Genomic DNA, 58,052 nt, shown 5'->3' on the forward strand with positions numbered 1-58,052 from the left:
TACCACATTCGAGAAATGAACAACCTGCAATCAATGGCGTTGCATTGAAAATTACGCTTTCCTTTTTTTCTCGTCCAATATTTGAATATAGTAACGTTACCGCGACGCAATAGTGGCGATAAAAAGTTTAAGGTATTAAAAATATTGTGAAACGGCATTAATAGGGGTGACTTTAAATTAGGACTCACCGCAGTTTGCAATTTCAAATTTTGGTGGGAAATCGGAGGTAGGTTACCAATCGAAAATCGACTTATATCGACATCATTGGTCGATAGTATCGATCGATTATTCCGTCTGTTGTCAATGGGGTGTAGGGAAATAGGGTAGTCGGATACGTAGAGAAAATATTATTAGGCTTTTAAGGTATTATTAGGGTAGCCTTGAGCACAAGATATGTTATCACGAACCGAATAGTAAGTTACTTTGAATTATTTTGTTCAATGAGTCTCATTGAAGTATTATTAGACTTTTACTATCTTTCCATGAAGTCTTTTGCTCTTGCACTAGTGGCTGAAAGCCGAGGAATTATTACTCTCAATTTCAATTGGGAATCGGTTTTAATTTTTTTCAGAATTTGAGTTCAAAATGTTTCGGAAAAGGTTATATAGCATAACCTCATCTTCACCACTTTGCAAAGGAAAAACATCAAGTTTGCGGACGACACAAGCCATTGGCAGCGATACTTCATCTTCGCACAATGAAGAATTTTCAAACTTTCCTAAGTCAGCGAAAGTGGTTATTTGCGGATCCGGCGTTCAAGGTGCTGCAGTAGCTTACCATTTAGCAAAAATGGGTTGGGGCAAAGAGACAGTTGTTTTGGACCAAGGAAAGTGAGTTGATGCGACTCCCCGAGATGCTTCAATAATATAAATAATGACTCTGGAAGGGTGGAGTTTTTTTTTTAATTAGGAGTTTTTATCAAGCTTTATTAAAAGCTGAGTGTGTAAAGTTGGTTTACACAGTTTTATTGCCATGTGAAGCATTATACTCATAGAAATTCATGTGTTATATTCTTAGTTCTATGAGCATATGCCATTCTAACAGTCAGCCATTTACATTTCAGAATAGGCAACGTGACATCGTGGCTTTCCTCAGGATTGATTGGCATGTTTAAACCAAGTCGACCTGAAACAAAATTAGCTCAGTACAGTATCAAAATGTACAAAGAAATGGAAGCTGCTGGTTTGGAAACCGGATGGAAACAGTGTGGCAGCCTTCTTTTAGCACGGACAATTGACAGAATGACAATGCTGAAGAAAATGAAAGCTCTTTCCAGGTATTTGTCGATTCTTAAGTGACTTTAATGGGCCGTTGTCTATGGAATAGCCAGGTGCAAATGACCTTAATTTCATTATATTTTTCTTGCATTCTTAATTTTAATGTGAATGCTTGATTCATATAATTAAGGACCCATGACTCTTAGGAAAATCTGGTACATTCGGTGTAGTTTGCCAGAAGGTGGGGTTTTTACTGTAAAATTTTGGTTACGAAAATCATATACCATGCATCTGGGTTTGATAAAACTTAAATTTGTGTTTTACAAGTTCCATCCACTTAGTAAGTTGGTTGTGAAATGAGGTGAGCATCCAATATCCATTAAATTTAATCTATAGATCTATCAGTTAGGTTTTCGTGATAGACTTTTTGCCTTTATTCAGTCTTTTTTGTGTCAAAAAAACGGAAGAAAAAGTCTTCTTTACGTCTTCGTTACAAATAACTATTTTATTCGTCTTCTATATCCCAAGGCCGTAACAACAATCACTTTTTATATTGGCAACGTAAATAAATAACAAAACAAACATTCATCATCACCTTGAACGTAAAAATGCAAAACCCTACAAATATTAATTTTCACATTACAACACCTCCCCTCGTTCGAGGATGATGGAAAGGAACACAAAAAACATCATGCATAAACAATACGTTGGCAGGCGCTGCTTATTTTGTTAATAACGTATTCTAACACCTCCCCTCGGGATTGACAAAATAATAATTTGAAATATAAATCTCTAAGCACTCCTTAAGATTTAACATCTTACAAAATTCTTTTGTCTTAGTTCCTGACAGTGGCTTTGTCAACATGTCAGCGACATTATCTTTTGATCTGACTAACTGGAATGAAACCTCCCCTGTTTTTACCATCTCCCTGATACAATGATACTTCTTGATGTATGACATATAATCATATTTAATAATACTTCTTGATATATGATATAATGACACTTCTCCGCATCTGGTCCACTCAGTGCCTCCTCTGCATCCTCCGGAATGTTGCTATCTGGACCTTCTGCAGCAGGGACAGGTTTTGGGATTCCTCTGTCTCTGAGACCTATGTGGTAGACCACCTTCCGCTACTCCTTCATAGGCAGGCTCATTTTCACAGGCGATGATTACCTCCCCTGGCCCCTGGATGGGTGTCACCTCCTCTGGCTCTCCACCTCTCGCCTCGAGCTCCTCCCAAGTCATCGTCTTCTCCTGCTTTCGTTTTTCCATCTCCAGTTGTTTCAAGGCGTAGTCTTTCTGTGATTGCTCTTCCTTCAGGCGTTTATTCAATACAGCCATCAATTCCATTAATCTGAGCTTTTCAGCCTCAGCAGCCTGCATCATGGCTCTTAAAGCATACTCCGAGGACTTGAAATTTCCGGATCTCATTGCGGCAATTACCAGTGAGTTATCATTTGAGCCTTGAGAAACATTCATGCTATGGAGGGCTTCTTGTAACTTTTCTACCATTATATTTTTCATCTCCAGTGTATCTTCCAAATTATTGACTTTTGCCTGTTCTTTCATCAGCTGCATCGTTAAATTTTTCTTTTCTTTCCTATGTTCTTCTGCCATTGCCTTCATTTCTAATTCTTTCTCCTTAATAGTACTATCTTTGCTCTTCAAACACTCATTTAGGAATAGTATTAGCTGGTCACCATGCTCTTCCTTGGCCATTTCTGTGGACAAACGACTTTTGAAGGCATCCATTTCTGCCTGGTCAGCCGCTGATATTGCCTTACTAACTTCTGCTTTCCTTTTCCAATCGCTGGCCTCTTTCTCTGCCTCCTGAAGCGATGCCTCCAGCTTTTCTACTTCAGCCAACCTCTTCTCCCGGTCCATTGGTTCAAGGTGTGTGTGCCTCTTTCCAAAAGAAACTCTGGAAGCCTTCTTCTGCTCGACTACGATTCTTTCCCCTTCATGGTGCAGGTGTCCCAAACGGTTGTGCCATGTTGTTGCTGCAATTTTACATGCTTTCATACCTTCATGTTCTTCAGTTTTTTTTCTTATTTGTGAAATAGAAGCACTCCCTTCAGTAGTGAGGTAATACAGGAAACCAACGCGATACCCCTGGAACAGAGTAGCTTCTTCGTCGCTAACAGTAGTCTTTCCGTCTCTCCTCACAATGGTCAAGCCCTTCTCTTCTAATTTCCCTTCCGAAATCAAATTGTCTTGGAGGCAAGGAATATATAACACATTAGTTAACTTTATTTTCCATCCACCACATTCATTCGACATCTGGATGGTCACTGATCCTTGACCTTCTATTTTTAGTGATGTACCATCACCCACAGTTACTTCTCCAGAGAGGGGTTTGAAATCAACAAACAAATCTTTCCTGGGGCTCATGTGATCCGATGCTGCTGAATCCAGTATCCATATGCCGTTGTTTGCATGGTTTGGATTTCTTTGCATGCAGAGTACTTTATAGCCTCTTGATACTACTGATGCTGATGACTTCTTCTCTTCTTCATCTTGCTTCTGTATGGCAGGACAAAATCTTGCAGTATGCCCCTCCTTTCCACATGTGAAGGGTCATTCCATGTCAGTTCATCCAGGCATGACACCCACCGACTCGGATTTTGATGAAACTTGCCAATTTTCATCCTTCCATGCTGGAATGAAACAGTGTAAAATATTTCTTGGCTATCTCTAATAGTTTTTTTTTCACGACCATTTGAAGTTTGGGTGAAACTGCAGTTTTTCAATGAATGCAGTCTCCAGAGGCACTTGTACCTCCAGAGGGAAATAATTTGTCTCAGCCATAGTTTTCATCTGATTCGTATGAAAATTTGCAGGTTTACTATAGAAGTCATGAGGATTCCAAAACCTAATTGAAAAATATCCTAAGGAATATTGGAAATTCTCTAAACTCGTATGTTTCATAAGATTTTAGAAAATTTTGCGTCAAAAACATGGTTCTATAAAACATCAAATTTTGACCTGAGGCAATATCTGAATCAAGCTAAATTATTTTTTCTAATATTCCTTAAGGTATGACCCACCACCTGTAAAAATAAAATTCATGGCTTTTTGCTTGCTTTGTTGTAAAAAAAAAATTTATGCAAAAAAAATCCCTTTTCACGACTCTGGTCGTCAGTGTTGGGTCCTCCTTCAAGTGTGATGAAATGCTTGTGTTAACTGTTTTCTATATCTAAGAAAATATTTACAACATGTATCTAGTGCATAATACATTCAAAAATTCAAACATTTTTTATGTGCAGGTTGTTTTTCTCCCGATAAGAAAAATATATTTTTGAAATAGAATATTTTAAGGAATTCATAGCACTTACCCATCATTGCTGGGGAAAACTTGATTGTTGCTGTATAAAACACATCAAAATACAGGATGCATGTCAATACAAGCTACTTTCTCCATTTTGTATTGACAAAAAACTTCACGAATGTGTTTTACTTCATTAATGTTGCACAACTTATAAATGAACAATCACAATATATAGTCACTTTTGTCTGTGCATCAATTTGTAGTTCAATAGGATAGTATCCAAGGTCTTCACTAAGGCCTATCTCTGAGAAAGCTAATATTTCAGTTACACTAGAGTTACATTTTTTTCCCAGTAGTGGTAATTCCAAGTTTTCCTTTTAAATCCAACAGCCATTGGTTCACACGTTCAATGTCTTTCTCCGAGAAGTAATACATTCGTCCTGAGCCTCTTGTGGTAGGAGTTTCCACGTAACAAATGACATTATTTACAGGAACATTGCAAATATCTTCTTTCTCTTTTGGCCAGTAAAATGATAAAGAATTTCACCTTTATATCACATGGATCAACATCCTTTGACATAAGTAGCCCAAAAAACCAGTGATTGTCATACAAGCAGGCCACAAAAGAATTTGGACAAGTTTTTGTTAAAATTTCTTCCCAACTTGGCTTTGTCAAGAAATTGTGGACAGAACTGTATGTGGTATCAAAGCTAATTTTTTTTGTCGCAATAATGTATATAAGAATGGTAGCTACGAGTACCTGGGATTGTTTTTACAAGGTACCAGCGAGTTTCTAATTGTTGCCGAATCATTGATAATTGTTCTTTTTTTAAAACGTAAAATGAAATTTTATCCACTTTGTACTTGCAGAACTCAAAACACCTTTACAATGGAAGTCATTGTATTACCCAGATCCCGCTGAAGGCTTTCTCTTGTAAGAATGCACATAACTGTTCCACCTATCCCATCACATGGAGATTTCCCATGACTAGTTGAAAAAAAAGACCAAGAAGCATGCAAGTCAAAGTCCAGGTGATGATGGCATAGGTTTATAAAGTTTTTACAGTTCTTATATTGGCCGGCACAACCATCCCTGAAATATTGCACTTTCTTTACTTCAAGGAACTTTTCCTTTAAAAACTGAGTGACTATTTTTTGCGTTTCAAATACGAAAGTTACGTCATGTTCTAGATCGTCAGAAAACACACACAAACTTGACACACACAGATCTTTCTTCAGCTGTCCACGAGAATAAATTACCGCTGGATGTAGGGAACAACCATCCTGATTCCAGTGATGACCCTGAACCTCATCTTGTATTACATAATGGTAGTTTTCTCTGAAATCCATCAAAACAATGGCTTCATCTGGCTGTAGGTTATTTTTTAGTTCTCTTAGGTATCTCGCCTGGGATTTGTTTATGAAGGAATGTGGGAGAAGTTTTTCCAGATTGTTCACCAGACTATTGATGTATTCATCCAGAGTCACTGTTAACCTAATTTATTGGGTCTGATCTGTTGTCACCCATTGTATGTCACTTCATCTTCAGGGTCCCATTCCTCAAATTTACTTTTCAGATGCTCCTTCAGTCGTTTGTCAGACATACATTCTGAACAGTGCCGTAACATGCAATCCATGTTATCTTTGGAACATACCAAGCAGTCAAATAGGTCGTTTTAGGTCTCCTCTATAGAGCATCCGTGGAGAAGAAGTGATGCATTCTGATGGATAGCACAGACACACACAGAATGGGTTTCAGAGGATAATAATATTAATAATATTTTATTAACTCCGTAGGGATACAATTATCCATGGGTTTCGTCAAGATTCAGAGAGACATAAAAGAATCACAAAACACAGATTACAAAATATCAAGAGCCTGCCAACACGCACCATTTAGGCCGCAACAGACAGAATTTGGAAAACCCTATTTTTACAAGTGGGAATACAAATTAAAAAGCTGCATACAGCTCATTTAGGTTACTTAGAAGTAACCTCTTTTGCTTGTGGACATTTTTGGACAGACCTTATCTTTCACTCCTGGCATAAGGCGTGAATACTCGTAATTTTGGTAAAATGACTGAACTAAGTCCACTGCAGTTTGTTCTATGTTTTTGCCCCTCCTTGGATCTGGTATGGCTATGATGCTTTTCATTCGTAGAATTCCCTAGCATGCCGAATTGTATATTCACTAACATTAATTTCGGTGGCTACTTTTTTCCTACTCCACCAAGTCGGAGCTAGTGTTAGTAGCTTAATTATCTCTCGCTGACTGCCTGCTGTCACCAGTTTTTCTTTTAGTAACCCAACTAGCACGTCCATATCACTCGCTTTATCAAGAACTTCTGAATCATGCTCTGGAAGGAAATCTTTATCCAGTCCTTTGAAAACCTTTTTGTTCAAAGTAGAACAACATTAATGGGGTAAAAAACATTCGTGAAGTTTTTTGTCAATACAAAATGGAGAAAGTTAACTTGTATTGACATGCACCCTGTATTTTGATGTGTTTTATACAGCAACAATCAAGTTTTCCCCAGCAATGATGGGTAAGTGCAATGAATTCCTTAAAATATTCTATTTCAAAAATATATTTTTCTTATCGGGAGAAAAACAACCTGCACATAAAAAATGTTTGAATTTTTGAATGTATTATGCACTAGATACATGTTGTAAATATTTTCTTAGATATAGAAAACAGTTAACACAAGCATTTCATCACACTTGAAGGAGGACCCAACACTGACGACCAGAGTCGTGAAAAGGGATTTATTTTGCATAAATTTTTTTTTTACAACAAAGCAAGCAAAAAGCCATGAATTTTATTTTTACAGGTGGTGGGTCATACCTTAAGGAATATTAGAAAAAATAATTTAGCTTGATTCAGATATTGCCTCAGGTCAAAATTTGATGTTTTATAGAACCATGTTTTTGACGCAAAATTTTCTAAAATCTTATGAAACATACGAGTTTAGAGAATTTCCAATATTCCTTAGGATATTTTTCAATTAGGTTTTGGAATCCTCATGACTTCTATAGTAAACCTGCAAATTTTCATACGAATCAGATGAAAACTATGGCTGAGACAAATTATTTCCCTCTGGAGGTACAAGTGCCTCTGGAGACTGCATTCATTGAAAAACTGCAGTTTCACCCAAACTTCAAATGGTCGTGAAAAAAAAACTATTAGAGATAGCCAAGAAATATTTTACACTGTTTCATTCCAGCATGGAAGGATGAAAATTGGCAAGTTTCATCAAAATCCGAGTCGGTGGGTGTCATGCCTGGATGAACTGACATGGAATGACCCTGAAACAAATGTATCTCCTCCCAATAGGTTTCTTTGGAGCATTTTGTGATTTATTTTCACTGCTTACTTTAGGTATGTTTGGCTTCTTCTTTACCTTGAGAGCCTTGTGTTCTTCTGTCTTCGCGTAATCCTCATTTTTCATTCTCTTCTCTTCTAGCAGGAGTTGGGACTTAACATATTTGGATGTTATGTCTCCTTCATTTGTTCTGTAAATACTTCGTATAAACCCAGCATATTTTTCTCGAGGCAGACCCATGAGGTAGAACGCAGCCAGTGCTCTATCCGGGAGATTAATGCCACACTTAGTAATTTTACGGTTGTAATTCTGGATCTTGCTCATGTACTCCATCATGGAAAGGTCTTCCGTTTTTTCGGTATTTACCATTTCCTTTAGGAACATTATCTCCTGGAACACGTCGTAAGTGGTGCACATGTCTCTTAATGCCTCCCACATATCCTTCGCTAGGTCCAGTCCCACGATATCATCCAAAAATGAATCATCTACGTATTGTATGATAATGGCTCTGGCCTGTTGATTTTGTCGCTGACGGCGCCTAACCTCTTGTGGTGGGAGTTGGCTTTCGTCTTCCATTTCTATCTCGTTTCCATCACTGCCGAATGTTATGTATGGATGGAAACCTTTTACCGCTTCCCAACAATCTTTCTTCATTAAAAAAGCTTCAATTCTTACAGCCCATACATCGTAATTATCGCTGTCGAGTATTGGGATACACGTCTTCTTTTCTTCCGCCATTTTTGATGATTCCGAACTAACAAAGAACAATTATGGGGTTCACTTCTTCTAACCTCAAACGTATTCGCCGTTCACACCATCAAAAGAAAAACTTCGCTTCGCATCAACACTTAGTGCAACTAAGTCTCATAATCTGTCAAAAAAACGGAAGAAAAAGTCTTCTTTACGTCTTCGTTACAAATAACTATTTTATTCGTCTTCTATATCCCAAGGCCGTAACAACAATCACTTTTTATATTGGCAACGTAAATAAATAACAAAACAAACATTCATCATCACCTTGAACGTAAAAATGCAAAACCCTACAAATATTAATTTTCACATTACAACATTTTGGACAGCAGCGGTTGAAGGTTGGATTTTACTTGTATAAATATATTCTAGCAGTTTAGGTAGGTTTGCAGGTAGCATTTTTCAAATCTCCCAGTCCTGTCCAACTCCCACATTGAACCTCCCCTTTCAGTTCACAGTAGGGTAGGTTGCGAATAAGCTGCCTTTTTCACCCCGTACTGAATCTGCAAGCAGTGTTACCAACCCTTAAGCTTATTCTTGTCCTTTTCCTCACTAATGTATTTCCACTCCCTGTTCATGAAGCAATGTTTTTTGGTGGGCCTTTTGCCAACAGTATCAATTTATGTTGTCTCGGCACTGAGTCTAATATGTTCATGGCCATCTCGCTCTTTTGTGTGACAAACTAGGCCAGCTATGTGCGTTCGGCAATGTTAAGTTGATTCCAGCTTTCTCTCTCTCGCTCAGTACTCCCCCTCTCACGTCAGCCAAAACCACCGATAGTGTACAGGCTCTTGTGATGGCCACCCTTCCCCATTTGCTTGAGCCACACTCACTCAGACACAAAGATATTTTTAGCCGGGTGTAGTCCCGCTGCATCTCTCTGCGGATAGGCAAATTAATTCAATTAATTTTTCTTTAAAATGTTACACAATAATAGTCAGATCAAAACTTTCACTGTCCTTATAAGTAAATTCTTAAATTTGTTGGATTGAAAAAAAATATTTTAAAAGACTTGTCTTGTGTATGTCTTCCTATGTTGCCTCTTTGTCGCCTCCCATGTTACATATCATCACCGAGAATAATCGCCCTGAAAGTTCAAAGTGGGGATGTGTAAGACAAACTCATTATGAGATTTATGTAAAAGTAGATTGTAACTGATATGAGACTTTGTGTTTTCCTGGTGAATGATGTGGATGAATGTTTTGCGGGAATCCTACCAGGTGAGTTGTTCTATTGGAGCCAACATTTCAATGACTAACTCTGTCATCGTCCTCAGGGCGTTGAGTGCGATGGCAGAATTACCCGTTGAAATGTCGGCTCCAATGGAACAACTCACCTGGTAGGATTCCCGCAAAACATTCACCCACATAGAGTGTAGTGGCGTAAGAGATTTACGAGGAGAAATGAGACTTGCCAAGGTGGCTGAATTCAACTTCTTTTCCATGAAAATGTATTCAAAGAAATTTACTTTAATGGACATGTTCACCCCGAGACACAGGAGGGTCATGGATGGTTCAAAAGTGATATTGGTCATGGGTAGTGTGTCCATGAAAAATTATTTCCTTAGTGATTGAGTTCAGGCCAGTGGTGTTGTGGTGTCAACGCTGTTCCGGCACTGGTTAATATAGTCATTATAGTCAAATATCACTTTTATCAATTTTGTTGCCTCAAAATTTCTCATGCATGCATTTGTAAACAAAATAATGTAATGAAATGTAAATTATTACTTGTAATAAAAACACGCATTAGTATTTCACTTCTAAAAGAAAGTGAAGGCGAGTGTGTTCTGGCACTGCTAATTTTGCCATGACGTTACCGATTAAGGCATTTTGAATTGCTCCAAAGGCCTTCAAATTCAACTGGAAGATACAGAAGTGAAAAGAATCAGGAAAAATGCAGTCGGTTGTATTGCATTTTTTAATAATGTTTCTCATTCACTCTGAGCATTTGTTTTTGTAGCCACCTCACTGGAAACTGTTTTCTATCATTCCATATTTTTTTACCTTCTCAGGGCCAGGGACATAGACTGTGATGTCATCACTCCCGAAGAAGCTCAAAAACTCTGTCCTCTTATTGCAATTGATGACTTAAAGGGTGGTTTATGGATACCTGGTGATGGTATTGGGGACCCTTACAAACTCTGCCTGTCACTAGCATCTGCCGCTGAAAAGGAAGGTAGGTCTAATCTTCTTGCTTGTCAATTTAAGAGTTTTAAGAGAAGAATTGCTTAGATGTTAGTGCAATTGCATTGTTCTCGGTCCTTGCCTTAACATAAGGTATGATTTTTTATATTTTTATTTGACTGTAAATATCCACGTATAGCTGTTGGGTAGGTTTCTGCAGCAATGCTTATGATAAATGCACGATTCCAGATTCTCATTGGGTGTTTATGAGTATCGACAGTTTCAAAAGCCATCCTGCTTTTATCTTCAGGGCGAGGGTGAGAAGCTGTGAATTTTTGCTGCCTTATATAGCTCTGACTGTCCTTCTGCTGAGCTCTAATTATTTGCCACTCTCTTCCATGCATTGCTGATGTGGTAGCCATGGTCTCTGTTAGGCCCATCGCACACGGTGTGACTGTTTTACAACTACCGTTGCCAACCAGTTGCGCGCGCAACTGTTTTGTGACCTCGGCAATGTATTTGAGTGGGGAGGCGCACACGACGCAACTGGTTTTTGATGATCTCAAATCAGTCTGAAACCAGTCACATGCAACCGTGGGCCCACGGTTGCAGTTGCATTGCAAGCTTCAGTTGCACGAGACCACCTGGTGTTTTGGTGGTATTTTGACGGCCGTATAGTGTCGATCTCAGAATGAATGATCAAGAAGTCAGCATGAAGCTCATTGGAGCAGTAGAGAAGCATGAATTCCTGATCAAATACAAACTATCTAACGTCTTTGGTATTGATAATAGTTCACAGTGTCTTCTTCGCCTGACTCAGTGATAGTAAGCAGGGGCGGATCCAGGATTTCTTTCTGGCATGGGCACAAGCAAGGCCGTATCCAGGATTTTGTTCTGTGGGGGGGGGGGCACAAAGATACCACGTAATACAAAATGAACGCAATGATAGTGGGACCGTATTGAAAATCTTGCATATGTTTAAGGGTCTGGGGGGGCACGTGCCCCCCCTTAGATCCGCCTATGATAGTAAGCACTGACTGCCAAGGCAAGGGCTAAAAAAAACAACACGTAACGCACTAAATAAACACTTCACTTATTGCACAATGGACGAAACTGATTTACAACCAGCCCTTTGTCATTACACCCGTGTGCGGCAATAAGTTTTGCTTCAGTTGCAAACCGGTTGCAGACGCAACTGATTCCCAACTGAGGTTACAAAATAGTCGCTCCGTGTGCGCTGGGCCTTAATGTTATGAGTCTTATGGATTTACAAGTGAAAGTGACCAAGCAACTACATATGTATGTACTTGGTCAGCCTCGGGTGGTAGCGGTTCACATAATTAAACCTTGTGACTGTGTCATGCTTCCTCAGGATCCTTGCTATTCTTTCTGATACTCACAAGCATTGCATAGGAATTCACATGTTTTCCTAGTCAGCAAAAAACTCTCTAGGGTTTTGTACTTATTGAGGAAACTTAAAACCTGTATCAATGTAAAGTACATGAGATTAGCCTATTTTGCTTTTTTTCATAGTATTCTTGCCTATGGTGTTCGACTCTGGGGACATGCAAAAGAAACCAAAGAAATTCTAAAACTGCAAAAAAAAGCAGTGAGGATTCTGAGTGGCGCTGGGCCCCGTGACCACTGCAGGCCAATTTTTAAAAACTTTCATATCCTCACCATCTACAGCCTCTTTGTGTTTCGCAGCATTATGCACATTAAAGATAACTTAGATACCTACCCCATTCGATCCACCATCCACTCTCATGACACTAGGGCTAAAAATAGCCTAAATACTAATTACTGTAGGCTGTTTAAGACCAACAACCAGTCTGACAATTTGGGTGTAAAATTATTTAATAAATTACCCAGCAAAGCCAGATCAGTGAGCATCACTAGACTGAAAAATGTGCTGGAAAAGTGGCTGTGCAATTATCCACTGTACTCAATTCATGAGTATTTTGAGCTGGACTTTTCTTCTCTTTTATTTTAAATGTAAATTTAAATGTAATCTTTGTAATGTATGTGTTTCTAATGTTTTAATCCAATGTACATGTTTTTGTATGTTTCGTTGTATTGAATGTTTTCATAAATGTGTTGTATACAGCATCCGCGAGGGCCAATCCTCGCCGTGGATGAATAAAGATAAAGATAAAGATTGTCAATCATGGTGTGGGCTTCGTTGATTCCCCCTCCTGTTGCATGGCATTCTGGGGATGGCCATGAGCGTTAAAGATGCTAATTTTAATGGCACGGGTGTTAATTTTTTTTTAACAAGTGCGGTATGGGTTCTAAAATATCTCACTCAAACAATTGGAAGTTTGCACCTTAGTAGGTGTCTTAACTGTCTACAGGTAATTTTACGTCTTCATAGTCAGCAGTTATTTTAGATTGCCGTGGTTTTCAGATATTGAGCCGTTATTAGGTCTTTCATGGAAGAGACTTGGTATTGCAATCCTTGACTCTATTCATAATACCTCATTGTTTGTTGATCGTAGTGAGTATTGTTTTGTGCATGTTCGCATCTGATGTGGTTGATTGGTTTTTGGTTTTCAGGAGTCACACTGATTGAGAATTGTGCCGTTCAGAGGATCATCAACGAGGGTGGGAAAGTGGTTGCGGTGGACACCAGTAAGGGTTTGATTGAATGTGACTACTTTGTCAACTGTGGAGGTTTCTGGGCAAGGAAGATTGGCCAGATGAGTGAACCTTTTGTCAAAGTCCCTCTCCATCCGTGTGAACACTACTACCTCCACACAAAGACCATCCCAGGGCTGGATCCAATGACTCCAGGTTAGTGCCAACCCACTCCTCAAATTTAGTCATATGTCTCTAGTCCTTGCCGTGGTAGCTGGATTTGTGAATCGCAGTATTTGATTTTCTTATTTAAAAGTTGGTCTGCTTTTAAGGAAGGAAATCAAATATTGTTGTGTGTAGTTTAACTTATATAAACTTTTTTGTTTTCTTCTTAGATTAAAAAGGCTCACTTTGTCACTTCCAGTGGTGAGGGATCAGGATGGGCATATATACTTTCGTGAGAATGAAGGAAGACTGATGACTGGAGGCTTTGAACCTGTTGCCAAGCCTGCTTTTGAAGATGGAAATATCCCTGGTAAGAATTGCTTTACTATTCCTTTAGCTTATTCTCTTTTTCAGCATTTTTTCATGCTTATACATATTCATCAAAGATCCATATTTTTTGTCTAATTCTGAAGCAAATCTGACAATGATAGTATATTGACTCAGTCACTCTGTCATCATTGCAGACTCTTTTGATCAAAGGAGGCTCCCTGCTGACTGGGACCATTTCCACATTTTGCTGGAGCAGCTGTTGCATCGAGTGCCCAGCATGAAGGATGCAGCGTTGGAAAGGCTGTGCAATGGTCCCGAAGCTTTCTCTCCCGACTGCAAATGGATTGTGGGAGAAGCACCAGAGGTAAAACTCTTGACATTGCGATGGCATGAGCTTCATCATGTTTACTTGCACTACAGTAAAAAGTTCAACACCTTTTGTTTTTTATGGTACCATACTGCAATGCAGAAGAATATTTTTAAGGTATCACTACATTGCGGTAAGAAGAGTGACAGCCCAATAATACAACCATGTCTCGTATAGCGCAATTTCGATTAGAGCAATTTCGATTAGAGCAATTTCGATTAGAGCAATTTCGATATAGCGCAAATTCGTTCCTCAGGGAAACATTGCAACGCAGTGTAGCCTAATCAAAAATCTTAAACGCTCTCGTGATAAAACGTGAACTTGCGCTAAGTACACACGAAATTTCTATCATTTTACGCATATTAATACTATTGCTTGCCTCAAATCTTCTTTTTTGTTTATATATTAATAGAAATCCATTGCTGTGCAATGGCCAAAAGTATTACTCGTCATTGGGTCCAGATAGCCGGCCTACCGAAGTAATTTATCTCGTCCCCTTAACAGAATGAGTTAATTTAGATCATTAACTAAGCGTGGGGCTAGTGGAAATGAGTTTTTTTTAAGCAATACTGGTTGAGCTGGAATTTTTGCCGTCATAGGTTATCGGGCGATTGACTTCCAGGTAGAGGGTCTACGCTAAAGCCTTCAAGGTCATCGGTATTCATGGGGGAGAAATGGAGCGGTGGCCGAGTTGCGCATGAATAGCATCAACATATAAGAGGGTCCGCTATAGAGTCTCAAACACAATAGCTTCGTTCCCTCCCCGCAGTCGTAGGCCCTCTGAGTCTCAAGAATACAGTTCAGCAGTAGAAGGTGATTTCGATAGAGCCATGCAGAGTAAAAACCAAGAGAAAAAGGCAAAAAATAGGAATGCGGGTAGAAAAATCAAGAATTTATCAAGAAAAACTAGAAGAGAAATTGATATAGATCAATTGCTTTGAAAATGGAGAACGTCAAAGCGATATTGCGCGGAAGTTTAAACGTACGATGCCTTGTTGTTATTCTGAATAAAGACGAAGTTAAAACATCAGTGACCTCAGCCGCACCAACTTCAACCAAGCCGTCTACACATATGGAAAGTTCATAGTGAATCAGTACAAAAAGATGAGAGTGGTAATCGCTCCGTGACATTTAGTGAAAGCTCCGGTTGGTTCCAGAATTTAAACGGCAAGCAGGTATTTTCAGTGCGGCGATATCAGGTGAATCTGCAAGTGTTGATAGCGCAGTCACCACAACATTTTCTGATGAACTCCAAGCTGTGATTGAAAGTGGCTCCTTTCCCCCTCAACTAGTTTTTAGTGTTGACGAGACGATATTCTTTTGGAAAAGAATGCATTCTCGTTCATTCATTTTCAGGGAAGGAAAACCTGGGTCAGGTTTCAAGGCAAGGCAACTGTTTCACGTAGCTGCTAATGACTCGGAGGACTTCAAATTAAAATGATTTATCATTCATAAACTCCGCTAGCTATGAAATGGCATTCAAAGTAGCATTTGCCTGTCATTTTGATGAGCGAAAAAAGGGCCTGGGTGACACAATAGTTGTTTTTAGACTGGTTTGAAAAATCGTCAACTGCCGGCAATGCATTACGAACCCCTGAGATAGCAGATGTTAGCCCACCCGCACGACAGGAGGGAATTTCAAAAGCACGTAAGAATTTTTTTTAACGTGAATAAAAGTCTTCAAATGCATGCGTACTATCTTTAAAGATGTTTTAAACTATAAACATTTATATAAATAATGTTTTCTAAGGCTATTTATGGGAATATAGATGTTTTAGAGGAAATTCAATACCCAAGACCTATGCTACCAGGAACGCATCCCTATCTTCCCAATGTTAAAACGCTCTCGTATAACGCAAATTCGTATAGCGCAAAGACCCCAAGGAACGCATCCCTTGCGCTATACGAGACATGGGTGTACTTTACTTGCGCATTTTACAGTGGAACCTTGTTAAAGCGAGTACGGGATATAGCGAGAACCCCGTTATTACGAGAGATAGCCGATGCACCGTCAATTGACCCTATATTAAGCGTGTTAAAAAATTCGTTTTTTACGAGACCCTTTCGGCGTTGGCTCTCGCCATAGCGAGGGTTTCACCGCCGGAAGACTTTCATTAAGACTCCTTAACCTCTGTAACTGCTAGCGATCTGTTAGAAATGAAGTTAATGGAGTGCTCAGTCTCAAATTTATGTGGTAAACTGTCGTTCTATATAATATAATTATTGACGAAACAATGCTTTGCATGATTTTTATTCAGTGCGGCGCTTATAAATTGTTTGAATAGTTAGTCGTTATTTGAGTAAGGAAATTTAGTGATGCAAAAAAACATCGCCTTTCGTCTGGATTTATGCTTACGTTTATCGGATAGATGTTTATCTGTCGCCGCACCACTCCTGTTCCTGTATATCTGTTCGCAACAGGTATATTGGCTATTATTTGCTCCACCTCCGGTAAAGCGACAATTCGCTATAGCGAGTGTTTATTAGTGCACTGTGGGGTGTCGTTATATCGAGGTTGCACTGTACCTTATTAAATCTATGGTGCAACTTTTTGAGAATTCAGTTTTCATTAGTGGAAGGAAATATTTTATTTGAAATCTGTGCTCAAAGCCCAAAGATACAGTTATGCAGGAATTCTTCAAATGGATATTTTTGACCCATTATAACTCAGTGTTGCTTCAAAGCAACATCAAAAATTTTTACATTTTCAGCTCTATTTAGGAAATTGTAGTGATGAAATACTTAATTGCCACGGTAATTATGATTGAGCGAAAAATTTTCAATTTTTAAAAATGAAAAATATTGAAATTTGATTTCTCCCAGAAGCAGCTCTGGGTTAGAAAGGGTGAAGCAGGATTACGGGATGGGAGTCGGGAATAAATGGAATCGGGAGTTGTCAAAGTCACTATTGGTCCTCCATCTCTGTGCAAAACGTCAGCACCCCAACTCTTCTGAAAGTGGTTGGGAATTGGGGTTCGTCAGTGACTCTGACCAGAGGATCTATCAGTGATGCGAGCAGTTGAATATGTTATGGTCATGTTTAAGTAGTTACAGCACTCAGAATGTCTTGTAGCTTCAAAAAAATGTCACAATCAGACTGTGGCTGCATTATTTGTGGCACGTGTAATCAATTTGTGTGCTTTCTTTCCTCATCCAGCAACTGTTTAACCCACAAAGTACCATGAAAGTATACCTAATCCCCTTACTACAAAAATATGATTTACCTGTTCCTCTCAAATTTGTTATATGTATTCACTATTTCTCGAAATAGAGGTTACCTTAAATTTTTTTGTGTTAATTATGCAGCTATGAAAGTGAAAGAGTGCTGTGGGTTTCCTCCAATTTGTATAATTATATTAGCTCTATTAAATTTTGGATAGGAATTGTCTGACATTTGGAGAGAGCTTGATAACAGTGTGGAGGCATTTGTTTTTTAATGCTTTCTCACACATTTTAAAGATGTTTATTTGGCTATTCATGGTTGTGTGCTATTTTTATCACTCGTTAATCTTTCATCCCACTTGTCATGTTTTGTTAGATTCAGAACTACTTTGTGGCTGCAGGGATGAAAACAGTTGGTATAGCTGCTGCAGGAGGTGTGGGCAAAGTGACCGCGGATTGGATTGTGAATGGCTATTCCGAGATTGACATGTATGAGCTGGATATCAGGAGATTCTTAGGACTTCACAACAACAGAAAATTCCTCAGGGATAGGGCAAGAGAAGTTCCAGGTTTGGCAGTTATTTTTTTTTAATTCAGTAGGTAGTTTGCTGTTATGGAGAATTTATGGCTGTACACACAAGGTACTTTCAAAGATTTATTGCATATTTTGTATGGTATATGATTTCAAAAGGTCTCCATATAATTTTTGCCTTGATAATTTTTACTTAAACCTTTAATTTGCCTTGTTTTTGTATGATTAATATTGATGCCTGAACACCCAGCCATTGGTTCTTTGCATTATGGCATCAACTTACACTCAACGTAAATGATAAGTTTATACTTCATTTTTGTTGAAATGATCTTCTCATCATTGCAAATTTGATGTTGGAGAAGGTATGGAGTTCAAATCCCTATGAGTTGAAAAAAAATCCATTTTCCTTTTGGACTGACTGGGATGCTTACAGAAACGTCTTCTGAACAAAACTACACTCCCTTGGTCTTTTTGCATTTTGTCTTTGGTAAAGTACTTTCTTCATCTATTGGGAATTTTTTGAGATAATTATTCACTAACTCCAAAAAGATTTTATCAAATAGTGTAAACTAACAACTGAGAGTCGCTAGTTATCAAACAAAAAAATAAACCAAGAAATGCCAAAGCAAGCTATGTACACATTGTGTGTGTGAGCTTGCGTCACAAATAAAAAAACTCTGAGGTAGTGTGTTTCTCCGCTATTGCAATTTTGGAAATGTTAAAAATAAATTATATTATGCATGTATCCTACTGGCATAATATTTGATATTTAGCATTTTCGGCTGCTAAAATACTATGTGACATGGTTTCCCAAAAGATAGCAAATTCTCTTATGCTCAAAGTTCTGAGGCACCCTACATCATGCCTTTCATTGTGGAAGTATCCTGAAACAAAGGTGACCAAATTCCATAATTGTAGCATGATACTAATAGTATCAATGAGTTTTATTGTACATTTTCCTAAAATGCGTGGACTTAACATGCATCCAGTGTGTTAAAATAACATAGCCCCACCAGATTACATGTAAGTCTATTCAGTTTCTATGTTCATATTTTGGTGATAGCAATTAGGATTTTTTGTGATATTATGGAATAATTTGATTTTATTTACATCTGGAAATTCTTTAAAATAATACCTGTATCAAATCAACAAATTTTGGAACAGAAAGGCCTGAGAATCTGGGATTTTATTATCGTAAAGGTTTTCAATTACATTTACAGTTTTCATTTCCTACGTATGAATACCATATCAGTGACCAAGGTTTTTTCTATTACAAGTACGCTAGTACATATGTACATCCTTGTTTCTTCTTCCTGGTTAAGAGTTTTATTCCATTGTACATTTATAACTCATTGCAGGAATCCATTATCGCATTGCATATCCATTTTGGGAATTCAAAACTGGCAGGAACTTGAGGATGTCTCCAATTTACCCTAACTTGAAGGAAGCTGGAGCCGTATTTGGCCAAGTCATGGGCTATGAAAGACCAAGCTGGTTTGATCTTAGTGAAGGTGATTTGATGCGCAAATTATCTCAAATGTCTTTATTTTTCTATTCCCAGTGCATCGTGAATCTGAATCATTTCACTAAGTTCATTATTCTCAACTCGATGTTACTCAGGCACAATATTGGTCAAGTTTACTGGAATGGGATTCTTTTGATACTACCACAAAAGATCTTGTGGCTTAATGTGTTACCATTGTTTTGTTTTTAGAAACCTTTATTGTTATACAAATATCCAGAGTGGAGAGAAATTGTGTCATGAAATTTAAATCGTGGATAGGTGATGGCAGTGAGAGCCAAAATTACGAATGATGATTTGGTTCAAAATGCACCATTTTTAAACTACAGAAACTTTTACGCACACACTACGATTGGCTGGAAGTGTTGCTGGATTCTCTGGAAAACTCCTTATTTCAACTGTGCACTTTGCCTGCCAGAGATTTCAATGTGTCAGAGGCATCTGGCAAAAGGGCAAACTCCTGGCCAATCGGAGCGCTTGGCTAGAGTTTCTGGAGTGGTTCCTATTATATGTAGTCTCATGTATACTCCTTCAAACGCTATGTTCTTATGAGTATTCTTAACGGTATAGCCCACTACAGGCACCATAGCATCTTAAACCAAAATGTCGGACACCCAGTTGATGACGGTACTTCCTATATCTTGAACTTAAGGTTTACTTTGTGTGCCTGACATTTTTGTCGTAATTTGAATGAAAATGTATGATATTCAACTGCTGGCAAAGATATGTCAGTGTTGAGAAGATAAAACATGTGATGCAATGAAATAAATTTAAGGTGGTGTGTGAAGAATACCCCATGTGAGTAACGTAGGATTAAAAGCACGAAATAAAGCCATTTGTATAAAACTGAGCTGTGATCATTCATTTTGATTGAATCATAATTCTTGAATTATAATATTACAAATAGACTTTTATATTTGGTCTCATATGACTTGATTATATGGTCATTTTTGGAATCTTTTTTCTCCAGATGAAGTAGATGAAGTCGATGGGACGAGACCGTACAGGATAGCTTACACAAATACATTTAGTAAGCCTCCTTGGTTTGATATCGTGAAAGAGGAGTATTCAGCATGCCGTGAGGCAGTTGGGCTCAGTGATTACTCTTCATTCACCAAATTTGATCTCTGGGTAAGTGAACTTGATTATGGGAAGGACTGATACCAACGAGTGTTCCTCAAGCCAGCTTAAGCATTCCAAATATGTGTGTCTTTATGCTTCAGTTGATGTTTGAGCCTGCCAATTTGATGTATTTTGTGTGGAACCTTCATTACACATGTTTCCTATTTTTGTAATTGCAGTCACGTGGAACTGAAGTTGTGGATAGCTTGCAGTACCTCTGCTCCAATGATGTTGATATTCCCATTGGTGGCATCATACACACTGGGATGCAGAATAAATTGGGTGGCTATGAAAATGATTGCAGTCTGGCCAGGGTTGCTGAAAATCAGTAAGTTCAATTATTTGTATGTATTCTCCCTCTCCTCAATGTACAAAGTTTGATCTTTGGCAAAAAGTTGTCCAATGTGAGGAAGCTGCCCCCAAAGTTATTGGCTTGATTAAAAAATCTGAGGAAGTCAAGAGAGCTTCTTGAGACGTCACGATGGTCATATTGAATGGCTAACTTTTTCCTGATGCGGTTGTGTTGAAATGCCCGGAATATTCTAGGTTTTTCATCGATAGTCTTTTATTTATTTAGTCCAAAAACAGCATGAGGCCAATTACAGAGGACTACAATAACAGGAGAAATAATTACATAACATTAAGCAACGTAACCAACAAAAACAAAAAAATATTCAACATTATTTACAAATAATAACAAAGAATAGTCATCGGGTGGTGCGAGGAATAGGGGGAAAATTACGATAGTAATGGTGCAAGTTGGGTGTGGGATGAAAAAAAGGATCAAAATTTGGAACACATTTGGCATATGAGTTAATGGAAGAAGGAAGTCTGAATAGAAAAGAACGTTTAGAAACAGAAAGGCGGGGGGTGAAACAATGAAATAGGTCACTCGACCTCGTCGTGCGCGAAGGAACACGAAGTGGAAAAAAAGAAAGAATGTCTGATGATCTGTATTTGAATTTTTTTGACCTTTTTGTTGCTTTAATTAAAAACGAGCGTGATGCGCCCGCTCCCAGCGGGCTTCCCCCGCTCTTTTCAATGCAATTCCACAGAGGGATAGGCACGTTTCTAATTTTAAAATGTAGAAAAAAAAGGCAGGGTCTTATGTACAAATTTAATTGGAATGTTCATGTACAAATTGAGGTCAGAGGACCTCTTTAAATGCAACATTGGAAGTAATTACACTATCCTCTGTTAAACACACATGATGACTCACACTTACGTATCAACAGGAGACTTGAATGTGGAATCAGCCGCATTTTGATAAAAGTTATTTAAAGAATGCGAGATATTGTTGCAAATGAACAAATGTATCAGTTTGTGCACCGTTAACGTCAGGAATATTTTCAACTTTTTGTTTTTTTTTAAATTATTTAAAAACCAATTTTAGGAAAAAATAGCAATATTGAGGAAGTATGGTATGCCGTCGCATGTTCTCTGATAAATTCTGTGCATTTTGGTACCTCATTTGTGGAGTTTGGCTGCGTTTAAGTTGAGGAAAAGGTATCTATACATTAGAAATAATATGGAAGATTTATTGTATATGTGGCAAGAATATTTGAAAAACTGTTATGTGATGTTTTTATTTTTCATCATAAACATTATTCCCACCAAAATTCTAATGTTTGAAATGAAGAGGCCTGATAATTACGATATCAAGTAATTCTATTATCTACTCAAATTCAAATATTTCATAATTAATGCTGTATTTTAGTCTTGTGCAGATTAGATAAGTTGATCTTTCCATAGCTTTTTCATCCACCTCATTGGAAATCGCACATTGAGGGTAGTTTCACCGATATCCAACCAGGATTATCAGTGGAAAGAAAATAAATTCCGTGAAGTCATGAGGCCTTCATGCATAGGGATTTGTACAGGTGGTGATGTTGGTCACTTAAACACTCTAAATGATTAAGTAATATATAATATTTCAAATAAATATGATGAACCATAATTAGAAAAATCAATTGACAACCAAAGCCTAATTCCCTTCAGTGGCATTGGTGACCCACCACCTTTGTCATAGCAGGCTCCAGTCCTTTCAAACGATTCCAGACACCACCTCACGGAAAGTCTGCCTAAGCCCACACGTATGAGTGCCATGAAGAATACACAGTTTCACTTTTCCCTGTTGGTCGAGCTTGAATGTGGAGTCATGAATCGTTTTGATTAGCATTTGATGATGCAGTGGTCGTTTAAAAAGAAAGACACTAGTGCCAAAGGCTGTTAAAACAAACTCTAAAGGCAGCACTCTGACCTGAGAATGCTGGCTGGAATATGTGTGAACAACATGTCGTCAATGAATAGGTGTGTGCTGAAAGTGAAAACCCAGAATTTATGGACATGTCACCTCCTCATTATTCATATAAATTGAGCTAAATGAAGTCTGATAATATATGGGTACATATTTGCTATCAAAAAGTAGCATGGATATGGGCCATGGATACTTAACTCTTTCATTATATTTTAATTTACTCTGTGCATATATTTTTTTCATATTTAATCAATTGCCATGAATAGCATATTTATTTTTACTCTAGATAAATAGGTGATATTATTGTAATTTAAGGGATATTTTGCTCTTTCCTGTATAATTTCATTTTACTAAGCAATATCTGAGTGAGCAATCTCATTTTTCCTCTCAACATTAACGGACGGTAATTTATACTTGGTGGGACTTAGTATGTTCACGCCTTTCCCTCTATTATTTTTCTTCTATTTCTCGTCTCTTTGTGAACGGCTGGTGTCTGAACACCCCCTGCCCACTGAGGTGGCTTCCATTGCCAGTATATTGATGTAGATGTAAATCTAGCTGGTAAATCTTGCATATGGTCACCTCATCACCATCTCTTGATGTCACATGGTGCAGTAAAACCTCTTTATATTGCAATGGAAGGCAGGGGTGCAGCTAGGAATTAAGACTGGGGGGGGGGGCTTTAGGTGCAACTAATACTGGGGTGTGTAGGGGTATGGAATACCCACCAGGATAAGTGGTAGGTGCGAGATTTATGAATAGCTCAAAATAGATAAATGGTTCAAAATGGTCAGTTTTACAGCTTTCTGAGAGATATTTTATTAATCCTTACACTATTCTATTAATAATATCAATCCAATTAAGGAAATTGGATTAAACTAAAAATTTCTCTGAGCTCTGGGGGGAGGGTTTTAACCCCCAATACCCCACCCTCGCTGCGCCACTGATGGAAGGGACCAAAATTTGGGCAATTGGATGTATGGAGGTTCACTAAAGAGAGGTGATAGGCACCACTTTTTCATATCAATTGGAAATAAAAGGCACTACTGTCTTTTAAACCATCGTATTTACGTGTTTAAACATATATGCATTCATTGGTGAACATCTATTTGCAATTTAATGATTCCACAAGGGAAAAAGTGACTTGCTCAATTGGTCTTTGTAATAATTTGGGTTTGCTTAAATTTTTTTCAAACCCTTTTCCAAAATAATATTTTCAATCCAATTGAATACAATCACATTATCATTTTTGCGTTCCTACATGCTTAAAAATTAAACTTTCAATCATGTTCAAAGCTTCCTGAACCTCTTTTTTGGTGGAAACTTTAACTGATTCCTTATTACAAATTTCTTCCTCAACATGCATTTCTTTCGGTAACTCACAATCTGCCCTGCCCTTGTTAATGGCTCGGAAGATTGCTAATTTTGTGCTAATGTCAAGCAGCCACCTTCTTTTATGTACCAAATTCTCCATCGGCCTATAATTAATATAGCAATTTTTGTATGTTTTCATATTTCATGACAGAGAATTGAAAATACTATAAACATCCTGTAGAAAATTGATTTATCATTTTTATAAGATATGACATGTTAAAGTTTATAAAAAGTAAATGAAAAAGTAAGCGAAAATTAGGCGATTCATTGAGCGTGCTTTTGACACTTTTGTCCAATTCCCTCTTCCAAACTACAATGCATATATATGTATGTATGTATTCCTATAGGCATCCAATAAAAAAAATCTGTAGAGGGCACACCCAAATGCTGGGTCTGCTAAACGACGTGATTTTCTGGTGAGAATGTTGGGCAAACTGCGAGGGTAAATATTTCATTGCTCTACCGTGTATCGGCTACTTAATTGTCTCCTGCACTTAACATTGTAGTGCGTGGATTGATGTTCAGAATTGCTAGAAATTGACATACTGGACTCCCAATGGAAGAGTCAGATTTCGCAGCCTGAATGCACAGGCAAGACATGACTTTCTCTAAGTGCAATAAATTGTGAACTACGGTCGTTCACGCAAGCATCGAAAAAATTACCAAGGTGACACTAAGGAAGTGCTACACAGGGAAACATGGGAATAAAATAATTTTCAAACTGAATTTGTTTTATTTCAAGTCGCAGTATATTCGTGAAATATTTTCATTTTAGAAGCAGAAGTGGCAATGCGGTTAAAAGCCGACTCGGGGGTGTCTCCTTTGTATGATAAGTGGAGGTATTACAAGATAATGAGGTTCACTACGTAAATGTTTGCTGATAAATTTACATGTACTAAATATTACAGGACCGTAGGGGTGATACTGAGTATGGAGGTTTACAATATAAAGAGGTTCACTACTTAGAAGTTTTACTGCACCTATGTACTATGAATTTAAGCAGTGCCCATATTTCGGACCCTCCGACTGTTATATCAAGGCTTTGCTGTGTGTGATAGATCACTGTTGTATTTTCTTTTTGATCTATTTCAGTTACATGCTGATAGCACCAACAATCCAGCAGACTAGGTGTAAAGTATGGATCCAGAAGCATTTGCCGTCGGATGGGTCTGTTGTTCTCTCTGACGTCACTTCAATGTACACAGCCATTTGCATCATGGGACCTTTAACGCGTGCTCTTCTCTCTGAACTTGCTGATGTTGATCTCAATCCCAAATATTTTCCATTCTTCACCTTCAAGGTATGCTTATTTTATTGAACATTCTTGTAGTAAAAACTGATTCACTGGCCTACAATTCCTCACAGGAAAAATCATTTGCCTTGACAGGGATTTAGACCCACATTCTTGTCAAGTCTGATGCCTTTTAAACTAACTAAGCATCTTCTTCCTAGTTAGTGTTTTTATAACTTTTGAGGACACTGTCATGAACAACTGTTGTGAATTGGAGAGATCTGGGTTTGAATGCCACTCTTGGTGAATGATTTTTGAGAATTTCGCTCTTTTTGTGCTCTTTTGAGGTTGACTCTGTAAAGCTCTGCCACTGACTTGACTGTGCTCTTCCCTTGAATAATTATATCACAGTATGTAATTGAAAATTTTTGGCCTAATTAACCATGTTCTCAACCAAATCTGTCAATTATTGGGGTATATCTACAAGGAAACATCTTCTAAAGATGACTGAAAGGTTACAGTTCTTGCTCAGAATTATCTTCAGTGTGTGACCGTGTATATTTATTGTGTGTTATATAATTAGAAGAGGTTAAATGCTATGCTATCATAGTATCATCTATATAGAATGAAATAAGATGTGATTATTTTCTAGGATTCAAGTTTATGAATTGTTGTCCGCAATATAAATGCTCTTCTTAAGCCATTGAATGTCTTGATGTCTTTTGTACTTTTGAAGGTTTATAGTAGAGATGGGTGGAATAGCAGATTTCTCGAATTCGAATATCGAATTCGAATATTAAATCATTGCTCGAATATTCGAATACCTCGAATTTTGAATACCTCGAATACTAAATGATGAATGCTGGTATGTTTGACTCGGTTGCCTATGCAGCAGGAAACACAAGATTTTGGGGAGTAATTTTGATTTCCTTTAAAAGATTCGAACAGGAATTTAGCTGATTAATGAATATTTTAATTTTATGGAAACAATTGGGCATATCTAATTATCTCATAATTAATTCAACTAACATCGCTTTACCCTCACTCCTGCTGTCAAGTGCTAGCTGACAATCTGAGGCATTTTGCAAAATACAAGCTCTTTTCCACCGGATTTTCTTCAATTATTTTGTTAGTTTTTTTTTGTTAGTTATTATTATTAGTCCATCTTTGGGAGTTCTCACGAGATAAGAAGATGAATTGGAATTGCTATCAGGGAGAAACCAAATATGCTGAGAAAATATCCCTTTGTCTGGGACTGTAACAATAAAGATTTATAGCACCACTCATAAATTGTAACTTGATATATGTTTTCGGAAAAAAATACGGCATCAACTCCCGAGAAGCTCTGCTGCTCATATCGAGTTTCGCCAGAATGCTAAGTCTCCGTCGTATTTTGACATTTATTTCTTTGCGTAAAATGCTTAAATAAACTCAGAAATACGTCGTGTTTGGTCTCATTCTTTTTGAAATTACGCGCACATTACTAATATTTCAATTCAATAAAGGTGTAACATCAATTGACGAAAGTCATTCTTAGACACCTTTTGTGCTAATAGATGACTCGTGCAGCGGTTGACCTCCACAGAAATGGGGAACTTCCAAGCTGGTAGGAAAAAAAGGTCAGTGGGGGAGAAAAGGGAGGGCCCGAAAGACGTTTCTATTGTTCTCGTGTAACTTGGTATTTTTTCGAAGCTAAGGTCTTCGTAATATGATCCCTGCGCGAGCTGTGACCTTTTTTTTTTTCGAAGAAGAGGAAAGCCTCAGAGGGGGGGGTAGTGCTGAATGGAGAGGGATACCGGATCTTGGGAAATGCGCTAATGTAAGTATCCCACGTTACTCACACAGCTGTTGACCTCCAGAAATGGGGAACTTCGAAGCAGGTAGCCAGAAAAAGGTCAGTGGGTGAGAAAAGGGGGGGAGGGCGTGAAACACGTTTTTATTGTTCTCGTAACTCGGTATTTTTTTCGAAGCAGGGGTCTTCGTAATGCGATCCCTGCGCGATCTGGGGCCTTTTGTTTGATTTCCGAGAAGAGGAAAGCGTCAGAGTGGGTGAGGCAAGCGCTGAATGGAGGGGGATAGCGGATCGTGGGAAATGCCCTAAGGTTGCTATCCCACGGCACTGAGGTTCTCCTGGTGGGGGGAATCGGGGATTTTCGGATTTTTTCACCCGACCATTTTCGGTTCCCCTCGTCGAACTCTTTTCTCCGCTAAAATCCACGAATTTGATGTAATTCGTCAACTTGCGTAAAATGGCGCAGCGAGCACTAAACGACTAGAGTTCTCTTCATTTTTCCGAGTCAACTACCAACGACGTGCGTGCGACAGTGTATGACGCGAAATTCAAAGTATTCGAGGTATTCGAGGCGGTACTTTTCGCATAACTATTCGAAACCTCGAATATCGAATACTTTCTAATATTCGAGGTATTCGAGTATTCGCGGATACTATTCGCACATCTCTAGTTTATAGTGATCACAGCCCCATCCATGTACATCAAAACACACATAAAAGGAGCGACCCACTATTTTAATAGAGAAATACAGAGGTTCCCATTGAGTATACAACTTACAAGGTAATGACATCACAGTATAGGTACCTTATGAATGTTCACCTCATGGGTCTATTTGGATTCAGAAAGTCAATTGAAAAGTATGCACTGATATTCCACTTATCGCCGTGACTTTGGAATGAAAGAGTTTATTGTTGGGTCATGTTTAATTATGAATTATCAATCATAATCATATTAAGTACATCCTTGGTTGTGAAATAAAGCATATTAAAATATGCATGTTAACCTAATTAACTTTGAAACTTAACCACTCGTCAGCCCTGGAGAAGAAGTAGCCCTCAAATCACTGAACATAGGTACTGTATTTATTGAAGGATCGGGCCTGAAGCCAGTAATTTACTTTGGAGAGGGCTTCAGTGGAATGTTGGTTGCCTACGCTGGTAATTTATTACCTGCACCCATGCATCGGAAAATTTAAAATCAAGCTTTAACTTTTGTGTGCACAGTGCTGAAATTAAAAGTCTTCATTGATTTCGTGATAACTGCTTAAGCTAGGACTTGTTCCGTATAGGCATTATTTTACGAAATCCTCTTTATTCTTTGGAAAATTTTAAAAGTTTGGGCTCTGGCAGAAGTTTTCAATATTTTCCCATTTTGAGCTAAATTTGGATGTGAGATGAGTCCAAAACTTTTAGTGGTTGAGAGGAACTGAGGGGGTGAGTGCTACTGTGTTGGCTTATTGTCTCCTAAATATATGTATCGTGGGCAGTCACCACAAAGGGAAAACATTTTGGGGGTGAGCTGAAACCCTCCCTCTCTCTGTGTGCCCACCAAGAAAATGTTTTTAAGTTTAATTCCTTCCTTTTTTCAGTGACCGTTTATTTATGAGTTCAGGCAGTGACTTGTAGATAGTACCTTTTACATGTAAGCCAGAGAAACATTTTTTGGGGTGCCCAGAAATATTACCCATTAAATTCTTGCATGTAATATACTAAACTTACTATTATAGTTTTAAAAATTAATGCTGTTTCAATAGCTCTTTTTCTTGAAAATCAGTTGAAAAGTTTTCTCTTAGAGAACTGATTTTGTACATTGTCATTATCTTTGATTTGCACTCATTTCCTCTTTGTTCATCTATATTTTCAGAAGTTGGATGTGGGTCTTGCTAGTGGAATAAGAGTCATGAATCTCACACACACTGGTGAACTTGGATATGTGCTGTACATCCCTAATGAGGTGAGCTGATGTATGCAAAGAATTTTTATTTTTCTTTCAATCAACAGTTCATTGATTGTTATTTGTGTCTATCATTGTTAACATTAGATCAAAGAAGTTGGAGGCTTATTGAAAGGGTGATGTTGTGCACTGTGAAAACCCTCTCTACAGGCACCTCTCACAGTCTGAGGGCATATTTTTTCTTTTAAGTTGAAACAACTGTCACAGATTTTCCAACCCATCTCTGTGACTGTGTGTGACTGGTTATTGAGTGCATGTGTATCCACAAACCACTGGTTATCCTTAGCAGGCCTTTCCTGTGAAGATTCCCGGTTTTTTTGTGGAACAAGAAGCCTTAGTTTAGGAGGTCCCTACAGCCCTCACAAAGGATCTTGTTTTGATTGTTTGTTCTGAGTGAATGTGTGCGTGTTTTGGGATATTCCGGTTGAGAGGCTGGCGTTTGATCCCTGCGGTGAATCTCTCCCCTCCCCGCTCACCAACACAGGGACAATTTTCACTTGCAAGGTGGATGAGTCGTGGGAGAATTTCATACGGCCATTTGAGCATCTTCCTTTTCTACATCTTTGAGGCCATGGAGCTCAATCATTCCGTCAGCTGTTTCGCATTCCAACCCATCGTGTAAAGCTTTTTATCCTTGAGTAGAGTTATAAAAAGCCATGGGAATTAGGGTAGCAAATATTTCACACCAGCAAAGACAAATGATGCACAAAAAGAAATTGGATTGAGAGATATAATCCCCTTAGGCTATCACAGCCACTTGTTTTTGGTATCACTCTGAGTGGGAGAAAGTTTTTTCCACCACCTAACCCTGGTGACAGCCTTGATGGCTGTTGGCCTTGATAATACAGAATAGCCTCATAACCCCTCTTGCTCTAGTGATCAGTTTCTCTTTATTTGCTTTACCTAGACTCATTAATAGAAAAGTAATTGATGGACTTCATTTTTTTCTGTTAAAATTTTCATCCTTAACCCTCCCAGTGTTGAATGTACGTAGTCACATTATTATCATCAGTTTTTTGGATGGATTTTTCAGGCTTGATATTTAAAGTGAAAATACTTCTTTCAGCTGCCTTGAATCTCCACTCTCCGTGGGTAGCCTTTTAATTGTCGGGAATGAAGGAAACTATGAGAGGTACAATAACCCATTTTTTTAAATTGTTTTTCAAAGTATTCTTCGCAATAGTCAATGCACTTTTGCATTCTATGGAACCAGTTGCTATAGCATTTATTCCATTCCAAAGTTGGGGTAGCCTAAATGGCTGTTTTGTAGGCATCGACCGCTTCTTCAGACATCTGGAAGTGCTTTCCTCATAGCATATTCTTGATTCTGGGGAATGTGAAAAAATGATTGGAGCTTCAGTTCGGGCTGTTAGGAGGATGATCAAAAACTTCGAAGTTTTGCTGTTCCAAAAATGACTTTGTGACTTGAGTGGTGTGTGAACTGGCATTGTTGTGATAGAGCGTAATACATCGATTTGGGCTATCTTTCCAAAGCTCAGCAATCAATTCCAGTAAGCAAGTGGTCGTATACCATTGAGCATTAACTGTTCTTTGATTTTCAAGAGCAATTGTTGCTACATGCCCTGATTTGACTACGAACGATGCGACCATTTTCTTGGCAATGCTGCAAGAGCAAACAACTTCTGTCGGTTTGAGTTCACTTTGGAAGACCCATACTGAAGATTGGCGTTTTGATTCAGGCTTGTAACTATAGATCCATGATGCATCACCACTTATGATGAAGTTGTGAATGTGCTTTGATGGTCCTGAGCTGAATCGTTGCTGAGTATTTAGACAACATTTGACTCAAGCTGCTTTCTGTTCTTCTGTGAGGAGGTGCGTTATCCAGCAAGAAACAAATTTTTAACACCTAAATCTTTGCGTAAGATTTTTGAACTGAGGTCCCTTAGATGTTCAATGGTGCCTGAATCTCATGGTATGTAAGATGACGATCTTCCATAACCATGTTTCATACAGCATCCACGTTTTCTTGAGTGATGACGGTTTTTGGTCACCCTTCACGCAGTTTGCCACTGAGGCTAGAGGTTCTGAAACTCTGCATACGAGCGTTAAACGGTTGTCTTTGATGGTGCTTCTTTGCCAAAAGCAACAAAAAGTTCATTAACACATTCTTGCTGGTTGAGGCTTCGTCGAAAGTTATATAAAATTATTGTGGTACTGTTCATGACTTAATTCCATCTTGTACAGCGACTTGGAAATTTGACACACCACTGTTTTAAAACTATCAGGCCAATCTTAATTAAACTTTCCATGGGCAATATCCAACTCAAAAAGTTGTTTATAAACGCCATTTACAGTGGCTAGGTGATAAGAAACGTTCTATTCCCGACACTTATAAGGCTGCCATCGTGTAGGGAGCCTATCTTAGAATATGTACTTACTCACTACATATAACCAATATGAAAAAGTGAAGTTTACCTCTTATAATATCTAACTAGGGGACAGCACTCACTTAAGGGTTTCTGTATATTTGTTCTATGCTTCAATATAATGTTTTAAAACTTTCGTTAATTAATATTTATGAGTTTCTGACAAAGTAAATTAGGCTTAGGCAAGGCAATTAGATTCAAATTTGAAGCCTTCACAATGATAATCTAAGTTGACTGTTAACTTCATATTTTGTGCAAGCTTTATCATAAAGCCCCGTAATTTTAATGTTTCATAATTTTATGTTGGCTTAATCATGTTCACAAATAAATATTCCCAATGCAATTCTGCATTAATTACACTGAACGGCAAAAAATAATTTTTTCTCGAGCCCTGGTACCATTCCTGCTGATTCTTGGGTAAAATGACCTCCTGAATCCGAGTATGACATCTGTTTTCCTCCATCACCCACCATTTTTGGAGGGCAGCCCCCCCTATGATTTTCATCACTTTTGCAATAATTTGTGGGAATGAAAGGGATTATATTAACATTTACATATATTTCTTACTAGGTTTTTGACTGGTAAAAAGTTCTTAAACATGATAATTTATGATAAGGATGTAGATTTGGGGGATTAGATTCCATTAATGATTAAAAAAACGCATTAAAAATTATCAACCTTTTCTTTTTTTCGCAATTTTTTCACTTATTTTCTTCATTTTAAAGCTCCCATTTCATCTTCCCCTTCCTGAAATATCCCAGAATGATGGAAAAATATATAAACAGCTCATATTAGCTATAATAAAAATATTTAAGAGCACGGCATAGAAAAAATAATGAAAATCTGTGCCAACAGTTCAGAAGGTACTCTACCACGCTGGCGCCCTCAATACCACACGCGCATCAACAAAAAGAAAAATAACAAATGTGAAGAACGATGAATAACAAAAGCAATATGGTATTTGATTTCCCTTTATACACTGAGGTAGAAGTTTCTCATACAAAAACCAGCACTAGGCCTAATATACATACTAACATGCCCGCATTCAAATTCTCTGAAAATCTCCTCTCCTTTGGTGATATCTTCATGGAACCGTTCCCTGTGTTAATTTGAAACTGCTCCAAAATATTCTATAATAAATGTCCAGGTGCGAATTAAGGAAATGCATTTTTAGTGATATGTTACTCCCCATGGCCTAATACACTGGCAGCCATTCCTCGACATGGGCGACATAATCATCACTTCATTGTCACCCAAAAAGTTCTGACACACGTTTCAGAATCCAAGGCAAGCTCAATTTTCTTTATGATTCAGGTGTTTCATAAACCTCGAATCTTGGAAAAGTTTCCTATTTTGTGGGCCCACGAATTTCTTCCTTGGTTTTAGCCTCACTAAAACGAAGACTTTAAGTTAAAAATTTAAATTCAGCTCCTGTCTTGTAGATTGCTTTCACAAAATATTTCATCTGCCCTAGTTCAATGTGCAATGGTGGCAAGTGAACATTTTCTGTCGGATCCAGGGAAACATGAGCGACATTTTTACAACCATGTGTGAAGCTTTCTCGCAGAGGCCAGTTCCGTAAGATGTATTGTTTTTCTCAGGCGCGGTTGTTTTATTCACAAAGGAAGCAGTTCAGAAGCAGCAATTGTAGTTTGACCAAGTATTTCGTTGAATTACTGTAACAAGTGGTACAGCAAACACTTAGAGCTTAATCCTAGCCCTGACTGCCAATTTGGCAGTCAGAGTAAAATTTATGTGCAGTTTTAAGAATTAAAGAAAGAGGTTATGGTTGCGATGCTTAAGTCAATTCACCGCAAACATAGCTGAAGCGATGAGGATGATTTTTACACACGCGTAACATAATTACACATTACATCATGGTAATAATCACAACTCAAGCCCACATACGGGCATTCACTCAGAAAAAGCCGGAGTAAAACAACTTTTACTGTTTTGCATAATTTAATCTAATTTGAAAAGAGGATTCTTGTCCAGAACACCGAAAGAGTTGACTCTGCGATCATTAGAGGTATACTGAGGGAAGGTGACGACAACTTCAATATACTTACATATGTAAGAGCAGTTTCATTTAGATTATTATAAGGTGCGAGACGACGAGGGTCGCCTCGAGCGGACTTCCTCTGAGACCCAGCCATTAAGCACGTTCCTGCTGTCATCGGAAGAGTCGCCTGACAAATGATTCCTTCGGTGACTCCAGGGCGTGGGCTTGTGGCTGCTAGGGTCGGCAGTTGGTGTTGTGCAGCGAAACAAGGTGTATGGCTTGGGACTGAATAAAGGAAGTTGCTGGTGTGAGAGAATTTGGACTTGTTCCCTGTTTTGTTTCCCCCGAACCCCTTTACCGTCGGCGAAGACGACTTACATTTGGTGTCCGAAGTGGGGGATCTTTGCTAAATATTAGGGGAAGCAACTGCAAATCAAGTCACAAATAAATCAAGGATGACGGGTCAGATCAGCTTATCGGGCTGCGAGATGGACCTCCAGCAGGCGGTGGATGAGCTATCCGCGCAACTGAGGATTCTCAAGGAAGAGAACGAAGGTTTTCGGGCCCGCGCGGATAACACGAAGGGGGAAGGACAAATCACGGGGAAGTCATTCTCGATGGTATCCTCCATTGATTATTTCTCTGGCGCCGCGGGGGAGAACGTAGAGACGTTCTTCTCTCAAGTGGAGCAGGTGGCGAAACTTAGTGGTTGGAGCGACGACGACAAGTTAAGTGTGGTCACCCTACGTACCCGCAGGGGGGCACTAGAGCACCTGCGGGCGAAGGAGAGAGCAGGGGCTGTTAAAACATATGATGACGCTCTGAAGTCTCTGTTAGAAAGGTACCGGGGGGTTAAAAACCGACGGTTTTACAGAGAGATGCTTGCTGGCGTCCGCATGGCACCCAGGGAGCGGATCGAGGAATTTGCGGACCGCATTCGTGAATTGAACAGCCACACGTGGAGGGAGGAGGAAGATGCCGCAGCGGCCGCGATACGCATATCCGAAGAGGATGAAAGAGCTTTGGACGCGTTTTTAAACGGCCTGCCGGGCAGAGTGGGGGAACATACGCGTCTCGCAATGCCGGAAACCTTCGATGCAGCCGTTAATGTGGCCGTGCGTATACGCGAGGCAGAGAGGAGGGCTCATCCGGAGACGGAAGAGAGAAACGTTTTCACGATGCGTGAGGGAGTCTGTCATGCTTGTGGGCAACCCGGACACTTTGCGAGAGTGTGTGCAAACAGGGGTGGAATGCGGTGTTTTAACTGCGGTGGACAAGGACATTGGGCGAGGAATTGCCGAGTGGGGGGGCGGATGCGCGTCGGGGGGCGCGTTGAGCCGTCTTTAAACGTTTCCGGGGCCGAGCAGGCCGCCCGCCAAGGCCCCCGGTAAAAACTTTGGTTCCATGTGTGCACCGTGAAGGGGGAATGGAGGACTTAGCGGTGATTGTCACGTGTGAATATAAGAGGCGGCGTATGTTAGTGGACACTGGGGCCCAGGTGAGCCTAGTGACTAAGGAGTGCTGTGGGGGGCAAGTTCTACGTAGGTCTCGTTTTAGGATAAAGGGTCTGACGGGTAGATATATTTGGAATTATGGAGAGGTAGTGCTTCCGGTATGGTTCGGAAGCGATGTGCATAATCTTCAGGCCCAAGTAGTGGACACCTTGGGCGGGTATGAAGGCCTTATTGGTATTGACTTCCTTCGTGAAACGGGGGCCGTTATTGACGTGAAAAAGGGGGAACTCTCAATCGGGGGGTCAATAATTCCCTTGACCGAGAGAGGAAGAGCGAAATCCGGGGAATTCGCACCGCAGTCGGAGGAGGCATTTGGAAAGGGGCCGCGATGTGCGGTGACATCTGTGGGGGGATTTACGACGGGGGGCGTGGCTTCCACCGCCAGAGGGGGCGGGCCAAGAATCATGTCTTGGGAACGACCGAGGGACGCGTCGACGGCCGGCCCGGGAGGGAAGCCAGAGGTCGCCGAGAGAAATTTCGACAGCCCTCGGGCGGGAAAACCAAGGAGGAGAGTAAGGCGGCAGCGCGGAAGGAAGCGGCGGAGGGCGGGCGGAATGGCTATCCTGCCGACGGACTCTTCGGTGGGACAGGCGGAGGGGTCGAAGGGGCTGGAGGGGCCTGATTTCGTGGGTCATGAGGGACCTTGGAGCCGCCGGCCACGTGTGGATGTGCCGGTTCGACTCCCAGCGGCGGAAGTAATCCCAGCCCGTTCATCGAAGCTCGTATCCCTCCCCTTACCCGGGCGGGAGTGGACGGAGGGAGAAGAGTGCGTGCTGGAGCCGGCTCTCGAGATGGAGGAGTGTTTAGTTGCCCGGTGTTTGTGTCGGGTGGACGGGGAAGGAAGCGCGAAGGTGCGCGTGAGTAATTATGGGGAGGCGGCAGTAAATCTATGCAAGGGCACAGTGGTGGCGACAGTGAGCGATGTAGATTTTGTTCCAAATGAAAGATTCTGCGGAGATGATATTGAGGGTGCATGCGATAGGAACGTGCGCTCTGTGGAGAGTACGAGTATGTGCGAGCTTTCGGATAGTGACATTGAAGGGAAATTGACGCACCTGAATGGGGGGGAAAAAGCTGTTATGCGTCCCCTAATAGGAAGGTACAGGCATTTGTTTTCATTAACGGGAACACCCCCTGCGACCCACTTGGTAGAGCACCATATTCCTACAGGTGACGCCCGTCCCATTTATCGGAGACCCTATCGCACTCCGCATCATTTAAAGCCTTTAGTGGAGGATTTTGTGAAGGAACAGTTGGAAGGGGGAATAATATCTCCTAGTCACAGCCCTTGGGCCTCACCCGTTGTGATCGTGCCAAAGAAATCTGAGGACGGAAAGCCTAAGTACCGGTTCTGCATAGACTACCGTGCTTTAAATGCAATTACTAAACCGGATGTATACCCACTTCCAAACATTACGGAAACCTTGGACTATTTGGGGGGGTGTAGGTATTTCTCGACCCTCGATCTAACGGCGGGTTATCACCAAATTCCCATGGCCCCTGAGTCACGCGAGAAGACTGCCTTTATTGTAAATAGCGGATTATACGAATACCAACGTATGCCAATGGGACTAAGAAACGCGCCAAGTGTATTCCAACGTATGATGGACGGAGTCTTCAGGGGAATGACCCCCACAGAGTGCTTGGTGTATCTCGATGACGTTATTGTATTTGGCGGGTCGATTGAAGAGCATGCAACGCGGTTGGGACGAGTGTTTGAGAGGCTCGAGTCGGCCAGGTTGTCCTTGAAATTGACAAAATGTCACTTTGCCCTTTCTCAAGTAAGCTATCTAGGCCACATTATCAGCGGAAAGGGTATACAACCGGACCCAAGTAAGATTTCGGTGGTAATGGACTTCCCCACCCCCAAGACGGTAAAGGAGACACAATCGTTTTTAGGAATGACTAATTATTACCGTCGATTTATTAAAGATTATGCCATCCTCGCTCGCCCGCTTACAATGTTACTGAAAAAGGGAACTGCATTCGTTTGGGCTCCGGAGTGCGACGAAGCAGTGGAAGGGCTAAAACGGGCGTTGACGAGCAGCCCAGTGTTGGTATATCCAGATTTCTCCTTGCCTTTCATCATAGCGACGGATGCAAGTAATTTCGCAATAGGTGCCGTCCTATCACAGGTGGTCAATAATGAGGAGCACCCGGTCGCATTCGCATCGAGGCAATTAAAGAAACCGGAAGTGAATTATACAACGACGGAGAAGGAACTTTTGGCCATTACGTGGGCGGTGGGACACTTCCGGTGTTACATCTACGGTCGGAAATTTACCATTTTGACAGACCACGCCGCGCTCACTTGGTTTTTTGGATTAAAGGACCCCAGTAGCAGGTTAATGAGATGGACTTTGAAATTGAGCGAGTACGATTACGAAGTAATTCATAAACCTGGTAAGACCCATGCAAATGCGGATGCCTTAAGCAGGAAGATTCGCCAAGTATCCGTGGAAGAGGTTCTAAATTTCCGGAAGGAGCAGGAAAAAGATCCCGAGTGTATTGAATGGAAAGGAAGAGAGGGATTCGTGGTCGATGGGGGTATACTATGGAAGGAAACTGCAATGGGAAAAAGAGTAGTAGTGCCTCGCAGCTGCCGGGAGAAAGTGCTCCGTCAGTGCCACGACCATATACTGTCAGGACATTTAGGTGTACAGGCAACAGGAAGTAGGGTTAAAAGGGACTTTTGGTGGCCATCCTATTCGCGAGATGTCAAGAAGCATGTAAAGGGCTGCATTGCATGTAGTCAGAGGAGCCCTTATGGTAGGTGCAAGGCCCCATTACAAGCACTACCAGCAGCGAATAGGCCTTTCGAGTTTATTGCAATAGACATTGTGGGTCCCCTTCCGAAGACAGAGGAGGGTTATAGGTATATCTTGTCGATACTTGATCATTTCTCGAGGTATTTAGTGATGGTACCATTAACAGATCAGAAATCTGAATCCGTTTCAGTGGCACTAGTGAAGCAATGGATACTGAGGTTCGGAGTGCCGGAAACACTTCTTACTGATCAGGGAACTAATTTCATGTCAGAACTTTTTCGACAGGTCTGTAAGTTGTTACGAATAAATCAGTTGAGGACGTCACCCTTCCACCCAGAATGCAACGGGCGAGTGGAGAGAGTTCATAGAACTATTGCGCAGATCCTCAGTCATTATGTCAATTTAAGAAACAACGATTGGGGGCGCCATATTGACTTTGCCGTCGCGGCCTACAACTGTAGTTTTCATCGTAGCACAGGTTTCACCCCTCATGAATTGGTATTTGGACGTCAAATGATATCGCCTTTCCAATGCATCGGAGTTGGCGTATTAGAGAAAGAGCACCCCGGGGTGTCTGGATTAAGGGACAGATTAAAGGAAATGTGGGAAAAGTGTGCGAATAATGATCGCATAGCAGAAAGGAAGCGGAGAGAGGCCGTAAAGGGGAAGGGTAAGCGTTGGCAATACAAGGAAGGAGATTACGTGTTTTTAAGTAATCCTTGTATGAAGGTAGGGCAAGTGAAAAAATTTCATAAACCATGGAAGGGGCCATACCGCATATTAAAAGTGGTGTCGACATGTAACCTAATGTTGGAGCTCCCATTCCGCAACCTATTGGTACACAGGAATCGCGTTAAACCCTATTTTGGCCCCATCCCCCCTCCTAGTTTAGGAACAGCTGATCGCAGGCCAGGCAGGCCGAGGAAGGAGCGGGCATCGCCGCCCTCCCAGCCGTCCGAAGACGCCGCTGTTACTTCTGAGGCCGAATGGGAGTGCGAGGGAGTGGGCGTGGTCGCCCCGGCCGTCGGGTCCGACGATGGGTGGGACACAGCTGAGGAGGAATCATCGTGCAGCACGGAGCCTCCCTACATCCCTCCCCCCCAAGTGCATCCATTGCCGGCCGAACGTTCTCCCTACTACCTCAGATCGTCGGAGCCAAGTGTTGACCCTCCTCCCTCCCCCCTTCCTGAGTCGGCGGGAGACCCCTCAGTGTCCCCTCCGCCCCCACAGCCTTCGCCGTTTGGACGCTCCCCTTATTTCCTTCGTCCACGGGCAGCTCGACCGTCGGTGGAGGGGGTGTAATTTGGGCAGTGATGATGGAAGAGGGTGGTGGCTGGAGGAAACGTAGAACCCGAGAGCTATCGCTGTGTCTGGTTTATGTCTCTCATTTGTTTTAATTTTTGTAATTTCTTTTAATTTGGATTATTTTGGGTTTGGGACATGTACTTATTATATTCTGGATGGGTTGATTTCTTTGGTTTAATTGCTTCGGGAGTGTTAGCAACTCACTTTGGGGGGGATGTGGATGTAAGAGCAGTTTCATTTAGATTATTATAAGGTGCGAGACGACGAGGGTCGCCTCGAACGGACTTCCTCTGAGACCCAGCCATTAAGCACGTTCCTGCTGTCATCGGAAGAGTCGCCTGACAAACGATCCCTTCGGTGACTCCAGGGCGTGGGCTTGTGGCCGCTAGGGTCGGCAGTTGGTGTTGTGCAGCGAAACAAGGTGTATGGCTTGGGACTGAATAAAGGAAGTTGCTGGTGTGAGAGAATTTGGACTTGTTCCCTGCTTTGTTTCCCCCGAACCCCTTTACCGTCGGCGAAGACGACTTACACATAATTGATTTGAGAGCCTGATACTTTGTGGAACTCCATGATTAAGGAGAAAGAATAATTTTTAACTCCAATGAGAGTACAAAAATCTCAATCTTATATTATTCGTACAATTAGAAAGTATTACTTTTCCTTTTTTAGCTGCGAAAGCAAGATAATTGGCGTCCAAGCCTGAGCGGGAGAGGCACTGCGAGGGCCAGCGAAGAGAAGTGAATCTTGCGAGCTTTTGCCTCATATTTTAATTATTGTAGCTATGCTATGCAGCAAAATATTTTTATTATTACTAATGTTTCTTGTTGTTATATATTTTTATCATTCGAGGGAGGATGATGTGAAATGGAAGCTGGAATTTTTTTAAAAATACATGAAAATTCGCAAAAAAAATTCAAAATTGATAATTTTTACACAATTTTTCAGAGACTAATTTCCCAAAATCTACCTCTTTACCACAAATATTAATTTTTTAGGATTTTTCTCCCCTCAAAACCCCTAGAAAAAATTTAAATGCTAAAATAATCCTTTTAATTCCTCCAAATGACCGAAAAGTGATGAAAATTGGAGGGGGGAGCTCCCCCAAAAATGGTGGGTGATGGGAAAAAACGGAGTTCAAATTCGGATTTAGGAGGTCATTTTACAACAGAAACAGCAGGAATGGTGTCAGGGCCGATTTTCATGCCGTCCAGTGTTATCAATTCTGAACGTGAAGATACTCATTTCAGCATTCTTTAGATGCTTTTTAATAAAAATCCAATTGTAAACTTCTACTTTATTAAGTATTTAGTGTAATAATTTAATTTTTCCCCTAGTTTGCCCTGCATGTGTACGCTGGTTTAATAGAGGTGGGTAAAAAATACGGTTTGCGGCACGCTGGCTATTACGCCATGAGGGCACTGCGCATTGAGAAGTTCTATGCCTTTTGGGGCCAGGACATAGACTCATCCACAACCCCTCTGGAATGTGGCAGAGCTTTTCGCGTGAAATTCAATGTAAGTATGATTTGCTTTATGTAGTTTTATTATCAGAATTCTACTTTATCATTTTTCAGATATGCAATGGCATGTATGTACTACCATTTTCAAGAGTCATGCTATTAAGCGGTGCCACCCTTGCTCGATTTTTGATTGTACCCTGCAACCCTATCAAATTAGTACGTATGGTATATGTAAGCAAGCACCAATGCAACTATAGCCTCTGTGATAGCGAGAATTAGTCTTCAAATAAATGTGTTACATACATATTCTGTTAGCCTTTTTGGTCTCTAAATTTGATTGCTGGCATTTAATTAAAATTATTATTATTCAATGTCTTCCCTGAATAAATTACAGTATTTTATTTAAGTGGAAAATATGAGATAAGTCCCTCAGAGGGATTTTAACACTAGGAGGATGGGACTTCCACCCTACCTAGAAGGACGGCTAGGGGTCATTTGACCCCTAAAATGTATTTTGGAATAAAACTCCTAATTATCAACCAATATTCAGTTTAATCGTATTAATTGTTGAATCGGTTCATTAAAAATACTATTTAACATTATTAAATATTATTTCCATTGTCAAAAGTTAATAAAAATTATTTTAAAAAATCATGAATTAAACCATATTTAGTAGTCGACTGCAAATCTAATAATGAAAATACATACACTCAATACAAAATTTGTGTTACATGTTTTAACAATAGGCATACTGGGTTTACAAAATTTGCATTAAAATTTGTAAAAATTATGACTTAGTTGTAAATCTTAGACAGACAGTATTTTTCAGCGCTGTTTCCACAAAATATTTTTTGCGCTGAATGGGTACATAGGACGATTTATTCATCTACATCTAAATATACACACTAACCTGCAAGCTGCCTGAAAGGCAGGGGGTGTTAGGACACCAGCCATTTGCACATGAAAAGGAATTTGGAAAATGGAAAGGAAATCGGTGTGATGATTCAAGTCGATGATATTTGGCATTTTTTTCCTTTTTGTGCCCGTGGAGACATGATTGTTGGATTTGGAGACGTGTAAATAAATTGATGCATGCTATCCATCATATCTACTTCTGCATCTATTCCTGAATTCTTGTATGTTACGGTCACTTTATTAACTATTTCTTTCCCCAACGCTTGATTTGATGGCCAATCATCATCTTTGCCACAATATGGAAATTCATTTAGGCTGTATTTTCATTTCACATCTGCTGCATTTCATTGGATAGAACTGTGCATTTGCTGTTACGCCAAAGTCGCCATCGGATTCACTATCTTGGACTTCGTCGCTTCTATCACACGCAGATGTTGACGGATTGGTCAGAATGTCCTTGAACTGATGTTTCTGATTCACTTCCAGACTCATCCTCTATATTCCCTACATCTATTTGAATTGCGACGATTCTCTTCTCTTGATATATTTCTCGACTTCTTACTTTCTTCCTCAACTCGCTACTGATATGCATGCGAAAAAATCTACAAACAAAAGAGCAATATTGTAGAATCTTCTCCAGTTGCATTGGAGTTAAAGAGAGCTGGAGACCATTAGAGATTCATACAAAATGACAAAAATTTCAGAAGTAATGCTAATTGCCTTTCGAAAGGTAGGGACTCATCGGCAAACAGTATCCTGATTCGTATCTTCCAAGAACTTGCAGTAATGCTTCTTCTCCGACCTTTGTGTGGATTCCAAGGGTAGGATTTACAGTGGAATTTTACAGTCACCTAATTCCTCCGCTCTCTCAAAATGAGACAGGATTTTTCCCAGGGCGCAGCGTGCAGTTCACCCACCCCAAACCCCAACGGGGTGAGGCGGCACTAAGGCTGGACACACGGCAAAGGGGCAAGGCCGAGTGACAGTGCCGTTAGGCCAGAAAAATGAAAGAGTTATTCGTAAACCTAATGAGGCGATGATGAAAAATAATGTCTCTAAGAGCTCTGAATCTTGGCCGACGGAAAATAGCGATGGGATACGTGACGATTTTCCGGTGTGGGTAATACAATGATCATTGAACATTAAATATAACAAAATTAAAATATCATAATTGCATGAATTTATGCAAATAAAGGATTGAGAACGTTTTATTTCCCTTTGCTGCCCATAAAATATCAAAAGATTGAGTACAATAAGTCACTATGCCAAGGTTTTGTAATACAGGTAGGGGGCCTTGGGACGAAACTGGCATTGAACCCAGTACTTTCAGGTTCAAAATGAAGCAAATCATCTACCACACTAGCATCTTGCTGATTATATGATATACATAGCACAAAATAGCCCACGGGCAAGAAAAAAGTAGAAAATAGCGTGAAAACAAGTTGTGGGTCAAATAACCCCCAGCCGTCCTTCTAGGTATAACATGTGATAAAAATTTAAAACAAAACATTATAGTAGAATTTTCACTTATTTATTAAAATATTGACTAAAATGAATCAAGTGAAAAAGTTTCAAAATTTAAAAAAATATTTTAATAAGAGAAAAATAAATTTGAATTCTGAAAATGGGTCAAATTACCCCTGTCGTCCTTCTTGTGTTAAAAATTTTGTAATTTGGATGTTTTTGAATGATCTTACTACCTCTTTCTGAGAGCTGGAAATCACAAGTCAGACTTTGCAGCTAATATATACCATGTGTTTAATAACATGTCACAGTTAACACGAAAATATAACATTGGTGGCATTGGTCAGCTAATCTGGAACTGCAGCTCATTTCATGAAATATTTCAAGTGTGGTTTATTGGACATTGGAAAATCCTTACTGATATGATGATGATAATAATTTATTTTCCCAGAGGAAATGATACATCATGATACAATCATAATAAAAGTATATGTATGGGGCACACCAAAAAGAAAACAATTTCATTAAAGAAATGTTAAAATTCACAGTACAGATACTAAATCAAAAATGATTTGGCTCTGCTTCAATACACTCACCTTTCCATTCTTTTTATCTGCAATTAACATGTTTTTTTTAATTTTTGGCCTTCCCTCTATTACAATCCGCAGAAAGACATTGATTTCATTGGCAAGGAAGCCCTGATGAAGCAGAGGGAAGAAGGTGTGAAGCGAATGTACATCCAACTCATTCTGGAGGATGACTACGACCATGAAGTAGACGTGTGGCCATCTGGCAGGGAGACTATTTATCGCGATGGCAAGTACGTGGGAGTCACCACCACCACTGGTTTTGGATTCACCCTAGGTCGACAGGTAAGCTCTCCCTCTATTCTTTTCGGTTTAAGAGAATACTTCACTCATAGCCTGACCAGTCTTTTTTCTTTGCTCATTGAGTCATTGATAATGAAAATATATGCTGTATATATTGATACTTTTAGGGTAAACATAGTTTATGTTTGTCCATATCTCAAATATAAAAATTGCACCGCGGGATAAATGCTAAGGTCAAATTTTTGTACTTAAGATGCAGGGTTGACAAAAATCAACTCCTTGTATTCTGGATTGTCAAAATGAGCATAGTACATATAGCATCATTTTTAAGTAAAAGCCACGAAAGAGAAAATTGGGTGAAAATTGCACCCTCTCTCTCGCTTTTCATTTAGCCTTCATATCAGTGAGAACACTCGATAATGTAATGGTTGACGCCATCACATCGTGTGCTCCCTTGCTGGATTTTTTTTCCCACCTTCCATTGACCCGACCATCCCCTCACCCCACCCCTTGTAAGCTCGGCCGATGGAGGAGGGTGAGACAGTGTGCATGAGAGTCAGCGAGGTAAATGAATGCAGCATCTAGGCTCATGGAGTGAATGTGGAACAACCAAGAAGTGAAGTGAGACATTGGATTTTTGACCACCCCTTACATTTCCTCCCCACATTGACCCCCGTCAGCAGAGGAGTATGTATAAAGGCAGCAATGCCAAGAAGGATGGATTGACTGGCAAAAATGGTTCACGGGCAGGGCTTATGCCCGTCGAGACCGTATATGTCTGAATATAGTCTCCCCCTTTTTTCCGAAAATGCCCAAAGTAAAAGTAGAGGGGTGGGGACAATATTCAAACGCATTTTTTTAACTTTTCCTGAAACTGAAGCCTCAAAATTAGGAAGGGGGGGGACTATATTCAGAGGGGGATTATATTCGGAGAAATATGGTACTCATTGTTGCATCAAAGTGAAAGTTGTTCAACTTTTCTTGATACGTTTGTTCACATCATATTCATTTGCCTGTTTATACATATGTAGCCAGAATGGTGTACAGATTTTGGGAGAGGGGAGCCCCAAAAATAGGGAGCATGGTATTGGGGGCTATAGGCATTGGAGCCCTGACATTCAAGTATTTTCTTTTTTGTGTGAGTGGAATGAATTTCAAATTCCTGGAAGCCCCTAACTGAGTAGCGCTTCACACCCTCAGGCACAATTTGGTCGGTTCTCCGTGTGAAACGTAAGACTTGAAAGCATCATCTTCAACTTCGTGCAATAATGCATGTGAAAATTTATGGAACTGACTAGTGAATGAAATTCAATATTTGGCTTACTTTTTAATTAACATTAAAACTTGTTTCTTTAATGTCGAGGAACATTCATAAAATACATATGTATGACTGTTTTATAAAAAAATAAGCAAGAAATGTTTTCTTAATAAATACTATAAATAATGTTAACAATTTTTATTTACAGATTTGCTTGGGATTTATTCAGAACTTTGATGACAATGGGATTCCACAGGAAGTTACAAATGACTATGTGATGTCAGGTGATTATGAAGTCGACATTGCTGGTATACGATATTCTGCCAAAGTGAACCTCCACTCCCCGAATCTTCCCACCAAGTATCCAGAATTAGAAAAGGGCCGATACATGGCCACCCGGGAAGATACGCAAAGGCAAGCGCAAGCTAACGTCAGGTAAAACTCGAGGCTGTCTCAGAGTGCTAAGACACCGAGGGGTGTGTGTCAATGAGTGGAAGCTCTGATCCATTTTTTGACTCATCACCCATTTAAATGTATATACAATTGTTTAAATGGATTTTTGATTTAACTTTAGTAGAACTTGTACAGAATGTTTTTAATGTATATTATTAAAATTCATTTTAATATGCATATTCCTAATTCTCTTTTGATAATGTATTCTAGTCTTTAAGGTGCCTTCTCAAAAATGTCCATGCCCTTAAAAATTACTATGTCTGCTCTCTAATAAAATGATTATGAATAGCATCTACTGAGTTAATTGAAAAGGAAACAAGTTTAGCTTCACCCCTAGGTACATACATATTTAATTCTTTATTCAAGACTAAAACAGATTTTTGTTTGCATTTTAATCTTATTTGCCTTAATTCATTAGTCTAGAGGCCTTCCCTGAGCTTTTTCCTTGGGAATAATTTTTTTTGTAATACTTACCCTTAACGTAGAATATGGATAGTCAATTCATCAATGTTTTTATATGTTTTTCATTCTAGTCCCGCTAGACTTGCTCACTTGGTTTCCGCCGCATTGTTTAACGTGTAATGATGACAGTTATGCTGGAAATTCGTTAGCATCTTCAGGGCAGAAGTGGAGATTGTTGGAACAATCAGTTGTGAAGTTACTCTTGTTATAAGGCCAAGAAGCGGTGGAACAGAAGAATTGAACCAATTCATCTCTAATGTTATGAATTAGAGTGCTCACCTATATTCTCTTCAAGAGTCTTAGTGACTGAAAGGTGGGCCTAAACTTTTTTTATTCTTTCTTCTCTGGTAATAATTTCTGGTTACACTTGCAGCAGTTTTCTCAAGTTCTCTATTTAGTTTTTCTTAGCTAAATAGCTGTATTTCCTTCTTTCCTCTTAAATAGTGGATAGGATTGCTTGTGCTGTAAAGTCCTCATGCTACTTCACATATTTAAGTTGAAGTCTTAACTCCTTTAAATATCTTTTCCCCTCTGCCATTCCTTTAAATATAATCATGGTATTGTGCTTTTGAAGGGCACTCACTAGTATTTGCTTTCTTTTCTTCATAGTCCTCAATTTCTATTATTTTCCTGTAAATTTCCCTGTTCCGGGATGCAATAATGGGGGGAGGAGATACTAGCCCCTCCGAAGAATTAAGATGATGCATACCTCCCAGTCGACTTTGTGTTTTTGGTGGTTATACATAGCTCACTTAAAACTCATGCTTTCATCTTGAAATTTATGGGCTAGATGAAATAGCCTTGTCTCAAACAGCTAGTTTTGCCTCTTGTTTTTTTCTTCACTGTAAACTTGTCATATTTGAGAAACAGGCCAATGCTTACACAGGTCAACTAATCCTGAAAGTGTCAAGGTGATTGCATAAATTTTAAAATGAGTGGATGTCACAGAGAAAAATATGACCGGTCGAGATGGTATCACTTTTCCTCTCAATAGATTGAGACTCACTTCTTAGTGGGTGCTGGTGAATTGGCAACTGTTCCTCCATCCCTAGTGACTATGTATATGTATGAATTTTTTAAGGCTGGTTAAAGTTGTATGTGGGGGAGATCAATCTCCTTCCCTTTTCGCCACTTTGCTGGCTTATGAAGATTTACCCCTCGTCCTTCCAAGATTGTTACACCTTGTCACCATTTCTTATTTTATCTTCCCAACTGATTTTTTTGAATGAAAGGAAAGGTCAATTTCACAGCTCATATTTTTTGGGACAATTTAATCGAAGAAAAATAGTAAAATCTTTATTTGCCCGGAGATCTGATGAATTGATATGAAAAGATATAGGGCACTTCATATTCATACAAACGTACGTATATGGAACACAATGGAATGCTTTAACAGTCACTATCACTGAGGTATTCATCAATGGAATAGAACAGGTTACTTTGATAGTATGTACCTTTTCAGTTCTGACTCAGGAGCATTGATTTCTTTTATTCACATTAGTAATTTATTGAAATATTTTATGCCTATTTCTTTGGGTCCCATTTTAGCAACTCTTTTACTTACATAATGGATATTATTTTTTTACGTTGTTCGGTGTTAGTGGAGTTTACTGTTTACATAAAAATTAACACTGTTATTCTTCACATAAAATGCATGATGGACTCCCAATTTCAGGCACCTTGTTGGAAATAAGCTCCTTGAGGGGTGCTTTTATTATTATTATTCTAAGGGCGGTTTTTTTTTAAATGTATAAATATTTTCGTCACCACCTAGTTTTATTCATCAATGTCATCATTATTCTTTCATTTTCTTTCGTTCAACGTCTTCTCCATCGCCCTTCCACTCTCCGAGGGGAAGGGCCATGCCGGGAGGGTAGGTCTGCCGAAGGGGCTGGTTACCGCAACCTTGGACCCTATCCCTCTGAACATGAGGCCCCCGAGGGGTGCTATGTAGGTACCTAAGTGGGTTACATATACTGATATTACAGCTATGAATTTCATTTAAATAGAGCGGAAAGTTTAAGTCATCATTCATTATTGTTGAAAATTACGAAATGAAACTACACAATGCTTTTGAAAAATAGTGTCAAAGGAGAGGAGCCCCTGGACTAGCTGTCTCCTCAGCAGATATATCGTTGGTGGTCATCATAAGGGAAAAAAGTTTCTGAGGGGCTGAAGCCCCCTCTAGCTTCATGACTGCCACCTCCATAAGTTTTGATGGCATTGAGCAAAGTCACTTGACAGGAGGACACTTCTTCCCCCAATCCCACATAATCACGGTCTGACCTCTCTTGCAAAGATGTTTGGAAGTTATATTATATTTCTGAGGAATAAGACCATAACGAGTCTTTTAAGTTTCTTCTTTCAAATACCTAGTGATGGTCAAATTTCCATTCATTTGGTTCAAGAGCATTCAGTCTAAATTCCAAATCCCTGTCCAATCTCCGAAGAACTGTAACCTCCTGAGGTATGGGTGAAGATTTCTTGGGTGCTCCACCAGATGAGTCCGTAAGGCATGGCAGAGTTTGTCATGGAAACATCAACCATGCCTTACCAATTCATCTCGTGGTGTACCTGAGAAAACTTCACCCGTAATATATGCAAGAAATGCTGTGTATTTCGTTATCCTGGTGTATTTTCGATACTTTCTGAGATGATCCTCGTCTTCCAACCTGATTTTTCATTGATTTTCGGTGATCAAATCACTGAAATTGGGTGTTGGTGATTGATAAAGGGACTATCTTTTTTCGTCATTAAATAGAATTATAGAGCTGGTAAAAAATAGCAAAATCTTTATTCATACTTTATGATGACACTAGAGGTGCTTTCATGAATATGGGGAGTATAATCATTACAGATATTACTACTACGGAGATATTTCATTGCTGCTGCAAAAAAAAAACATCTTTACATTAAAACTTGGTTAGCTCAGCCAATTTATTTCATGTAGTCACACGTTTGCATTTTGAACATTATCAACAATATATAAATACATAATAACTTCAAAAAAGTAGAACATGACCATCCATATAAATATCAAAGTTTTAACAAAGATTATTGCTGTTCTACATTTTTTGCTGCACAGAAATAAATTAACCAGTAACTTGCTTACTCTATTATTTCCTCTCCTTCAGTTATTTCCTTCAGGTTTATTAATTCAAGCACTGCATGAGCTCCTTTTGGCCCAGCAGAACTTTGAACCAATTCATCAACACCTCTGTAATGCCCAGGATCTATTAAACATACCTGTAATTTAAAAATAAAAACCATGAATGACAAAGGATACTATAATGAATTAAAAAGCGTAGTTGTAATTAGTATTTTCAGTCCTCTTGAAGGACCATACACACGAATGCCATGAGGTAACATTTAACAAACAAATAAATGAAAGAGACTTTGCTGGACCACTTCAATTCACCACACCTCACTTTCACATCACGCTTGAAAATGATTTGAAAGAGTTGAAACGCATTGTGTAGTGAATGACTTTTGAAATGGAGCCTGTAACATCTCTTTCGTTTATGGTGGAAGTTTCACCACACCTCCCCAGAAAAAAAATATTCAACAATTACTATTTTTTTCTGGCCACCACGCAGACCTAGTAAATATATAAAGGCTAAGGATTGGTTGAATCGGATACCTCAGATCCAAAAATCTACGGATATTGCCCTTCATTGGATAAATCGAATCCTAAGTTGCGGAAGACATAAGGATCTGGATACAAATTTTTAAACTGTAGCTTCAGTGAATGCAAATCCACAACTTATGCCTGGTGCATGCACTGTGGTGAGAATCAATCACGAGGAATTGCAAAATCCACCTCGCCACAACTGAAGCATTTGGGGATGAAAAAGAAGTTAGCATGCGAAGTGGCAAAATTCAGGGTAAACATGTGCGAGGAAAATTTGAATACTGTCAAATAATTTGAAAGATTATAAAAATTATTTTTAATCTGTTAAAATATTTAAATGTTTATGCAAATCTAAATAGCATTCCATTTCTCGCTTGTACCCAGAAAAAACTTTAATAATAGGGTGGTTTCCTATTATTTTTTTAATGCCTAAATCGAAAGATTATTACTCCTGGAGTACGAATATCACACTTTCAGATTTTTAAATGGCGATATCTATTTGTTGCAATTAAATGAAAAGTGAAAATTTTCAAGCACGCGAAAACACGACGGCTAAGTATGAATGCTGGGAAAAGCCTTTGTCATTCTGATTCCCGCCGCCGCCGTGTGAGGTGACCTTAGGGCAAGGATACGAGCGTGGCTATGATGCAGGCTGCTAGCAGGTAGCGCTTGGCTTAAATATGGATTATTATCACCCTATCAAAAGAAGGAAACTTTCCGACCATAAGCAGTCTTAATAGGTGATTATTAAGAGATGTTTCCCTGAGCTCTGTGCCTCATGCATGCATTAGTAATCTAAGACGATGTAAAACCTATCTCCTCGTACAGAAACTAGGTTCCGGTGATGTCAGGTGGAGTGGCATCGCATGGGTGCCAATCAGGCCTTTTTCAAATGCGGTCAAAATTGACCATTGCCATTCGTCTAAACTGGGATTTCTAAAACCAAATAATTTGTATATTATGATTACTATAATGTAGGGTAACAAATTGTAATCAATGCCTTTTGTTTCTTTGATAAAGGAAACTACCCTATTACTTTGTTTTATAGCAGGAAATTAAAAATGCATTTGGATCCAAAAGCTTCGACACCTGAAATCAAGTATCCAATCCGGATCCGAAAAAAACCTGGATTCGTCAATCCCAAATCAATTAGCATTTGTTATACATACATCATGCTTGAAAAGGAAGAAAGTAAATTAAAAGGGGCAGGATAATGCCTGCTGGATTTTACAAGTGCATGTAAATATTATTAACGCATTCCCTGCCGCAGATTTTTTAGTTGAATATAACCATTGTGCCAAGGTGTTCTTCTTTTTCTGTCTTCTTGTATTTGAATACTTGTGCTATGTCAGTCGTGCCATGTATACGGCACCGCAGTAGCTGTGACCAACAGCATGCTATGAGAGGCTAAAAGTGACCCATTCTTCAGACATTATGAACTAAACAGCACGAAGATGAAGTAGTAATTTCAGTCATTATGACCGAAGTGGCAGTGAATGTGTTTCTGCTTTACTGAAAACATTTGGCGTATTCTCAGGCTAAAAGATAACCAAAAAATTGCTGGAATTGCTGTCGAGGGCAATAATTACTGGATACAAGCAACATTGCCCTCGAAAGAATCGCTGCTGAATTCACTGATTTGCATCTGTATATTACGTGTATCTGGTGATGTTTCATGTCCACAAAGCCATCTGCAATTATGCAATTTCTTTGAGCTTAGATTTCTTTTTCGTGTCGCTCAATTGCCAACAAGAATTGCTTCAAAGGTAACATTGGGTGCCTACTGAAGAACTGAACTCTGTTCCAATTTTAAATTCCGTGGTAACAGCTTCATTTCATAGCGACTGCTATACAGTGAAACCTCAATATAACGACACCCCACGGTGCACTAATAAACACTCGCTATAGCGAATTGTCGCTTTACCGGAAGTGGAGCAAGTAATAGCCAATATACCTGTTGCGAACAGATATACAGGAACAGGAGTGGTGCGGCGACGGATAACCATCTATCCGATAAACGTAAGCATAAATCCAGACGAAAGGCGATGTTTTTTTGCGTCACAAAATTTCATTACTCAAATAACGACTAACTATTCAAACAATTTATAAGCGCCGCACTGAATAAAAATCATGCAAAGCATTGTTTCGTCATCATTATATTTATCGAACGACAGTTTACCACATAAATTTGAGACTGAGCACTCCATTAACTTCATTTCTAACAGATCGCTAGCAATTACAGAGGTTAAGGAGTCTTCATGAAAGTCTTCCGTCGGTAAAACCCTCGCTATGGCGAGAGCCAACACCGAAAGGGTCTCGTAAAAACGAATTCTTTAACACGCATATTATAGGGTCAATTGACGGTGCATCGGCTATCTCTCGTAATAGCGGGGGTGTCGCTATAGCCCGTACTCGCTTTAACGAGGTTCCACTGTAGCTTGTATTGCATTTATTGGAAGAGTTTTATTCAAATAGGTACACAATGCTTAATATACATGGAGAATTTTGACAATGCATTTCAAAACTAAGACTTCACTAAATAGAATGTGTTAAAATATGCTATGCTTATTTTCCAACCTCTCCCCTCAGCGCACTTCTATTGCTGATAAACTAACAAGGTAGAACGAGCAGTAAGGTGTGCTGTGCTGGAGAGTGTGACAGTAACATTCTTGAACTTTTAACATTCTACACTAGCAAAGAAGATGCAAGTCAAAATAGCTGCTTTAGTATAAGAAAATAACAAAACTATTTGAAAAATATTATTATTAGAAACTTAATGGAAAGGTTCTTTACTCAATGGGATCAACATTTACAAGCTGTGTCCACATGTGTTGATGAATAATCCACAAAAGTCTTCACATGAAGGATAGCAAGAGGCTCGTAGTCCTCTCTTATACTTAAAGGGAATTTTTTTGCTCAAAACTGAAACTTATCTTTTTTAAAAAAATAGTATATACTAGCCAGCCACCCGGCGTGGCTCGAGAAGGATAGTAACCTGCAAAGGGGAAACTCAGAACTTGGAAGACATGTTCAAATTGGCCTCTCAATGGGTAAATATGAAAGAACGTACGAAAAACCACGATTTATTGGAATGCACGGTTAGAAGGACAGCAAGGTGTGTCATTCACCTGTGAACGGTGAGGTTGTGAGAAAATATTTATTTATATGTATATTCCCTCATTCAGTAAGCGCAAGCATATAAATAAATTCATAGAGAAGGAAAGAAAGGGATAGGAACATACCATGGAAAAAGGACAATGGTGTTGTAGTGGTATAATAGAAGCCAGAAATCAGAAGGTAAAAATACAGCCTGACCCAGAACCTCCTGGTTGCCAGCCGGTTTCTCCACCAGTTGTGCTACCAGGACGCTTAGAGTTACCACGATTTTGCCAGGGGTTATGCACAGAAAACTCAGGGTTCAAGTCCCAGTCAGGCCGCATTTTTTTCTTTTTAATCCATGGTTATCTTTGGGGCAAGTTAAATAATGTTTAGTCGATATGGTTAAAATTTGTTCTTAGAACTGAGAGAAGCCATCTCACCAAGTTCACACTTCCTCCACTCCATTCGTCACTTTCAACGCTGGATGCCAACTTGCTTATTTTTTCCACGAGACGCTTAGCCTCTTTGCCGGAAGCAGTCACTCTTATCCTCATTCTAGCCCTCTCCAAAGGGATTGATGCCTTCAACTGCGGTATAACCTCTAAAGCCTAAAGGAAATTCAATGTGCAAGCATGACCAAGAGAACAGTATATATTCTGATTATTGGGTAGGTATGTGTCGCAAAATTTAAACCCCATACAGAGTTCATCCAATTCATAGATGACCTAATAAATGAAGAATCAGAACAATTTACCTGTTGTTTCGCATTCCTGTTAGGTTTCACAGAAAAATGTACATCTTTCATTGCTTTCTCAATTATGGAGACCGGGTATGGTCTTTTCGTATCAGGGTTGATGCACTTATCTGCAAAGTCAGAGAGATTGGCATTCACACATTAACGTCTATGAGCTGATATACCGTGTAAACAAGCCTTTACATGAAAACCATGTTGTACTTCATCCATTCTAAAAAATGTTCATACCTGCGACAGTAGTAGCAATATCTTTGAAAATAGACTCAAGGTGAGCATTTCTTTCCTTATCTGACACTTGGAGCTCTCCCTTTGCCAAAATTTCTTTGCAAATTTCAGTTTCATCATCCTTACCAAATGCTTTTATTAAGTCTTCCTTTTTGGCTACTTGACCTTTAGATACGTTTAAGAAAATAGTGTGAGTCTGCAGAACTTCATCAATGTCCTTTTCACTAAAGACAGAGAAGAAGATCCATTAATTTATTGAAAGAAACTGTGCACTGATAAAATTAATGCTTAATATTAATTAAAAAATTAATCAACACTGACACTTTGTCTCGCCAAGAAACGACTTTATTCTTGTAGCAAGCAATCTCGAAACGTTTTCCACCCTTTTTTATTCTCACAACTGCTACATTGGTGAGTCGTATTTGATTAGTTGGAGTGAATATTTTTGACATTTTGCTAATCTAGGAGAAACACGTGAGCAGCAACAGGTTTACACGATTAAAAAATAAACTCGCTATTTTCACACCAAGAAAAACTTAAAATCAACGTCCAGTAAGTACTATCCAAGTCACTAGACAGCATATTTAATCTCAGTCACACTTTTATAAAATCTGCACCGATAACACTACGCACATCTCAATTGAACTCGTTCTCTACTACGCATTTGCGCGCAGCCGTATTTTCGGGCAACTGTTATCACTTGTTTATTAGCAAGAGGCGCCATTTTCAAACACGCTTGGTCGGTGACAATCAATCGGGTCCGCATGCAAGTTATCAGTGGCGCAGCGTGATAAATATTTAAGCTTAATCCATTTTACTTAATTGGATTGATATTACTAATAGAAAAGTGTAAGGATAAATAAAATATCCCTTAGAAATCCGTAAAACTCACCATTTTGAACCGTTTATCTTAAAATTCCGCAATTTATTAATCTCGCACCTACCGCTTATCCTGATGGGTATTCCATACTCCCACACACCCCGGTATTATTTGCTCTTAACCCCCCCTCCCAGCCTTAATTCCTGGCTGCGCCCCTGCAAGCTTGGACGAGTACGTTGACCCAGTGGCGCAGTGAGGGGGGGTTTTGGGGGATAAAATCCCCCCAGAGCTGAGGGAAACTTCAAAGTTTAACCCATTTTATTTAATTTCATTAATACGAGTGGGATGTGCCCGCTCACAGTGGGCTTCCCCCGCTCTTTTCAATGCAGGTCCACAGAGGGATAGGCGCGTTTCTAATTTTAAAATGTAGAAAAAAAGGCAGGGTCTTATGTACAAATTTAATTGGAATGTTAATGTACAAATTGAGGTCAGAGGACCTCTTTAAACACAACATTGGAAGTAATTACACTATCCTCTGTTAATACTTGTTATCGTATTCCTTAATATTTACAAAAATATTTTGAAAAGATCTTACCCTAGAGAATGCTACATAAAGTTGGCCATGAGAGAATACAGGGTCAGGCAGGAATAAGCCAGCTCTTTGCAAGGTCTGACCCTGAGCCTTGTTAATAGTCATCGCATAGGGAACCTTAATGGGAAATTGTCTGCGAGTCAAATTAAAAAGCATGGTGGGATCCGACGGCGTTAACTGTATTCTTGCGATGAGGACAACCTTGCCGGAATCGATTATTATTTTTTTTATTTTTAAAAACCAATTTTAGGAAACAATAGCAATATTTAGGAAGTAAGATATGCCGTTGCCTGTTCTCTGATAAATTCTGTGCATTTTGGTACCTCATTTGTAGAGTTTGGTTGCATATAAGTTGAGAAAAAGGTATCTTTACAGTAGAAATAATATAGAGGATACTTATAGAAGAGTGTAAGGATTAATAAAATGTCCTACAGAAAGCCATAAAACTAACCATTTTGAACCACTCATCTTAAAATTTTTCTTGGGGAGGGCCCCCACACCTTCCGCTTATCCTGGCGGGTATGCAACACACCCAAAGTCTAGGTGCGCCTAAAACCCCCCTAGCCTTAATTCCTAGCTGCACCCCTGCGTTGACCGGTTAGCATGCTTGAACCTATATTGAGTAATTAATCGCTAAGAATGCACGCGCATCTGATAATATCCGTTCGCATCGGAGTGTATTTGAGGATGATCGAAGTGATTAGCTGAGCCTTGTCGACAAATTAGAAACTGTTGATTTAACAGGAGCAGAGAGTAGGTATTTACTCTAAATGCACAATTACTTTAGACTTTACAGCTGGTATAGTTCTTCTGTGTGTTTTTCTTAAGACGTAGACCTGGGTTTATGGAGGGCACAGAATTCATTATCACTTATTAGCATGTGGCGAAATACCATTGATGGAAATGTATTCCTTCGTCCCCGTGAAGACTACTCTAAGCTGCTTGCTTCCCCCTGCGCAACTTTCTGGCACACCAGGCCTCCCGGACTTGAAACCACCCCACCCAACCTTCATGTGTTTTTCCTCTCCAGCCCAAGTAGCAGTCAAATATTTATGAGATAATTAATAGATAATTGACTAAATACCCAAAGGATATTGTATTTAGTTACGACGACACACATCAGATAGCCATAAAATATTCAAAGTTCCCAGATTAGGGTATTTATCCAATGTTCAAATAAGGTTCTGTAGGATATTTTGGATTTCCATCAGTAATTCTAAAAATCTAACGCTCTGGGGGATGGAGAGATTTCTTCTCTGACAGAGACTTATAACTTCCATTCATAATCCAATGACCATTCTCAGTATCAGGCATGACTTTGTCTTCCGAGCGTCAAAGTGGACAGGAGGCATGAGCACCTTGCTCCCTCTGAAATTCCCTTCCAAAGAAAATGGCCTGTTGGGTTAAATGCATTTGCACACCACTGTTTTCAATACTGGTCATCAAATCATATTCTCACTCTAAATGTCATCCCATAGAAATGTATATGCATACGTAGGCGGATCTAGGGGGGGGGATCGCATACGTAGGCGGGGGGCATACGTAGGCAGATCTAGGGGGGCACGGAGGCACGTGCCCCCCCTATACCCGTAAAAATATGCAAGATTTTTAATACGGTCCCATTATCATTGCGTTCGTTTTGTGTTACGGGGTTTCCGTGTGCCCCCTGTTGTGAATGTATTATGAACTTCACGTACTTTCGTTATTCTTTTGTATAGTGGTGTGGGCGTGTTACCGCCAAACATGTGCTTTCAGTCTGTCTCGTGATCTTGAATAAAACCCATCATGGAACAAGAAAAGTTTTCTCTGCTGCCCATTATTTAACAGGTTATGGGCCCAGTTTGTGATTGAATTTTTCAATTGTCTTTTGTCGGTTAATATTTGCACTGACATTTTGATCTGGGACTTCACAGTAAATTTGTGACAGCCACCCCATCACCACCGTCTTCATAGCTTTTACCACTATCAATTAATACGTCCTGGACCCCTTTTTCTTGATACAAATTTTCCTCTTCCTTATCTTCAATTTCAGATTCCACAGCCATTTTTCCCGGTTTCCCTCAAACAAAGATTAATGATTAGTAACACTAGGCTTATGTTAGAAGGAAATTGTTATCGTTAAAGTGCGGCAATGAAAACTTGCAAGAACATTTTATGAAGTTTGATAGTTTGATACGTGAACTAGAGTCAACAGGAACTATCGTGGAAGACAGCGACAAAGTGTGTCATTTGTTACTTACAATGCCCGGGAAATATGAGGCTGTTATAACAGCATTAGAGACAATTTCATCGTCAATTTCACTTGAGTTTGTCAAAAGAAGACAATAATAGATACCAGATGGGTATTTAAAACTAAAGCTGATGGAGTAAAGAAAGCCAGACTAGTAGCCAGAGGTTTTCAGGAGGAAGAGTCATATAATGTGTATTCACCAGTTGCTAGGATGCCCACCATTAGAATGATGTTAGCAAAAGCTGTTCAAGAGAAGTGGAGCATCAAACAGCTTGATGTACCCACAGCATTTTTGAATGGGGAACTAAATGTAGAAGTTTACATAAAACCTCCACAGGGTGTGTCAACAAATGTAGAGGTTTTCAAATTAAACAAAGCTTTGTATGGTCTTAGTGAAGCTCCTAAGTGTTGGAACCAACGTTTTGATGACTTTGCTGTGTCTAATGGTTTAGATCGTTCCAGGAATGATTTCTGTCTGTACACAGGAAAAGACATTTGGCTTTTAATATTTGTAGATGATATTTTAGTAGCAGGAAAATATGAGAAAGTTGTTGAGAGACTGAAGAAAGAGTTTAATGCAAAAGACTTAGGGGTGCCCAGACATTTTTTGGGGACCGTGCTAGTATGTGAAGGTGACACTATTTCCATTTCTCAGGAGAGCTTTATAGAAAAGATACTGGGAAGATTTAGGATGGAGGATTGCAAAGGGGCCAATACTCCAATGGAACCTCATTTCCAAATAGATTCATCAGAAGAAATTGTAGATGTTCCCTATAGAGAGCTCATAGGTAGTCTTATGTATATCTCTATGA

General features: G+C 39.5%; 2 protein-coding genes across 2 annotated transcripts; one reads left to right on the plus strand and one right to left on the minus strand.

Annotated features, from left to right (window-relative positions):
- Positions 1 to 293: 293 nt before the first annotated feature.
- On the plus strand, positions 294 to 45,718 carry LOC124158487 (pyruvate dehydrogenase phosphatase regulatory subunit, mitochondrial). Its single transcript, XM_046533610.1, has 16 exons — positions 294 to 413; positions 572 to 830; positions 1,064 to 1,276; positions 10,574 to 10,737; positions 13,242 to 13,478; positions 13,687 to 13,797; positions 13,952 to 14,121; positions 17,663 to 17,855; positions 19,177 to 19,329; positions 20,311 to 20,471; positions 20,642 to 20,790; positions 25,186 to 25,393; positions 28,980 to 29,069; positions 40,383 to 40,562; positions 43,555 to 43,758; positions 45,183 to 45,718. The coding sequence occupies exons 2-16, from the start codon at positions 586 to 588 to the stop codon at positions 45,411 to 45,413; spliced, it is 2,709 nt and encodes a 902-aa protein (XP_046389566.1). The 5' UTR covers positions 294 to 413; positions 572 to 585; the 3' UTR covers positions 45,414 to 45,718.
- Positions 45,719 to 48,664: 2,946 nt separating this feature from the next.
- LOC124158488 (ribosome maturation protein SBDS) lies at positions 48,665 to 54,263 on the minus strand. The gene is made up of 5 exons (XM_046533611.1): positions 53,920 to 54,263; positions 53,602 to 53,822; positions 53,374 to 53,483; positions 53,060 to 53,227; positions 48,665 to 49,135 (listed from the first exon to the last, which is right to left on the minus strand). The coding sequence occupies exons 1-5, from the start codon at positions 54,048 to 54,050 to the stop codon at positions 48,998 to 49,000; spliced, it is 768 nt and encodes a 255-aa protein (XP_046389567.1). The 5' UTR covers positions 54,051 to 54,263; the 3' UTR covers positions 48,665 to 48,997.
- Positions 54,264 to 58,052: the final 3,789 nt, after the last annotated feature.

The sequence above is a fragment of the Ischnura elegans genome, chromosome 5 (genome assembly GCF_921293095.1).
Source record: "Ischnura elegans chromosome 5, ioIscEleg1.1, whole genome shotgun sequence".
Classification (NCBI taxonomy): domain Eukaryota; kingdom Metazoa; phylum Arthropoda; class Insecta; order Odonata; family Coenagrionidae; genus Ischnura; species Ischnura elegans.

Bases quoted from the DNA above. Each gene is read 5' to 3' on its own strand.
- LOC124158487 (XM_046533610.1), top strand. From the start codon at position 586: ATGTTTCGGAAAAGGTTATATAGCATAACCTCATCTTCACCACTTTGC. The intron at 10,738-13,241 runs GTAGGTCTAATC...TTTGGTTTTCAG, and splicing joins ATCTGCCGCTGAAAAGGAAG to GAGTCACACTGATTGAGAAT. The intron at 17,856-19,176 runs GTTTGGCAGTTA...AACTCATTGCAG, and splicing joins TAGGGCAAGAGAAGTTCCAG to GAATCCATTATCGCATTGCA.
- LOC124158488 (XM_046533611.1), bottom strand. From the start codon at position 54,050: ATGTCAAAAATATTCACTCCAACTAATCAAATACGACTCACCAATGTA. The intron at 53,823-53,919 runs GTCAGTGTTGAT...CTCTGTCTTTAG, and splicing joins GTTTCTTGGCGAGACAAAGT to TGAAAAGGACATTGATGAAG. The intron at 53,228-53,373 runs GTAAATTGTTCT...AATTTCCTTTAG, and splicing joins ACAGGAATGCGAAACAACAG to GCTTTAGAGGTTATACCGCA.